This window comes from Humulus lupulus, chromosome 5, assembly GCF_963169125.1.
Source record: "Humulus lupulus chromosome 5, drHumLupu1.1, whole genome shotgun sequence".
NCBI lineage: Eukaryota > Viridiplantae > Streptophyta > Magnoliopsida > Rosales > Cannabaceae > Humulus > Humulus lupulus.
In genome coordinates this window covers 20,643,702-20,715,790 of record NC_084797.1, presented here as the reverse complement: position 1 = coordinate 20,715,790, position 72,089 = coordinate 20,643,702, and the positions used below count along the sequence as shown (strand labels likewise).

General features: G+C 35.6%; 3 protein-coding genes and 1 non-coding gene across 4 annotated transcripts; 1 reads left to right on the top strand and 3 right to left on the bottom strand.

Annotated features, from left to right (window-relative positions):
* Positions 1–21,657: 21,657 nt before the first annotated feature.
* Positions 21,658–22,913, bottom strand: LOC133778936 (uncharacterized). Its single transcript, XM_062218947.1, has 2 exons — positions 22,232–22,913; positions 21,658–22,184 (listed from the first exon to the last, which is right to left on the bottom strand). Exons 1-2 carry the CDS (start codon positions 22,911–22,913, stop codon positions 21,658–21,660), a joined length of 1,209 nt encoding a protein of 402 aa, XP_062074931.1.
* A 5,986-nt stretch (positions 22,914–28,899) lies between these two features.
* Positions 28,900–29,006, top strand: LOC133780964 (small nucleolar RNA R71). The gene has a single exon (XR_009869767.1). It is a non-coding gene; the product is annotated as a small nucleolar RNA R71 (small nucleolar RNA).
* Positions 29,007–31,555: 2,549 nt separating this feature from the next.
* On the bottom strand, positions 31,556–32,785 carry LOC133778935 (uncharacterized). The gene has a single exon (XM_062218946.1). The coding sequence runs from the start codon at positions 32,783–32,785 to the stop codon at positions 31,556–31,558; it is 1,230 nt and encodes a 409-aa protein (XP_062074930.1).
* An 8,001-nt stretch (positions 32,786–40,786) lies between these two features.
* LOC133778934 (low affinity inorganic phosphate transporter 4-like) lies at positions 40,787–42,406 on the bottom strand. The gene has a single exon (XM_062218945.1). It carries the CDS (start codon positions 42,401–42,403, stop codon positions 40,787–40,789), a length of 1,617 nt encoding a protein of 538 aa, XP_062074929.1. The 5' UTR covers positions 42,404–42,406.
* Positions 42,407–72,089: the final 29,683 nt, after the last annotated feature.

Sequence of the window (72,089 nt, the reverse complement as noted above, 5' to 3'; positions counted from 1 at the left end):
TGGGTCTGCGAGAGGCAAAGTTTGGAATCGGTTGTCGTCGATCACAATTCCAGGCTCACGTCTTCGTAAAGGATCTTTACGCCTATTCAAGCGATCCCTCAGGTCCGGATTTATCTGGTCAACATTGCCCCGACTTTGATTCAAGTGTTCTCGTAAATCAGAGTGATTCCTGCGACTCCCAGTATTTTTACGACCTCGATCATGCATGCTGATCGACCTGGTATCTCCCGAGTCGTCACTGGTAAAACTTGCCGCATGATTATTCCGAGATGGGTTTTTTCCACGCCGCCTTGTTTCCGCCGTGCGAGACCGAGACGTCTGACTCTTTTCAGATAGGGCACCTCTCCGCTCCTGAAAAGTTCCCCTATTTCCTTGTCTCCTTTCCGCATGCCTTTCGTTCTGATCTCGAACTGGTTGTGTATTCCTGCGAGGAGGCGAAGGATACCTTATAGGCGATGGAGGGAACCGTATGGGTGACGGTGGCTGCCACCCATTTCGCAGCCTAGACGGTCCGGAGTTTGCCTGAGGTGGGTTGGTTGCGTGTGGTGCGCTCCCAGGGACCTGAGTCCGAACCTCTGCAGGGGCTCGGTTATTCTCAGTTCCCCCAGGTACTTCCACAGGTGGACTAACCGGACCCCTAGCTCGAGTACTTCTCTGGGGCCTAGGAGGAGCGGATGGCTCTGCTGGTGCTGAAGGTTGTGCTGGGGCCCTAGCCCGAGCATTCCTTGGGGAATCGTTTTTCCGTGGACGCCCACGGGGCCTACGGGGAGGAACATGCACATCCCTAGGAGGAGGAGCTTGGTTTTCACGCGGAGGCGGGGGCTGAGCCACCTGCGCCTCTGCGGCTATCCTAGCCAACTCCTCATTCCGCTTGTTGGCCTCTGCCAACTGCTGTTTCAGTTGTCGGTTCTCAAGTTCCACAATAGGAACATATCGCTCAGGATTGTAATACATATCCTTATCTCTTGGTGGAGGAGGTGGTCCCCCAGAATCGGAGGATCCACTCCTTTCTTTGACATCTGGGTTTTCCATCGGCTGTTTCCCAGGAAGTCTCGGGTAATTCTCTTCAGGTGTATTCTGATTATTATTGGCCATGATTTATTCAGGAATGAATGCTTAAGGCTCTCAATGAAAGCACCAAACTGTTGACGCCGTTTTTCGTCAACAGTGAAAGAAGAGCACGTAAACAATAATCAGTAATGGCCAATAAACATATGATAATGCACACGATTTTTACATGGTTCAGCAGTTAAATCTGCCTCGTCCACGAGTCTTTGTTATTAAACTTAAGATGATCTCTGAAAATTCTTAAGGATGAATTCTCCAGAGTTTTCTCTCAAGATCAAGAAAAATTCCGTCCTTTACAATGGTGCAAGACCTCTCTATTTATAGAGAAGATTTCAGAGTACAATCCCACATATTTCGGGTAGTTACTCTTTATATGCAAATAAATTAAATGACATTAAATGCCTGTGATCCGATATAAAAGGAAACGTTCCCTGAAGACCAAGGAGCATATAACTAATCAAATAATATCCCTTGATTTTAGGGGATTTATAGTAATAAATGTAGACTGCGTCTCTTTATAGATGACTCATTAGGATATTCAAGTTATTATCCTATATCACCAAGGCCATATTCTCCCAGGTTTCTTACTGGCTTTCGAGCCATAACATATCCCGAGGCCACATGACTTCGAGCTCGTACGCGTGTCAGGTTCGGACCCCCTGATCCGAGGTCATCCTCGAGAACAGATGTACCTCGGGGTCTACCTTTCGAGCTTATGAGGATTTCGAGGCTACCATTTTCGAAGTCGTCTCTATTTTGCAGGCTCGATGTTTAGATTTCGCACATATTCCAGACTTTATGAGTTCATTCATTATGACTCCAGCTTTCGAGGTCACAATTCTCACGGCTCGAAATCTGGGTATAACACCATGCATGTCACGTTTAATAATCAACCAACATGCATCAAGAATAGCCATGCATGTCACATAAACACAGGGTGCAGTTTTCTTACCTCAAAGTCGAGCTAGAATGATTAAAAGAATGACCCTTGAGAACGATCAACTTTTAGTCCTTTAGCGGTCACCTAGTCATAACCAAATATAGGATACCATCAATAAAAATGACCAACATAAGTTCCCAAACCAATATCTAGCCTCCGGGACATCAATCCCCACTTAACCGGGTAGTAGGATCAACCTCGAGGCCTATGGCTAGCATCCCCAAGTCAAAAACCTCTTTCTGGCCAAAACTGCCCTGATGGGCCGCGACTCACCCTCCTGACAAAGCCAATCCCCTCACAAAAACGCACGTAGGCCGCGGCTCACCATAGCTGTGCCGCGGCCCATTACCAAAACCAGCAAGCACCAGCTTGCTTTCCCCTGCATTTTCCCTCTGAACCAACCCTTCAAACTAGTCCCAAACCTCAACCTAACACCCAATTCAACCACTAAACATTGTAAGCAACTCACCCACATCAAAACCCAAGTTAAACATCAACTAAACTTCCATTAATTCAAACTTTCCATCAAGAAATCACAAGCTGAAAGTTCAAAGCCAAAACAGAGTATACCATGAAACTAATGGCTGGAACTTACCTCAAACTCAATTTTGAATCCCCTTTAATGTCTAAATCAAGTTCCCAAGCTCCCACCTTTGATCTCCTAGCTTAACTCCTTAATTTAGGCTCTCAAAATTCAAAGAAAAGCAAAGGGGAAAACATGTACGGGAAAAGAAGAAGAGAAGATGAGGATGGGGCTCTATTTTGTTCTATTTTCCATAGCCTACTAAACCTCATATATATCCAAGCCAAATGACCTAAATTCCCCTAGGTCATTTAAGGCTTCTAAAGTCTCCCCAGGGTAAAACCGTCCTTTCCCGCCTATCTCGTTAATTATAATTAACGCTCTCCAATTCCCACTATTCTCAATATTCTCAAATACCAATAAATCATATCCCATTACCCTTTTATTCCCGGTAATGTTCTAGTCATCAAAATGACCCCGAGACTCACCCCGAGCCCCGAACTTAAATCCGTTATGACTAGACCGAACACTTACATCTCATGATCGTCTCATGCTGATTAGCTCGAACCAATCCACCTTATAAGATGGCCATATTAATTAATCACAACCATGCACCCAAAATACACAATTACGCCCATAACGGCCAAATTACCAAAATGCCCTCATAATTAAAATATGAACCCATATGCATGCATCCACCATCATATAATAATATAATTCATGTAAACATGCATATCATCATTAAATACCATAATAAATCAATTATGGCCCTCCCGACCTCCTAATCAAAGTCCTAACCCTTATTAGGAAATTTGGGGCATTACACCCTTAATTTTGAAACTACCGCAAGAATGGTCGTCATTCGAGTTTGCAAAGATCTTCTCGGTCGAGGTTGACTATTAAACTGTCCAGAGTGATACGATTATTCAACTCTTGCCCACAACTGATCTTTGGATTGGTTAATTCCTTTGATTGAATTTTGAGAAATGTCAAGATATACATGACACAAGTGCACATCTTCTTCAATTGAGTATGAAGAAGTTCGAATTGAAGTCATTTTGAAAGAGAAAGAAGTTAGTTTAGAACTATGTTGAAGAGGTGTGGTCATCTTATGTGAAAAATATGCCATTATATAGGGATGTAAAAGTTAGATTTCTTATCTTCAATAAATTGAAATCTGAAGATAAAATACGATGTGACAATACAATGCTACGGGTTTATTTTCTTAAGACAAAATAATTTGAAATTTGAAGACAAAATACGATGTGACAATACAATGCTACGAGTTTCTTTTCTTATCTTCAATAATTTGAAATCTGAAGACAAAATGCGATGTGATAATACAATGCTACGGGTTTTTTTTCCTATCGTCAATAATTTGAAATGTGAAGACAAAATACGATGTGATAATACAATGCTACATGTATATTTTCTTATCTTCAATAATTTGAATTATGAAGACAATGGATATCTATACTATAAAACATTGGCTTCATGTAGACCAACAGCACATACAAATCAACGTGGATTAAAAATGAATTCACATTATGGTAGTTCATCTTATTTGGCATCGTCTTCTTCTTCTTCTTCTTCAGATGATGATGATTATTATGATGATCTAGAAAAGCAAGTGGTATGTCAAATTACTGCTAACAACAATTTTTGCATCGCTCAACACCAAAATAACGAAGGGTCAAAGGGGCTCAATTCCTGATCATATAGTAGTCAACCGTGACCGAGAAACTGATCGCAATCTCTTCAACGACTATTTTTGTAACGACCCAAAATCGCTAATAAGGTTTAAGGGTCTTGATTTGTGTGCCAGGAGGGCATAATTGGTGTCTATGTGAATGAATGATTAATGCATAATTATATGGCATGCATGATTAAATGAGTATATGGATATGATTAGATGCATGTTTATGAGTATTAAATATGCATGTGGGCCCTATTCTGTTTTAAGGGCATGTTTGTAATTTTGGCCGTTGAGGGCATAAATGTAGTTATTTGCGATAAATTTTTGAGACCACATTATTATGTGGATACATTTGTAGCTTGTGACTTGAGGCGATCCTAGTGAGCGGTTTGGCAGAAAAGTCACAGGGGGATTTTATACCCGGCTCGAGAGAGCTTAGGGGTATTTATGGGAATCTGGGAAATATATTGGAGACTATTTGACATTGAGGAAAATAATTGGAGATTAATTAGATGACGAGAATTAAGTGGTAAATATTAGGGACACTCGAGGAATTAGCGGGAATTGGGAATAAATGACCAAAGTGCCCCTAGTATGACTAAAAGGCTTGATTTAAATGGGAGGGTAAAAGAGTATTTTGCCTATTAAGAGATATACATGTTATATCTGATCATTTGGAGTTAGTGGGGGTTGTAGAAGGAGTTAGAAGCAGAAAGAAGGAAAGAATGAAGAAAAGCAGGGACTCTTTCTTCTCCATTTGGTTTGCCATCTCTCCACCATTTCTTGTGGTTGTTGGAGCTGGAAACTCAGGGAAAAGGCTAGGAAAGGTCTTAACACTCTAATCCTTGGGGTGGCTAGAAGCTCAGTAGGATTTAGCTCAAGTTAAGGGCTTAAGCTTGGGGATTTGAGGAGCTAAGGACTGGAAGGATACTAGAGGCAACCTAGGTTTAGGCTCTCCATAAAAGGTGTATGCTAAGACTCGGACGGGATCATGCTTGAAGGTCAGTTTCGCTAGTCAAAGCTATTGGGATCAAAGGTAAGAAAACTGCACCTGATTGTGTGGTTAGGTTGGGACTAAGTGTTCCCTGTATTTGTGTGCGTTGTTGTGTGATTGTGATGAACCATGTGAATATGTTGGGACTAAGAGCTCCCTATATTTGTATAATGTCATGAGATGGTATTATGCCACGGGGACATGTGATAAACGGCCTAAGAGCGCCAGAATCAATATTTGCACATAGGACGCGACTCAGCCATTGGTAGCTGAGGACAGCTTAATTATCACTGAGCTCGGTTAAACTGGCCGGAGTCAGTGGGTATAACACTGGGGGCGACCTAAGTGATCCGAAGACAGTGGGTTAAACAGAGGGTGTCAACCCTGATTAGTGTGTAATGGTTGCAATAGCTGTTGATTATGAATGTGATTGTCGTTGTTAATCTGATGAATGTGACATGTTGATTATCTGGATGACAAGTTGTTAACTTGCTGATTGTTATCACAGGATAGGTGAATATTATGAAATGCTAAATACTTGGTCATGCTTTGTGGAATATTTAGTTATTGATATTGATCATACTATGATATTATGTTTTCTTGTTGGGCCTCGGCTCACGGGTGCTTCGTGGTGCAGGTAAAGGCAAAGGTTTGGTGGTTCGGCCATGAGTTGGAGAGCTCTGGGGGCGAGGTGTACATTGTCAGCTACTTGGCTCCTACGGTCGAGGGTTTGTACAGGGACGGCAACTTAAAATGTCTATTTTTCCATTAGAGTGGCCTCAGTTGTTTATAACTTTTGGAATTTTTGTAAATATGCCTTTTAAACCCTGTTTTGGGATTCCATGTACTAAACAAATATTTTATATGTAAATTATCTGTTTATGACCAAAACCTTTTAAATTTTACCTAATTACAACCTTAAGACCACGTTTTCAACTATATGACTTGATTAGCAAGTCTTGCGCCTTTATAATCACACAGTGTAACGATCTTGGCTATCCAGGGCGTTACAATTTTGCAGAGAACCCTTTATTTTTTGCCTCGATGTTCCGCCGAAGATTCCTAATGGGTCGTACTTTATTCCTTCATATTTATGATGCTGTTGATAACTCTACAAAATAGAGTTATTTTACCACTATTTGTAAGCTAATTAGTATTAAGTTCTTAAGTTTTTTATTATTTTATTAAGTTTTTAAGTAATTTTGAATTTATGGGGTATATTTTGATTTCATATATTTTTATGTGTTTTATAGCTATTTTGTTGTAGTTTAATTATTTGAATTATTGAGTTTAGTTAGAAGTAAAAAAAATGCACTTTTGTTGATCTTTAATGATAAATTAAATTAAGTTTTAATTAAGTATTTTCAAATAATTAATATGATTTATTTATAATTGAAAATATTTGATTGTGATTTAATTTATTTTTATGTTGTAGGAATTATGTAGTATTTTTTTGTTTGAAAAATAAAGAGAAAGAAAGGAAAATGACATTTTTGAAGAAGATAAAATGGCACCTAGCCCAAGCTTCCAGGCCCAGCCCAAAGCTCCCAGCTGCCCCAAAAAGCCACCGTGGGCCTGCCTGCCCAGCTGCCTCACTCGGCCCAGCACGCACCCACGGCCCAATCCACCCCAAACAACCACCTGCAGCCTTGCTGCCAGCCCAACACAAATGTGTACAATTTTCCTTGAGCCCATAAATTGTCCCCTTGTCACTTTGTCTAAAAATGCCATTTTTTCTACAACATTTTACCCAAAATCACCATCACGCCTACAATTTACCCCTACTTGTCATATTATTATTTATTTATTTAATTTAATCAATTTAATTTATTTAAATTGATTATTTTAATACTCTCATTTTGGCTATAAATAGGAAATTTTCAAGACCATTTGGGGGTGCTTAATTTGGGGGGTTTTCACTACACATTTGCCACACTTTCAAGACCACTCCATTCTCTTCATCTTTTTATTCTTTTTGGTTATTTTTTCTATGAGTTTTTAGAGGAAAAATTTGGGAGTTCCTCCTCCAAATTTTCCTATTTATGTTTGTAATTTCTATGCTAGTTATGAGTTTATAATCTTTTTAAGATTATTAAGGTGATGATGAAACAATATGTAACTAGATAGTATTTATGTTGTATGTTGATTTCCCATTTTGTGCAATAAAATTTATGAATTTTCTTCTTCAAATATTTTCTTTCATCTTAAATATCTTGTATTTTTTATTGTTAAACCATATTTACACTTTGTTCTTCATTAGTGCAAAATCATAATGTTCTTTGATTAAGGTGTGTCATTAAATTGTGCACATCAAATGCTTAGAACAAAGATATTATGTTTTGCCTTATAAATAATATTAATTGATTTATTTGTTATTTCGTTAGATTGATTTACATTAAATATTTTGAAATTATAATTTTACAAGTGAAGAAAAATCCTACAATTCCATGATAATTTGTGCTTAATAGAATATCTAATTTGAATAAGTGATAGTTGATTAATTTCTACTATTAATGAAACTTGGGAATCAATGTACTTATAAATATTATTGAACTTATATTTTGTGGATTCTAATACCTTAATAATCTTCTTTTACCATCTTGATTTATACTATTAATTTATTTTTATATATGTCTTTAGTTTCTTTATTATTGTGTCTTATTTGATTTTTTTGTCACAAAAATCTCATCAATCTTTGGAGCTATGTTAGAGTTTATTAATTTTGGTTTAAAATAGTTTTCTTTTTTATTTTAGACAACTCTTTTGGGTTCGACCTCATGCTTATACGAACACTATTCTATATGAACGATTCGTATGCTTGCGAGTTATAAATATTTAAAACATACCCATTTTGGGTCCATCCATCAAGTTTTTGGCGCCGTTTCTGGGGAGTTGCAAGAAAATAAACAAAATTTATCTCAAGGTTAGTGAATTCTTCTACTAGTTATTTTAATTTTTGCACTTAAAAAAAACTATACATACAAAAATATATATTTAACTAAAAAAAAATATAAAAAGAAAATTTGGGACGGTTCTACCACCCATAAAAAAAACTTACTTATATATTTATATTTATTGTTTTTTAGTTGATGGCACTTGTTCCTCCTTTCTATCTTTTGAATTTTTATAGTTGATGGCACTTGTGCCTCCTATATATCTTTTTAATTTTTATAGTTGATGGCACTTGTGCCTCCTAATTTTGTTGTAATTTTATTTATTTTATATCTTTGTTAGTTGACGACACTTGTGCCTCCTAGCTTTTGTGTTATTATTATTGTTATTTTGTGATAATTGATGGCATTTATGCCTCCTAACTTTTTATTTTATTATATTGTTATTAGTTGATGGCACTTGTGCCTCCTAAATTTTGTTTAATATCTTAACATTTTTTTTGTTCTCTTAATTTTATTTTCCTTTTTCTTTTTACCTTAATTGTCATTTTAAAAAAATAATTCTTTAGTTTGTCATTTAGTGTTATCCAAAAAATGGAGATTGATGACGTGGCAATAGAGGTGACAAGTGGCAGTGCATGGTTAGTAAAAGACACATTAATAGTCAATAAATACATTGACTCCTCAGAGTTGTGATAAAGTGACCCGGTAGACTGACGAAGAATTTGGACTGCTTGAAAGATGTCATAACCAAGCCAAGTGCACCTTGGTCCGAGGAAAGCTAAGGAGAGTGCATCCTAGGAGGCTAAGGAGAATGCATCCTAGGAGAGCTAAGGAGAGTGCATCCTAGGAGGCTAAGGAGAATGCATTCTAGGAGAGCTAAGGAGAGTGCATCCGAGGAGAACTCAAGAGAGTGGTCCTAGGAGACCCCAAGGATGTGGTCCTAGGAGACCCCAAGAGAGTGATCCTAGGAGACCCCAAGGATGAGGTCCAAGGAGGAGAGCCCAAGAGACCTTGATCCGAGGAGAACTCCAGAGAGTGGACCTAGGAGACCCTAAGGATGAGGAGAGAAGTGCATGTCCTACCACCATGCACGTCCGACCAACAAGTGTATGTCCTACCACCATGCACATGTCCGACCAGCACTTGCATGAGTGGTCAGTAGGAGGTGGATCAACTAGCTAGAGGAGACTAAGTCAAGATTCCCAGAAACAACTTCAACAAGATATGCAGGAATCTCTCATTCTTCCCACAAATGGGGGGTTTGTTACATTTTGAATTTTGAATGTTTCTTTGTAATTTAAATGTAATAAATATAATAAAATATCCCGGTTCTAGGGGATACCGTATGTATGACCCTAAGCCTATAAATAGAGGGCTTATGGGATGAGAGAGAGGCTTCTTCTGCTTTTTCTTTCTAGAGAGAGAAAATTTGGGTCTGAGTATTCTAGAGAGAGAAAGTGTTGATATTTGAAAGGATTCTTGTATTTTTGCAATCTGTACTGAAGAAACTCAGTTGGCTCAGTCCATCTGATCTTGAGTACAGATTTATAATCACAACTCTAAGTAGATTAGGCTATTACCGACTGATCGGGGCTGAACCACTATAAAAATCTTGTGTGTTATTTACTTTTCTTGTTTGAACTGTCTGTGTTATTTAAATTCTCTTGAAGGTTTGTCGTATTTGACGTTCTCACGTCGTTGGCTAAAAACACAGTCAACATTTAGTTTTTACCAAATAAATTATTTTAATTATAGTTGGAATTCTGAGTACAACTATTATGTGCAATCAAATTTAAATTATGGAGAAACTAATGATATGTATGATATGCATGAATCCTTTGATATCCCTTTTACCCCCGCCTATAATCCAATTTTTTCATGGAGTCATAACAGTCTCCAATAGATCAAAGGCATGAATTCAACATGCATAATCAAAGCCAGACCCAATCCGACCTATCATATCCCATTCAACAAGAAACGAACCCATCTTTAGAGGATACCCTACAACAGTTCATGCAATCAACCTACCAAATCTTACAAGCCCAGTCTCAGTCAATATCAAAAATTGAGACAATAGTAGGAAAACTTACAACTATTATAGAGTCGGAAAAACAAATTTGTCCCAATCAACCCATTCCCAATCCAAATAGTCAAATTCAAAGTGAAAAAGATAATGAAATAGTTGAAGAACTTGTAATATGCATTCAACCCCTAATGAAACAAAAGAGTTGAATGAAATAATTTTCGAGGCTCATGAGGAAAATGAAAAAGATATAATTATATCTCACGAGCTCATAATTGAACAAATTTGTATATTTACTCAAAATGAAAAGGAGTCTAATATAGATATGCAATTTTTTTTTATTGATATTCCCTTAAAATTGCATATTTCTAATTTTCTTGTAGGTGTGATGTTATCAATTATTATTTATGACATTTGCATCAAAGTCACAACTCACTCTACTAATGAAATTCTACACCATCGATTGGGTGTAGGTTAAAAGAACAAAATGAATTATATTCGAGCTAAAGACTATAAACTAAAGCGCTTTGTGGGAGGAAACTCATACTTTCATGTTTCATTTTATATTTCACTTGTGTTGTGTGTTTTTATTTCATGTTTTTCAAAAGCTCGAAGGAAACTTCTTGCCCAAAAAAGGAAAAAAGAAAAGAAGAGAAGAAAATAAAGGAGCCAAATTAAGGAAGCATACATCATTGGAAATAGTTCTTAATTTTTTCCATTTTATTAAACATTGAGGACAATGTTTCATTTAAGTTTGGGGGTAGTGTGTATGTGTTTTTCTTTGTGTTTATGCATGTTTTTCATTTGTTGTAAACTGTTAAAAAAAATATTTTATTTGTTTTGTTTGAAAAAAATATTGGTGATTTTCATTTTCCGATGATAAGAATTATGATTGAAATTGTTCTTAGATCTTAGAAAAATATAGATAAATCTTAAGCTTTGTTTTTAATTTTTGAGTTAGTTTTGTTTAATTATAGATTTTTCTTTCTTTGACACTTTTCTATTCTATTTGAATTATAGTGATATTTGGTTAAAGTTTATTTAAACATTAAATTATTTAAATCTCTAAAAATAAAAAAAATAAAAAAATTGAAAAATCTTAGAATTTGCTTGATTATCTCTTGAGACGAAATCCTAGAAAATACATTATTTAGGAAATGATTTAGGTCATCTTTGGAACGTTTGAGCCTTTCTATTTATTACCATTACATATAATATTCCATAGCTCACCAATTTGAGCCAAACACAAGCCAATTTTTTCTTCTTCTTTTTTCTTCTAATAAGTCCTAGTGATTCTAAGTTATATTTTTTTTTCTACTTTAGTGGAGGGAGATAGATAAGAAAAGAAAATTTATGAGATTTATATATAAAAGAAAAATGTGTTTCTTGAGATTTAATTTATTTTTGTTTGCATAAGCTTGTCTAATGTTCACATGATGATTTGATGTTTTTGTGTTTGCATGTTAAATATCTATTTTGAAAACATTTTTGTAACTTTTTAATTAATTACATAAGCTTTACTTTTATTTGTGATTTTCTTTGAACTATTTCCATTATGTAATTTTTTGACCAAAACATTTGACATCACCAATGAAAAAAAAAATCGTGTGTTTAAATTTTCTTTTGCTTGAGGACTAGCAAAATATTAAGTTTGGGGGTGTGATAACTCTACAAAATAGAGTTATTTTACTACTATTTATAAGCTAATTAGTGTTAAGTTCTTAAGTTTTTTATTATTTTATTAAGTTTTTAAGTAATTTTGAATTGATGGGGTTTATTTTGATTTCATATATTTTTATGTGTTTTTATAATTATTTTGTTGTAGTTTAATTATTTGAATTATTGAGTTCAATTAGAAGTAAAAAAAAGCAATTTTGTTGATCTTTAATGATAAATTAAATTAAGTTTTAAGTAAGTGTTTTCAAATAATTAATATGATTTATTTATAATTGAAAATATTTGATTATGATTTAATTTATTTTTATGTTGTATTTTTTTGTTTGAAAAATAAAGAGAAAGAAAGGAAAATGACATTTTTGAAGAAGATAAAATGACACTTGGCCCAAGCTTCCAGGCCCAGCCTGAAGCTCCCAGCTGCCCCAAAAAGCCACCGTGGGCCTGCCTACCCAGCTGCCTCACTCGGCCCAGCACGCACCCACGGCCCAATCCGCCCCAAACAGCCACCTGCAGTCTTGCTGCCAGCCCAGCACAAATGTGTACAATTTTCCTTGAGCCCATAAATTGTCCCCTTGCCACTTTGTCTAAAAATGCCATTTTTTCTACAACATTTTACCCAAAATCATCATCATGCCTACAATTTACCCCTACTTGTCATATTATTATTTATTTAATTAATTTAAATTGATTATTTTAATACTTTCATTTTGGCTATAAATAGGGAATTTTCAAGACCATTTGGGAGTGCTTAATTTGGGGGGTTTTCACTACACATTTGCCACACTTTCAAGACCACTCCATTCTCTTCATCTTTTTATTCTTTTTGATCATTTTTTCTATGAGTTTCAGAGGAAAAATTTGGGGGTTCCTCCAAATTTTCCTATTTATGTTTGTAATTTTTGGTTGGTAATTTCTATGCTAGTTATGAGTTTCTATTCTTTTTAAGATTATTAAGGTGATGATGAAACAATATGTAACTAGATAGTATTTATGTTGTATGTTGATTTCCCATTTTGTGCAATAAAGTTTATGAATTTTCTTCAAATATTTTCTTTCTTTTTAAATATCTTGTATTTTTTATTGTTAGACCAAATTTCCACTTTGTTCTTCATTAGTGCAAAATAATAATATTTTTTGATTAAGGTGTGTCATTAAATTGTGCACATCAAATGCTTAGAATAAAAATATTATGTTTTGCCTTATAAATAATGTTCATTGATTTATTTGTTATTTCATTAGATTGATTTACATTAAATACTTTGAAATTATAATTTAAAAGTGAAGAAAAATCCTACAATTCCATGATAATTTGTGCTTAAATAGAATATCTAATTTGAATAAGCGATAATTGATTAATTTCTACTATTAATGAAATCAATGTACTTATAAATATTATTGAACTTATATTTTGTGGATTCTAATACCTTAATAATCTTCTTTTACCATCTTCATTTACACTATTAATTTATTTATATATATTCTCTTTAATTTCTTTATTATTGTCTCTTATTTGATTTTCTTGTCACAAAAATCTCATAAATCTTTGGAGCTAGGTTAAAGTTTATTAATTTTGGTTTAAAATAGTTTTCTTTTTTATTTTAGACAACTCCTTGGGGTTCGACCTCGTGCTTACACGAACACTATTCTATATGATTGATTCGTGCGCTTGCGAGTTATAAATATTTAAAACAAACACATTTTGGGACCATCAGCTATACAAAGGCATGACAATTACTTCGTCCAACGAAGAGAAGGACTCGGTAAGCTCAGGTTATCGGGTTTACAAAAAGTAACAGCTGTATTTCAAATGTTGGCATATGGTGTACCGACAGATGCTACTGACGAGTACATCAAAATAGGAGAATCTACTTCTTTAGAAAGTTTGAAACAATTTGTCATGCTATTATCGAGGTCTTTGGAACCCGTTATCTCTGATCACCTAACGTTGATGATGTTGCAAGGCTACTACACATTGGTGAAAGTCGAGGTTTTCCAGGAATGTTGGGTAGTTTAGATTGTATGCATTTGAAATGGAAAAATTGTCCTACGACTTGGGGAGGACAATACACTAGTCGCAATGGATCTCCGACTATTATTCTTAAAGTTGTAGTTGACTATGATCTTTGGATATGACAGGCATATTTTGGTCTGCCTGGATCTAACAATGATATTAACGTGTTGGAGGCCTCCCATCTTTTTGCTGCGGGTATTTCTCCACCTGCTAATTATGTCATTAAAGGGAAATAGTATAATATGAGGTATTATTTAGCCGACAGTATATATCCAAAATGATCTACTATTGTTCAAACCATTCGTGAGCCACTTGGCCCGAAGAATCAATTATTTGCTTGAAAACAAGAAGCATGTAGAAAAGATGTAGATCATGCGTTTGGAGTATTGCAATCAAGATTTGCCACTGTGGCAGAACCAACACGTCTATGGAATAAGAGGATATTACATGATATAATGACTTCATGTATTATTATACATAATATGATAATAGAAGATGAACGTGACGTTAATGCACCCATTGAAGAACGACTCGAAGTGCCAAATCCAGAAGTTGAGATGGTGGGTAATGACGCTGCTCGATTTCAAGAATTTCTTGTTCGACATAGAAAAATCAAAGACAGGATGCTCACATTGCACTTCGAAATACATTAATTGAACACTTGTGGGACGAATATACTATCAGAAAATTGTTTTAATTTAATTATTATTTCAAGGGTGTGTTATGTTTTAGAGTTAGTTGAATGTATTTTATTTTAATAGTGTAATATTTAAATAGGAAAATGTAATGTGTTATTATAATTTATCAAGTATTAATATTTATGAAATACGTTTCATGTGAATTAATTAAATAAATAAATGATAAAATAATAAAAAGAATATTCTATTTTAATAAAAAATAATATAATAATAAAGAATATACTTTTTGGTGTAATTTTTGGTGTTGTGGTTGGAATGGAAAAAAATATGGTGTTAAGATTCCTTAGTTTTGGTGTTGGTGCAACACCATATATGGTGTTATGGGTTGGAGATGCCATAACCATTTAGATCCACATATTTTTTATTTTCTTCATTAAGAATTCTTGAATTTTTTTATTACGTACTACATTATATATGTTGACGCCATTTTTTGTCAACTTAAATATGAAGAGCACTAAACAAAAAATTAAGAAAATAAATAAGAACAATCAGAATTTTACGTGATTTAGCAGTGAAAGTTTTCCTAGTTCACGAGTCGATATTATTAATTGGTGGTATTTTCTTAAAGCTTTTACGAAGCAATTTAGTAGAGTGTTCTCCGTACCCAATTATCCGCCCCCCCCCCCCCCCCCCCCCATAACAAAATATCTCCCATTTATTTCGGGAAGTTACAATTCAAATTTGTAATTAATTATATAATATCCCATGATAATTGGGATTTAATATCAGATAATAACAAATCCCTAAGGAATAGGGATTTCCTAACAACAATTGTGTTCAAACTGGGTTACTGACCTCGAAAACACAGTTTACACACCTTCAATATCGGCCAGCATCACGAGTTCGTCATTCTAGTTAGCCTCATCCTTAGTTAGCGATTTCATTGAGCTTAACCTTCGAAGATCAACTTTGTAATGCCTCAAATTTCCTAATAAAGTTTAGGACCTTGATTAGGAGGCCGGGAGGGCCATAATTGATTTATTATGCTATTTAATGATAATATGCATGTTTAGGTGTATTAAATGTGCATGTGAACCCATTTATGAGTAATTGGGTGATTTTCATATTTTGGCCATTTCAGGCATATTTGGCATATATGTGATATGTGTGTGGTGCTTTATTATTATTTGGTTATGTTAGGGTTACTCAGCACGAGACGATCTTAGGAGGTAAGCTAGTGGGAAAGTCACAACGGGATTTGTTCTTGACTCGGAGTGAGTCAAGGGGTATTTAGTGCATTATCGGGTTATTGGGTAATGGGAATAAATATTTGATGATAAATTAGGAGTTAGTAAGATCAGGGGGAAATTCTGGAGGTTTTGACTATTTTGCCCCCGGGGACGTTTTCGGGACCCCGAGCGTTAGGATTTGTTTGAGGCTACTTAAGCTTGAAGTAACCTTTTAAGAAATAAAAAGAACATTCTCTCTCCCTCAAAGTTCCATTTTTGTCTCCCGATCGCATTTTCGAAGGAAACTTGAGTTCTAGGACTCAGTTTCAAGCGAGGATCGAGGCATAGCGATCCTACGAAAGATTAGAAGCTTCTTAGTTGGAGGATTTAGTTGGGAAACAACTCAATTGGAGGTAATTCAAGTTTTAAGTTTTTAAAGTTTTTAACCTTGAATTGGACTTTGTGTTTTGATGAGTTTTTGGTTGAATTGAAGCTTGGGTTTTTTTGGTTTTGGATCATGGGGATGTTTGGGAACTTTGATTTTGAGTTTGGAGATGTTTGGATAGGTTTTTGGAAGGTTTTAAAAAGGAGAAAATGAGGAAAAATGGATGGTTCGAGGTTGGGCCGCGGCCCAAACTTGCTGAAGGAGGAGGAGGCTCTATCGGGGGGGGGGGGGGGGGGCGGGCCGCGACATGGTGCATGGACGGCCGCGGCCCTTAAGGAAAAAAGTTTCCATAATTGTGTTTTTGTCATGGGAACTTAACTCTAAGGGCCTGGGATCATCCTACTACCTAGTTGAGTGGGATTCGACATCCCGGAGGCTTGGGTTGGGTTTGGATGTATTTATTTACTCATTTTGATGAGGTTTTATATTATGGTTGTGACTAGGTTATCACTAGGGATTTGGAATCAAGATCGTGCTTATGGCTTGTTTATTGGTAACCTGTGCTTGGACCAAAGGTAAGAAAACTGCACCCCATATGTGACATGCATGATTATTCTTGATGCATGTTGGATGTTTAAATGTGTACATTGATAGCATTTTGAATGCTTAGCAATCTTGCTCACTTGTGTATGGTTATTATTGAGGCATGCCGAGTGTTTAATTGTGATGCAAAAGAAACATGTGATTAGGGCATGCCATGAATAGTGAATATGAGATTGATCAGATCTTGAGTCTCTGTGTTTGTGCATGATCATAATTATGCTAGCAACTGTTAAGTAAGCATGCTGAATGCCCTACATTTTGATATTTGACATATGATATATGCCTGGTAGCATTGCTTACTTGTGCGTGGCACCGACTAACTAGTCAGAATTAGCAATGGTGTTAGCATTAGCTGTGAAGTTGTGACCTACTTGTCAAGTTCGCAGTAAAACTGAGCACTGGTCACCTGGTATTGACTAAAAAGTCAAGAACGACATAAGCGTCATGAACGCAGACCTGATAAAAGATTAGATCTAATCGACATCTGCATTGAATGACTCAAATGAGCATTAATGCCGGAACGACCTCAAGTTCGATGAAAAACTAAAAGCGCTTGTCTAGCCAAAGGCTAGTTAGTTAGAGCCAGGGCCAGAGAGCCCCAGTGACTGTTAGTCACATGGCTATGGGTGTTGAGCCCGAGTGACTTACCCAGAAGTCAGTCATTTGATTGGAGCCATGACCAGAGAGCCCCAGTGGCTGTTTAGTCACATAATTATGGGTGCTAAGCCCAGGTGACTACCTCGTCACATGACTATGGGTGTCGAGCCCCGTAGTGACTTGTTTGTCAGTCACTAATCTGATTAGATCCATTGCCAGAAAACCCAGGTGACTGTTTTGTCACATGGCTATGGGTGCTGAGCCCCGTAGTGACTTGCTTGTCAGTCACTCATTATAGTTAAACAGAACCTCAAAGTGATATTCACTCATTTATTCAGGGTTATAAGCTTTGTATGATTATGATGATCATCATTCGCATGGCTGTGGGTGCTGAGCTCCGCGGTGACTTGCTTGTCAGTCACTCATTATGGTTAAAGGAACCACCAGTGTTAAATTACTCATCTGATTAGGATTGACTTGATAGTCATCCACTCAGGAGGGCAGGATTCTTTATCCTGGATACCCCATCATTATTTGAACTTATTTGCATGCATGATAGAGCTATATTTCCTAGGCATGCCAGATATGATTTGATGTCATGATATGACTGTTCATGAGCATATTGAGTTTTCTTGCTGGGCTTCGGCTCACGGGTGCTATGTGGTGCAGGTAAAGGAAAAAAGAAAGTTGGACCATCCTTGAGATGGAGAGCTTAGGTGACGATGTGTACATATGTGGCTGCTCGTTCACCACGGCCGAGGGTTGAAAGAGGAACTAGGGTTAAACCTTGTTTTGTCGCTTAGATCGGCTGGTTGTAAATATTTTCTTGTAATAAACCTTTAAATTATATTTTTGGGATCCCAATGTAAATAGTAAACGTTCTAATGAAACGTTATATCTTAACCAAAATTTTTAATCCCTAAACTGCTAATCATACTTAGTTACACGATTATGGCCAAATGACTCGATTAACGAGTTTAGCACTGTTTAAAAGGCACACCGTAACGGTCCCTAGAGTTTAGGGCGTTACAAACTTCTTCGAGGTTGTAATGAAGGCTCGAATTGCACTCATATGCATTGGAGAAGATCCATCCTTTCGAGCTTGATGCTTAAGCTTGAACCTTCTTAACTGGTGCTCGATCGCCAATAGGAACAAGTCAGGAAATATGTAAATTTATACAAGTGTTGAGCCCTTACTTGCCATTTTCGAGTTTACACTTTATAAGCCTACATTTCGAGGCTCATTTATGACGTTTTCAAAATTTGGGTGTAACATTTTCCCCCTCAAAAGTGTTGGTTCGAATCCTATGAGAAGGAAACTTTTGAACTTCACCTTTCAAAAAACGTGCCACTTACCACACTCGAATATGGACACGCGTCACTTGGGGATTGCACACCAAGAGTACTCAAGTACTCCCTATTTCTGCACATGTCCTTTCCTAGGACCTTTTTGCTGCCATTGTATACAATTAAATGTCATCCTTCGGATCCTCATTTAATTCAAATTAAGGGCCTTGATGTAATGACCCACTAATCTAGACTAATTGGACCATTATCGAAACTATACATAAAACTTACATTTTTACGAAAATACCATAATTTATTGAATAACTTGAAAATAAGAGTTATTCACAAATAAACAGAATACTAAGAAGGATTTTGGGATCCCATTGTCTTTAAAACAAAACAAGATTTAAAATAAAAGACATTACATAATAATGCGGAAAATACACATAAAAACCATAAAAACATAAAAGGAGACTATATCCTCGAATCGAATAACGCTCGGCCCCTTGACTCCATTCATCATCGATACACATTCTCCAAGCGTCACGAATCTTTCCGCCTCTAAACTTATTTTCCTGCACATAAACAGAAAGGAGTGAGCCTAATGCCCAGTAAGGAAAATCTAACACAAAGTCACATACATAATTTCATAAGAAAACATAAAGACTTAACATAACACATATAACATACACTTATTATAATGGCCATTATTACTTGGGGTCCCATAGACTAAACAAGCATATGCCCATGGGATTAGTGGGGTCCTACTAGCTAAGTAGGTCATATGCCCATAACCCATTTGGGGTCTTGTTAGTCATATGGGTCATATGCCCAAGCCTACAAACATGCACATATACATATCATAACACTTTTAATAACATAAAACATATAAATAACATAATCACATAACATGTTGATTCTAGCCTATTTCCTTACCAAAGTTACCGAGATTATGGACTGAGTTGGGATTGTTGGAACACTCCTAAAACCATAAGAAAGAGTAAGTCTAAAGAAAGGAGATGAAATGAAAGAGATGGAAAGACTAAACCATAGAAAACATACTTACCTACTTATATGCTTAAAAGCTTGGATTCCCTAACCAAAATAAGAATAAGGTTAGGGGACTGAGTAGAAGGTTTTGAGAAAGGAAATAACATAAAAAAATACAGAAAAGAACTAAAGTTTTGGGTTTACCTCAAAGATTGCAAGATCAATCTAACATCCACCGAAATACTATAGCACTCTCTTCCCAAAGTGTTTGATAAGCTTATGATGTTTAAGCTTATAGTTTTTCCCCAAACCAAGTGTTTACACTCTCACACTCACTTAACACTAGCAGCCTCTGAACTTAGAGCAAATGGTGAATAATGGCTGGGTACTAGGTCCTATTTATAGAGTTTGGGAATGAAAATATCTTGATTTTACTTGAATAAAAATAATGGCTTTTTAAGTGAAAATCATTTGAATAATCGTTCAGCAGAGGCTGAAGACTCGTTCAGAAGATGCTGGACTGTTGAAGGAGTTTGAATGGCTGAAGGGAAAAGAATTCAAAAGTATTTGAATTCATGCTGGTGGAGGCGATATATCGCCCCCTATAGGCGATATATCGCCTGGACCTTTGTTCCCGAGGCGACCGTGCATCGATTCGTGTTTTCCGTATCTACGTGCTGCGACATATCGCCCCCTATAGCTGCGATATATCGGCATACGCAGAATATTTAAACACGAATTTACACATTTTTAGCTGAGTTTGAATGGATTAAACAGCCTTGACTAAGCCCTCAACGTGCTCAAAGCTGCTGACTGACCCTATACATTCAAACTTTTACCCTTATTTAATTTAATCCTAAAAAATACTTAATCCTTAATTACCATTCAAAACATGTGCTTAAAATCCTATTGGTTGATGTCTAAACCTTATAATATAATAATATAATCCTTAATATCAGACACATTAATCAAACCTTAGGTTATACTTAATATTCTTAAACTATAGGTTAAACTTAGAAAATCTATAAGTACTACTATGAGTGTCCAAATAACTCCCGGTCTGAACCAAAAATCCAAAGTAACAATGATAACACTAAACATACTATAATACTACTAAACAATTAGCTAAGTAAATTTCTTGGACTCTACACTTGATCATTTCGACCCTTGGCATTCTCATTGAGGTATATATGTTCCCTTTCTTCCTCCACACAGTATCCATTTTTGCATTTCAACTTTAAGAAAAAGAAACACGAGCCATAGCTATTTTCTTTGCATGTTCTCTAAACCAAAGAAACAAAGCAACTCCAGTACCTTCGACTCCGTGGGATCATTCTTGCTTCCCATCCTCCAGTCAAAAATTTCTTCATTTCCACGAACCAACTTGTGTAAGTGCTCTGATCTCTCTCTTTGGTATATATATATTTAAGTGTTTCTTCTGTCCGTGAGAAGCCATTTCTGGTCGTTACCAGATTTCTAAGACCTTATTCTTACACTACACAAGTTTTCTGATTTGAGTAATTTTGGCATGTTTAGAACTAAGGTTTAAACAGAAAAATTTAGGGTAGAAATATTTAAAAATGGAGTTTTTTTGGTTATGGGAGGTTTCATGTAGATTAAGACTTAGGGTTTTGGTTTAGGGTTTAAACGCACAAATCCCGAAAACATCACCTTTTTGGGTAACTGCCAACTTTTTCCCTAAAAATTCAGGATTTTTGTAAGTAGGTATCAACTGTCCCCACTCTTGTGTGGGTACCACCCTCAATGCCCAAAATTTTCAATAGTGCGGGAATGACATCCGAGTTAATCTCGCCCTTTCAAGCCTTCAGTCTAGTTAATCTTGTTATCAAAATTATAATCTTCGTATGACTTTCTATATGATGGGCCCTCACCTTTTTCTTCCTTGTTAGATGTCGTAGTACTCTAAGAATCGGTGGGGGCTCAAGTTCGCTATCCCTTATCACCCATCAACACCCAGTCCTGAATCACCTTTCACTCAAAACCAGCGACTGATCCGCGAGCATAGAGAGAGTTGTGAGCAAGAAGACATACGAGACAAATTTTGACGTCAGATAGACGAGGTCGAAGAGAGAAAGAGGAAGCTAGTAGCGTTTTGCAGCCTTTTGATAATTTTCTAGTCGTAATTGTGCTACCGTACGTACTTCTTCCAGAAGGTCTAGGTTGTGCAGTAGTTGAACGTTGTTTGTTGTTTGATTAGATGCGATCTCTGTTCGAAGTGTAGGCAGGCCCACTTCTGTTGGGATGATAGCCTCCGTTCCATATACCATAGCGTAGGGAGATTCACCCGTAGAGGATCTTTTTGTTGTCCTATATGCCCATAACACTTTTGGTAGTTCTTCTGCCCATGCTCCTTTTTTATATTCTAGGTTCTTCTTAATGTTGGCAAAAATAACTTTGTTGGAAGCTTCTGCTTGACCGTTGCCTTGTGGGTAAGTGACAGAGGCAAAGCTCAGCTTGATCTTGTATGTGTCACATAGTTCTTGTACCCTCGCGTTTTGGAATGGGGTTCCATTGTCCGCGACTATCTCCCATGGTATACCAAATTGACATATGATATGCTTCCAAATGAAGGTCATAATGTCTGTTTTGCTGACTGTGACGTATGCTTCTACCACAACCCATTTTGTGAAGTAATCAGTGGCTACCAGAGCATACCGTCTTCCTCCAGCAGCCTTAGGTAGTTCGCCCACCACATCCATACCCCATTTTGCGAAAGGCCAAGGTGCAACGATGGAGTGAAAAGTTTGAGCAAGTTGATGGATTGTGGGTGCAAATCGTTGGCACTTGTCACATTTTTGGCATAGTCACGTGCTTCTGTCATCATGTATGGCCAGTAATACCCTGCTGTAAGTGCCAGACTCCCTCCCCCTGTGTGATTTCCGCATGTCCTCTCATGTATCTCTTCGAGTAATTTTTTAGCTTCTGATGGACGCAAACATCGTAGGTAGGGGTCGTTGAAGGACTTGCGGTATAGCATTCCATGGATTATGGAATAGCGTTGTGTCCGAAAGCGCAGAAGCTTTGCATCATTTGGATTAGGTGGAAGTTCAGAGGTGGACAAGTACCGAATGATTGGATCCATCCAGCACTCAGGTTCTGATGAGGTTGAGTAGACTTCCATGTCTTTGCTTGATCGGCTTATAGATATGGAGGATTGGCGTGTGAAACCTCCTGCAGAGGCTAATTTGGCAAGGGCATCGGCCTTCTGATTTTGTTCCCTAGGTACTTGTATGAGTTCAAACTGGTGAAAATGTGATCGCAAGTCAGTTACCTTCTGTAGAAGGCTAGCCAGATGGGGTGCTTTAGTATCGAAATTCCCAGCCACTTGTTCTATCATAAGCTGAGTCTCCTCTTACATTCAGACGCTAGATGCCCATGTCTCGTGCTAGTTCTAAACCATAGATCAGAGCCTCATATTCTGCTTCATTATTCATCGTGGATTGCACTAAACGAATGGCTTCCTCGATTTTGAGGCCTGAGGGAGCCTCTAATATGATGCCAATACCAGCCCCTTGGGAATTGGATGCCCCATCAGTATGCATCATCCACACCCATTGATCTTTTGATTCTAACAATTCTGGCAGGGTGCCAGGGGTGAATGATTGAATTTCGACCAGGAAGTCAACAAGTACCTGTCCTTTTTTTGCTTTTCGTGGCGAGAATTGAATATCATACGTCCCTAGCTCGATTTCCCATTTAGATAACCTTCCAGAGAGATTGGGTTTACTCAATACTTGCTTTAATGGATAGTCTGTTTATACAACGATGGTGTGGCTTTCAAAATATTTTCGTAACTTCTTCTTTGCTGTGAGGAGTGCGAGTGCCAATTTTTCCATCATACTGTAATGAGTTTCAGCGTCCAGGAGCATCTTGCTGCAGTAGAACACTGGCCTCTGACGATTAGCTTCTTCTCGAAAGAGAACGGAACTCACAGCGAAATGTGAGACAGACAGATACAAGAATAAATCTTCATTAGCTATGGGGGAGCTCAATATAGGAGGGGAGCTCAAATAAGCCTTCAATTCTCCCAATGCTTTTCTTTGTTCTGGTCCCCAGGTGGTGTTGGTGGATTTCTTTATGCACTGCAAGAAGGGCTGGCAATGGTCAGACATGCGTGATATGAACCGACTTAATGCTACTACTTTGCCCGTCAGAGCCTGTATGTCTCGGATGGTTCGAGGTTCTTTGACTTCTAAGAAGGACGCAATCTGTGTTGGGTTTGCCTCGTGCCCCTCTGACTGACGATGTATCCTAAGAACTGTCCAGAGGACACCCCAAAGACGCATTTAGAGGGGTTTAATTTAATTTTATAAGTGTCAATAATGTCGAAGCACTCGGTCAAATCGTCTATATGCGAAGAGCTTTGTTTAGATTTGATGACCATGTCATCGATATAAACCTCCATGTTTCTCCCAAGCAATGAGGAAAATAGCTTGTGCATCAGCCTCTGGTACGTCGCGCCTGCATTCTTTAGACCGAAGGGCATAACTTTGTAGCAATATAAACCACCTTCTGTTATGAAAGCCGTGTGAATCCGATCTTCTGATTTCATGGGGATCTGATTGTATCCAGAGTAAGCGTCGAGGAAACTCATTCTTTCATACCCTGTCGTGGCATCTATCATCTGATCAATTTTCGGTAGAGGGTAGCTATCCTTGGGACATGCTTTGTTTAAGTTTGTGTAGTCTGTTGCGATATTTTTGCTATGCCAGTGCACACAGTCGCAATTCGTAATAAAATGGTAGAACCAAGTATCGTCCTCAAGGACTGATTTATCAATTACCAATCACTTAATTTCTTGTTCTATTTGATAAATTAAATTTCTTGATTTTTTTTATAAACGCAGCAAAAGAAACTATAAAGTACAGAAACAACAATTGAAAAATCAAAGGGAATAACAACTAATAGTAAAACTTTTAATTCAATCACTGAATAAACAAATAGGACATCTAATTTCATCAACAATCCTCCCTATTATTCCCTAATGCAAGGTATGAGTTCTTCTTCTTTTTATCTAATTCAATTAACAAGTTGATACAGCAGCCTATAATCATACTATGAATTATAAACTCAACCTAAGTGACAATTTCCTATATTTCTATGGTAAATTGAACCACAAAGGTAGCATTAAACTTGACAACTTAATAAACAGTTACACAATTAATTCAGATACTTTCGTTCTAAATTAGAATTATGTCAAATATAACCACAGCAGATTTAAATCTCACTTCTCAGATTTTGATCTAAAAACATGTATGTCTGACTATAGATGGCCAATCAGTAATCAGTCTATAAGAACAGGTTATATGGAATTGAAATAGATTGAAGAAGAAGAGGATTGAAATTGCATTAGTTCATAATAGGGATTCAAGTTATTCAATTAAACATCCTAAACAAAAAATTAGTTCATAATCATAATGCTAATTACAACAGAAATTAAAGATAACATCAGGAAGAAGAAAAACATGTAAAAATACTCTAAGCTTCAGCCTTCAAAACCAAGAATCTCTTCTCTGTCCGTACGTCGCCCTCTTTCTCTTCTCTTTTTCACCAAATTAAAACCTAGGACTCAAGTTTTTAAGGAGGCGGGCCGCGGCCCTATTTGCACCATGCCGCGGCCCGTGTTAAAAATCCTGGGCGAAAAGCTCTTTCTATGCCGCAGCCCTATGTAGCCATGCCGCGGCCCGTGTGAAGAATTATGGGCAAAATGCCCATCAATGCCGCGGCCCTCTCTAGCTATGCCGCTGCCCGAGGATCTCCTTCAAAACAATGGTTCTGTTTCACCACCTAGCCGCGGCTCTATTTTGCCCATGCCGTGGCTCTTAAGGGATTTCTCATTTTTTCAAGTTTTCATCCCAAAAATTCACCAACACTTCCAAATTATGTTGAGAACCATTCTTTCTTGAAATATGTTGAAAAACTTGGTTATTTCTTCCCTTTCTTTGACATTTTCTTCCACGTGCTCAATTCTTCCTGATATTCACAAAGACAGACAAACAAAGCATAAACCCGCACTAAATGAAAGAAAAACGAAATAAAAGACTACTAAAAACATCACCTAAACATGACAAAAACTAGACTCAACAAACTCCCCCAAACTTAACCTTTACTCGCCCTCGAGTAAAGACCAAGTTAAACTAACAAAAAGAACCAAACACAAAACGAACAAGCTAAACCATCATTACCATCTACATTGCTTTGCCAAAACTCATGAAATCTCAATTGCAATATTAATAACCAGAATTTCAGCTCAATTGCCTTAAAGTCCAATTTGTAAAGTTCAATTAGGGAAATCAATAATATATAACGAAAATGACTACAACACTTGGACTCTATCATATATGCTCAACTCATTCCAGACAATTCCACAAACCAAATTTTTCAATATGCTTGCACTACTTGACCTTCTCCACTAATGTCAATAACACGTGTTTTGAAATCAAAAGGACTTTCACAGGTTATAGCGTTAGGCTTAGGCAAGGATAGATGAAATTTTCATTTAGGCTCAATCGTTACCATAAGCATAAAAACCTTGAAACCAGCCAAATTTCTCTTCACCACACCAAAAATCATCCTTTTATACAATTAGAGAGAGAGAGAGAGATTACAACACTTTCATCATTTTCTTCTTTTCTTTTTATATCATTTTTTTTTTGAAATCATTCTCCCCCAAACTTAATATTTTCAATATAAATAAAATCAAGGAGTGTGACAAAATGATTTGTTTTTTTTTTCTTTTTCATAATCTCAAAACTTCTCTCTCTCTCTCTCTTCTTTTTGTACAATCATACTACATTCAAATCATACCAATACCTCACTATTTTCCATTCTTCTTTCCCACAAATTATATGCTTATGATAACAAAGGAAAAGGAATAGAAAAAAAATAATGAAGTTAGGAAATTTAGGCTCAAATAGTATAATCAAGAACAAAAACCAGGTTTATGGCTCAAAAAGGGTAACTAAGGATAAATTTTCACGGGTTAGCTGGAAAAGCACAATCGATCCAATAAAATTGGCTAAATCACTTTTCAAAACACATGTCATCAAGGATTTCGCCTCAAAGGCCAAATAATGCAAGTTCTATCAGATTCAAATTGTCATACCACCAACCCTAGTCAAACATATATAATGAAATCCAAAATGTTGCATTTTCAAAACATATTAAAAATTTCCCACAAAACTTTTAAATTAAACTCTAAAACAATTAAACCAAGCACACAGTTGAATTCAATTTCCTTTTCACGAGCAAAGACAAAGCAACAACAGACAATAATGATGGCTTAACAGTTACACTAAACAACCACAGAAAATAACACAAGAGACTAAAAGCTAAACTAAACAACGCACAAAATAAAAATAAACAAAATAAGCTCCCCCTGAAATTGAAGATGCACATTGTCCCCAATGTGATAAAGAAAAGAACAAAGGAAGAGAACTTACCTGACGCCACATCAGTATGGCAGAGGAGGTGGGGGCTTGAGTTCAGGATGGCGGAGGTGGTGGGCACCCCTTGCATCCTTAAGAGCCATCGTGTCATACGAAGAGAATTCCCTTCCACTGTTGAGAATATTGAAATTATCCCCAATGTCATCGAAACCTTCAATCTTGCCACACAATAATCTTTTCATACGACGTCGAACTGTTTGAAATCTTTCTTTGGCCTTCTTCTTCTTCTTACCAATTGAATCTTGACCATCATTCACCACATCAACTCTACAACAGGTAGGAATTGCAGTTGCTGCGAAAACATTAAAACTTATTTCCTCATTTTGGACTCGCAACCTTAACTCCACCTTTTGTACGTCAATTAAAGCTCGTCCTGTGGCTAAGAATGGTATTCCAAGAATGATTGGGACATTGGCATCCTCCTCCATATCAAGTATAATAAAGTGTGCTAGGAAGATGAACTTGTCTACTTTTACCAAAACATCTTCAATAATACCCCGAGGATGTGCTATTGATCTGTTTGCCAACTGAAGAGTCACTGTTGTAGGTCTTGCTTCCCCAAGCTTCAATCTTTTGAACACAGAACGCGGCATTAGATTAATGCTCGCCCCCAAATCACATAGAGCATTCATGCTCTCAAAATTCCCAATAGTGCAGGGTATTGTGAAACTCCCAGGATCTCTTAGTTTCTGAGGAAGCTTCCTTTGCAGAATGGCGCTGCACTCTTCAGTGAGTGCCACCATCTCATAGTCCTCCATCTTCCTCTTCTTGGACAGTATTTCCTTCATAAACTTCACATAACTTGGCATTTGTTCAAGTGCCTCGGCAAAAGGTATGTTAATGTGAAGCTTTCGAAAAATATCTAGAAACTTCGAAAATTGTTTGTCAAGAGTCTTCTTTTGAAGTCGCTGAGGATATGGAATCTTGATGTGGTGCTCATAACTCACTGGTGACTGATTCTTCTCAAGGTCTTCAATAACCTCTTCTTCTACCTTACCCTCATTCTCAGCTTCAACTTTTGGTGCAGGTATAGACTTCTTGACTGGCTCTTCCAACTTCTTCCCACTCCTCAAAGAGATTGCATTGCACTGCTCTTTAGGATTCACCTCTGTATTACTTGGCAAATTTCCTTGAGGCCTACTTTGTAACATATTTGCCAATTGACCAACTTGCATCTCAAGATTCCTGATGGATGAGCGAGTTTCTGTCATAAACTGTGTTTGAGTGTTGGTGAGAGTCAATAATGCAGCTTGCAATTCATTAGGCCTTTCAGGTGGAGCTTGATTCATTGACTGTTGAGGCCTAGGCTGCTGTGATGAAGAGCCTTGATGCATTGGTGGCTGAGGCATATTATTCTGAAATTGCCCCTGAAACTGAGGTTGCTGGCCCTGATTATTCCTCCAAGAAAAATTAGGATGATTTCGCCACCCAGGATTGTAAGTATTGGCGAATAGATTATTCACTGGCCTCTGAAAGTTTCCCACCGCTTGAACCTGAGCTTGATCCATCGGAATGTTATTATTAATATTGGTAGGACACTGATAAAAAAAATGAGGACCACCACAGATTTCACACCTAGCTGCCATTTGAACCGCATTAGCAGATACAATGCTCTGTTGTAACTGTTTTATCAAGGAGGCTACTTGTGCTATTAGAGCAGTGATTGCATCCAGCACATGCACCCCAGCTACCTTTCTGAATCCTAATGATCTTTCTTCTGACCACTGATGATTGTTTGTGGCCATGTCCTCTAGCAGCTCATAAGCACCAGTTGCACTCTTGCTCATAAAAGTACCACCCGCTGCAGCATCAATAATGGTTCTGGTTGTAGGACATACACCATTGTAGAAATTTTGTACTAACATCCACTGTTCAATGCCATGATGAGGACATCTTCTCAAGAGTTCCTTAAACCGTTCCCAAGCTTCATACAATGACTCTCCATCATTCTGGCAAAAGTTATTGATCTTTCCCCTCAATTTACCAGCTTTGGACGGAGGGAAGAATTTTGACAGAAACTTCTGAGCTAGATCTTGCCAGGTGACAATAGAGTTTGGTTGCAGCGAGTTCAGCCAACTTTTAGCTCTGTCCCTCAGAGAAAATGGGAAAAAGCTCAGTTTAATTGCATCATCACTCACCCCATTGTATCTGAAGGTTCCACACAATTCCAGAAAATTAGACAAATGGGTGTGAGGATCTTCAGAAGGCAACCCATTAAATTGCACAGAGGATTGCACCATTTGTAGAATAGCTGGCTTGATTTCAAAATTGTTGGCCTCTACAGCTGGTGGGCGTATACTGTTTTGTACTCCCATCAGAGTGGGCAGCATAATATCTCTCAGGCTCCTCTCAGCATTGTTTTGAGCCTAACCCCCTTGTACAATTTCAGGAATTAAAGCATTCCTGCCGTCCCCTTCATTCTGTGCCATCTTCACAGATTTTTGGGCCTCCCTCTTATTCTTTCTGTTTTGCTTGCAGGACTTTTCAATCTCAGGATTCAAGGGAACAAGATTGTCTGCTCCTCTTCTGCCACGCATATACCAAAATTCACCTGAGATAGACAAATTAAGCAACTAAACAGATTAGAAACAAGAGAAATTAAAACCAAATTAGAATAAAAATTAATTAGACTGATATTGATAATTGTTTTCAGTCCCCGACAACGGCGCCAAAAACTTGTTGCGATATTTTTGCTATGCAAGTGCACACAGTCGCAATTCGTAATAAAATGGTAGAACCAAGTATCGTCCTCAAGGACTGATTTATCAATTACCAATCACTTAATTTCTTGTTCTATTTGATAAATTAAATTTCTTGATTTTTTTATAAACGCAGCAAAAGAAACTATAAAGTACAGAAACAACAATTGAAAAATCAAAGGGAATAACAACTAATAGTAAAACTTTTAATTCAATCATTGAATAAACAAATAGGACATATAATTTCATCAACAATCCTCCCTATTATTCCCTAATGCAAGGTATGAGTTCTTCTTCTTTTTACCTAATTCAATTAACAAGTTGATACAACAGCCTATAATCATACTATGAATTATAAACTCAACCTAAGTGACAATTTCCTATATTTCTATGGTAAATTGAACCACAAAGGTAGCATTAAACTTGACAACTTAATAAATATTTACACAATTAATTCAGATACTTTCGTTCGAAATTAGAATTATGACCAATATAACCACAGCAGATTTAAATCTCACTTCTCAGATTTTGATCTAAAAACATGTATGTCTGACTATAGATGGCCAATCAGTAATCTGTCTATAAGAACAGGTTATATGGAATTGAAATAGATTGAAGAAGAAGAGGATTGAAATTACATTTGTTCATAATAGGGATTCAAGTGATTCAATTAAACATCCTAAACAGAAAATTAGTTCATAACCATAATGCTAATTACAACAGAAATTAAAGATAACATTAGGAAGAAGAAAAACATGTAAAAATACTCTAAGGTTCAGCCTTCAAAACCAAGAATCTCTTCTCTGTCCGTGCGTCCCCCTCTTTCTCTTCTCTTTTTCGCCAAATTAAAACCTAGGACTCAAGTTTTTAAGGAGGCGGGCCGCGGCCCTATTTGTACCATGCCGCGGCCCGTGTTAAAATTCCTGGGCGAAAAGCTCTTTCTATGTCGCGGCCCTATGTAGCCATGCCGCGGCCCGTGTGAAGAATTATGGGCAAAATGCCCATCAATGCCGCAGCCCTCTCTAGCTATGCCGCGGCTCGAGGATCTCCTTCAAAACAATGGTTCTGTTTCACCACCTAGCCGTGGCTCTCTTTTGCCCATGCCGTGGCTCTTAAGGGATTTCTCATTTTTTCAAGTTTTCATCCCAAAAATTCACCAACACTTCCAAATTATGTTGAGAGGCATTCTTTCTTGAAATATGTTGAAAAACTTGGTTATTTTTTCCCTTTCTTTGACATTTTCTTCCACGTGCTCAATTCTTCCTGATATTCACAAAGACAGACAAACAAATCATAAACCCACACTAAATGAAAGAAAAATGAAATAAAAGACTACTAAAAACATCACCTAAACATGACAAAAACTAGACTCAACATAGTTTATGCATACTCTCTTTTTTTCCATTCTTCTTTGGGACCACGACGGGGTTGGCAAGCCAACTGGGATATAAGCATTCTTCTATTGCCCCTGTGCTCAGGAGCCGTTGCACCTCCTCTTGTATGACCTGATTTACTTCGGGAGCGAACCTCCTCTACTTCTGCTTGACAGGTGGGAAGCTATTTGAAATATTTAGGCTGTGATTAATGACGGAGGGGTCTATTCCGGGTATGTCGTACGGAGACTAGGCGAAAGTTCCCATTCTAGCTTTGAGAAATTGTATGAGGTTCTGTCTTTCTTCTTGAGAGAGCTTGGTACTTACCAGCACTATCTTAGATGGGTCATCGTCATCTAGACATATTTGTTCTAAGGTATCTAGTGTAACTAGGGGTTTTTCTTGATCTTCCTCTAGATCAATCCCTTTGAGGCATGCTGGTAGGTCCTGCTGTAATTGCTATTTGTCAGGGGAGTTGTTATGGGAGGCAGTGCCAGAACTATTTATTTCTTTCAAGGTAAGGAAGCACTTTTTGGCCTGCTTCTGGCAGCCCTTGATGTCGACGATGTAGCGCCCGTTGGGTGATTGACACTGCATCACCTGATGCAAAGTTGAGACTACCCCCTGCATCATGTGGATCCAATTTCTCCCCATGATGGCGTTGTAGCTTGTGGTGGAATCTATAATGAGAAAGTCTACTGGCAGGGTGCGTTCTGCGGCCACCACAGTCAATCGAATGACGTCTTTCGGATATACTCTTTGGCTATTGAATCCCAAAATGGGTGTGGTGGTGGGCCGGATCTGATTCTCCGCTAGCCCCATTTTCTGGAAGGCTTCCCAAAAGAGGATGTTGACCCCACTACCCCCGTCAATTAGAAATCTGCCCAGCTGGCAATGGTCAACCTGTAGTGAAATGACGAGTGGATCATCATGGGGTAGGTGTACGCCCTTCAGGTCATCATCGGTGAAGGTGATTACAGAGGCTGGATAACTTCTGTCCTCTGAAGTGACAAGATTGACCGTGTGGCCTAATGATTTGTATCGCTTCACTCGTTCTTCCATCCTCTTGTGGATTTTGGTGATATGCTCTTGGCTCTCAGTGAGTTCCACGATTCCATGGATCATAGGGACTTGCTTAAGAGGCTCCTGAAAACTATCTGAGGCTATGTGCACGGGATCTGACGCTTGCGGTGCTGGGGCAGAAGCGGGATTATGCCGCGAGGTGCCGGGTCTGCCTGCCTCCTTGATGTATTGGGTATGCCTCCCACTCCTCATGAGGGCTTGAATCTGATTGTTCAGGTTATGGCATTCAGCGATCGTATGACCGTGATCTTTATGGAAGAGGCAGTACCTGCTTTTATCCCTCCTGTCAGAAGGAGCGGTAATTTTATAGGGCTCTCGCCAGATAGATCTTTCTTTATTTTCTTCATAAATGACTTCTTGCGGGACGGTGTATTCGAAGGAAGGGTATCGTGGTGACTGTCGATCCTGTCTTGGCCTCTTTCCTTCCTTCGCGTGATCTGTTTGGTTTCGCTTCCTCTTGTCATCTCTATCAGGTGGCGGAGGGTTATTTTTTGGTGGAGCAGAGATGAGCGCAGACTTCTTCTGCGCACGTTCTCGAAATTCCAAGACCCTGAAGACACCCTCGACTCGGGTCTGCACTTCTGCCATGTCGTAGGGTGGCGTCATGGTGAGATTTTCATGTAAAAGAGATCCCACCTGCAAGCTTTTGACGAAGAGATTGGCTGCGGTAATTGGATCGACGTCGTGGATTTGATGCACGAGGTCAATGAAACACTGTAAATATGCTTTCGGGTGTTCATTTTCCCCTTACTCAATCCGATAGAGGTCAGCCATTGTTCTTGGTGCCTCTCGGTTCGCACTATATTGTTGTAAAAAGGTCCGTCGGAGGTCACTAAAATTGTTGAGGGATCCGGACTTTAACTATCGGAACCACAACAAAGCTGGCCCGGAGAAAGTTGTTGAAGAGACCTTGCATTGAATAGCTTCGTTGTTAGCTTCTAATGCCATTTTCTGCTAAAATTGGAATAAATGGTTTAACGGATCTCCCTTTCCATTAAATGCAGGCAAGGAAGGGATGATGAAGTCCCGGGGCTTAGGCTCATTCTGAATCCACTTTGAGATAGGAGATTTCTCAGTGGTTCTTGACACTAGATCCAAATGCTTGGTGGCATAAACGGATCGCCCGTCTGAGAACTTCTGCATCATTTCTCTCATCATATCTTCTTTTCCAACTGTCTAAGAACCGGATCGAGGGAACACGGTCTTCAGTTGGTGTATCGTGCGTGGCTTGACGTGTGGTTTGTTGAGGCCGGATTTCGGCTGTTGGCCGAGCGGATCCGATGGGTTCTGCTTCCTTCCGTGTATGTGTGTCACGAAGTGGGGCTTGTCATTCTTTGACCTCGGAGGGTGGCAGGAGGCCTTGGGATCTTTCACTACCGAGGTTCGTGTTTTGCTGAGGGGAACTGATGCGGTCGATTGGAACTTCGGGTCTACCAGAGTCGAGATTGTTGTTGGCTTGGGTATTGCGCGTGGTGTCACCGGATCTGCGCAGCTCAGCAATCTCAGCTTTGAGCCTAGCCTAAGCTTTGGTCAATGTCTTGATTGCTTCGTCGGACCACTGCTGGCTCGCTTCCAGCAGGCGACACATCCTGTCGATCTGGTCGCCCACGTCTGCCGGAGGGACGCTCTATGCGACTGGACCCGACACTTCGTTGCCTTTTGGTGGCATGATTCCTGGGTTTTTAGAGGATCTTGGACACAAAAAGAGGGTTCTTGATTTCTTGATTCGAGGATGTGGCTAAGGCCAAAATGTTTTTCGTTTCCCACAGACGCCGCCAATTGTTGAGGCAACAATTTGTCTTTCTATATCTGGAGGTGCAATCCAACGATAGACGATGCTTTTTCACTATTCCGGTGATGAAGTTTGCTTTGACTCGTCGGGGTCACCTGCAAGAAAGACACTCTGATGCTTAAGTCAGTCCAAAGTCTGATCCCTTTACTTTTCTATCAATCTTATATTTATAGGACAAAATATGTAAAGCAGTTAGTTAGTTCAAGCAAACCCTGGAATGGTGGGAAAAAATAACCGAATTTCCCTCCAAAAAATACTAATTTTGAATTTCTCGTCCAGAGGTTAGAGGCGGGGCAGCCTCTAACCCATGGCTTCTGCCTTCGGAGATTCTGCATATCAAAACGTACCGTTTTGAATGTTCGGTAAATGAGGAAAGGATTTTCAGGCCGAATATTTTGGGCCCAACAAAAAGAATAAAAAATACTTACTGCTTGTCCAAAAAGTTGAAGGATTCAAACTTCTCTTGTAAAGAAAGCTAGAAAATTCCAGATGGAGAGGGAAGCAGAGTGTCGCCTATGAGAGGGAAGAAAAATGGGTATGAGGGAGATCAAAGAAAAATGGGTATATTGAGTTTCATCTACAAAGTGTATATATATATAAATAGAGTATATATAGAATACAAACAGAATATATATATAAACAAAAACAGAATATATATATAAATAATAAGGAGTTTGCCATGAGCTTACCAAGACCAGTCCAAGATTGAAGCGACGAAACCGTCTGAGTCTGCCGTGAGCTTCGCCAGCCTCTTCTTGTGCTGCTGCGCACGTTCTTAGCGGAGAGGGAGAGATGGAAGACGTGAACGGCGGCCCAAATATAAACATATGAAATGGTTATGTTTTAGGGTTGGGACCTTGTAACGTGTCGACTATTAGCGGCAACATGTGTCGCTGCTAATAGCCGCCGCAGATATTTTTTTAATCAACGTGTTGAATATTAGCAGCAGCACATGTCGCCGCTATTATGTAATATGTCGTCGCTAATATCCTGTTGGAGGGAAATTTCCCACTTTTTTTTACGATATTTTAAAATTATTTCCCACATTTTTTTTATGACATTTTAAAAATATTAGTGGCGATAAATGTCACCGCTAATAGTAAAAATGTCGCCGCTAGTAATATTTTTAAATAAAAAAATTAACCGTCTTATATCAGCGGCGACTTTCGGTCGCCACTATTAATGTCGCCTCTAAAGAGTGTATTTCTTGTAGTGTAGTAACTTACATATCAAAAGAGTGAGTCACAGCAGAGAAGAAGATGAAGATGAAGATGATTTGGTACTGAGAAGTGGAAAGGCGCCTGGTTCGCAATAGGCGTAGAAGATGATTCATATCATTTGTTTGATTTCAAAATGAACAAAGCAAAAAAAGTTAAGAACGGAAAAATAGAAATCAAAAAAGAAATCTACAGAAAAAAGAAATAAAAAACTTACCTAGGAGAAATTAATGGACGGCGACTTCGGCTGGTGGCTCGACTGGTTCTATGAGATTCGTCTGCTTCAACCAGTTTTCTAAGAGGGAGTGACTAGATGGTTTTTTTTTTTTTTGTGTGTGTGAAAGGGCTAAATGAGAAAAATTATATTATGATGATTTTTTTTTTTCCTGGATCGTTAGAATTAATTTAATTTTAATTTTTTTTGTGTAGTGTTTATTTTTAAGATCTGTACCATTTGTTAAAAATAATATGACATGTTAGAAATATGATGATAAGGCAATACATGTAGGATAAGAAAGATGACATGTAAGATATTTTTAACACATCATCACACAACTCAACATCATTTTTAATGAAAAGTTAAAATGATAAGAGGGAAACATAGACGCCAAATGCAAAAAAAATTCCCTTCAGTATATGTGTAGGGTAACACTCTTTACTTACCCATATTATTAGTAGATAATCATCCTTCCAAAATGTTATAATATTGGCAATATTTACCTACCAATAAATCTTAGGAATAAATATTGGTAGGTAAAGATTAGATTTATTCTAGTGCATTTTACCCCTAGAGACAACTAGAGGGCTAGGAAAAAACTTAGGGGCGATTTGGTTTTTGTTTAAGCAAGGGATATACTCAGAAATATTAGGGAAATACCATAATGTAGTGGAACACATTTGATATCTTTCACTCTCCCACATACATGTTTCTTTTCCTCTCTCTAGAACTAAGGGGAACCTCTGAATTTTGAAGGAGATGCTAAGAGAATAAGCTGGGAATTGAGCTGAGTTTGGACTGAGAAGAACCTAAGGAGTTAAGGCTAGAAGTGGACAGAGTCTAGCTGGGGGATTCAAGCTATCAATTCAGGTAAAAACCTAACCTATGATTATTGAATTCTATTGAAATGATGATGAGCTTAGAGCTTGCATGCGAATGATTTTTAAGGCTGGTCTTGGGTGTTAGGAAGAGTAAGAATTGCTTATAAGATTGGATATCATGTTTAGGTTATAGGGATAAGAATTCTGGGTTCAATTCTTAGTTTGGCTGAAGGTTTGGGTTGAATATTAAGGCTTGGACTCGAGGGAGACATTGGAAAAAAGGGTAGAATTTCTGGGTTTGGGGCCTCGGGTTGCGACCCTGTTCTTCAGGCACCGCGGCCCGCATGCTTGAAGTGGTTGGGGTGCCTCTGATTATCTAGGCGCGCCACGACCCAGGGGGGTGCAAGTCGCGACCTGTGTCCTCCAACATGGAGGGCTGGGCCTCTGTCTAAGGGGCGTGTCGCGACCCTTATGTGAAAGTTGCGGCCCTAAATGGAAAATAAAGGGAGCTTAGGCTTTTAGACTCGGGGAGGCACGTGGTTTCGAACCTAAGCGCTCGGGACGAATTCTACTACCCGGTTTAGTAGAATTTGAGGTCCAAGAGGCTAGTATTTGTTTCCAAAACATTTATTTGAATTAGTGATTGATAGTTACCCATTGTTATTGTGATTAGGATTATCGTTAAGGCTCAAGACTAAGGATCGTGCTCGGGACCGCACTTTATTTATCGCTCGGGATTCGAGGTAAGAAAAATGCACTCGTGTGGTTGTGAACGGGACCGAGATTCCATGCTATTAAATGAATGTATTATGTAATTATATGATCATTATGTGTTATATGAATGTACGACCTAAGGGTGCCGGGGCTGGTGATAAGCGTACTGAACGCAGCTCAGCTTAAGCGAGCCGGGATCAACTAGATAAACAGAGGGCTCGTCCTAAGAGCGCCGACCTTGAACATTTGCATTATTGATTAAGATGTATGCTTGAAAATACATGTTTACCGTTGTTTAGCTCAATGCCTGTACTCTGTTGAATAATTGAATTAGTTGGACTAAAGTTGATTGAATGCTACTACTGCTATATGTATTTGTTGTTTATAATTTTCTTGCTGGGCCTTGGCTCACGGGTGCTACGTGGTGCAGGTAAAGGCAAAGGGAAACTGGACCAACCATGAGTTGGAGAGCTATGGGGCAGAGTGTACATCGCCAGCTACTCGACCGCCACGGCTGAGGGAAAGTTACAGGAATAGAGCTCTAAATTGTATTTCTCCGTTAGACTGACTTTTGTTGTATTGGCTTTTAGGAGTTGTATTTATTGCATAAACCCTGTTTTGGGGATCCCATGTATCAAACATTTGTTTTTAATGAAAATTAACAGTTTATGATCAAAATCTTTTAACCGTAACCTGTTAGTTGACTTTAGGATCACATTTATGTTCAAGCGACTTGATTAGCAAGTCTTGCACTATTTTAAAATACACAGTGTAACGGTCTTGGTTATCCAGGGTGCTACAACAGTCTCATTGATGTTTTGGCTTACATAGAACGATAGTTCTGGAGAGTCTGTCATCATGTATCTATTTTTAACACGAGAAGACATTTCTACAAAAACAGTCGTCTCATGTTCGTCATCTAAGTACAATTTTATAGTAGTGTTAAGTAATAATAAAAAAGTGCGACGTGTTTTAAAAAAATAAAAATTAGGATTATGCATTAAATATTATTATAATAATGATATTTTATAATATTTGGAATTATATTAATATCTTTTCTATATAAAAAGTGTGTATTTAAAAAAATTTCTTGGTTTTAATGGTTGTTTTATTAACTTGAATGGAATATTACAATATTTAACATAATATATCTTTAAAATCAATTAAAAATAAATATTTAATAATTATATTAATATAAATTCAAATATTATTATTTAATGGAATAAATATATAGTAATTATATTAATATAAATTAAAATATTATAAAATGCCATTATTGTAATAATATTTAATACAAGACTAAATATTTAATAATTATATTAATGTAAATTCAAATACTATAAGATATCATTATTATAATTAAATATAATACATAATCTTAATTTTTATTAATTTTTTTATCATTTATATCCAAAAAGAAAACATGTTATTTTTTTTACTTACTTATATAATTATATATTCATATTAAATAACAACAAACAATATAAATACATCATATATAGGTCTCATGTGTGTACAAATAATTTGATTGTATAACTACATAAGAAATTATAATAACATTTATCTTCTATCAATAATAAATAAGTTTATTCTCCAATCATTGATGTCTAATTTGAATAATATCTTGAATTTTTATACCTTAAATATGGTAGTTTATGATCTAAAATGTTATCATATTATTATTTTTTAAGAAAAAACCATAAACAATATTTTAGTTTAATTTTTCTTTCAATATATTTATGTCATTCTTTTATATATAATATTGATTATTTATTTAAAATTTATATGACAGTCATAAAAATTTAATAAAAATAACTAATAAATTTTTAAAACAAAACTAAACAAACATGCTTACTTGCACTTAATAATTATTAAATATTATTGTAATAATAAAATTTTATAATATTTAAATTTATATTGATATTATTCCCTACAAAATAAATTATATTAATATAATTATTAAATATTTATTCTGTCGTATTTTTTTAATTAATTTTAAAAGTATATTTATTAAATATTTGTAAGATTCGGTGAAAAAAAAACTTAAACCTAGTTACTAAAAATATGTGAGTTTAGATGGTTATGAATAAATGTAAGAAAATACTAATATTGTGAAAACAAACCGGCCAAACCTTTGTTTAGGGCAATTATTTAGTCCCTCACTTGCTTTGGATGGACTAAATCCATCATAAATTTTTAACCATTAGATTTAACTATAAAGATTGTCAGTCATTGGATCAATTTATTTTGTAAAAATTTATTAAAATACCACACTACCCTTAAAAACCTGTAACTGGTTAGAATTTTTTTTTCGGTGGGGTCTATTACTCTTTATCAATCAATCAACCAGGTTTGTAAAATATCTTCATCTCTTTCATTCTCCTGGGTTGGCGGCGACAAGGCGTAGAGCACAGGCACGAGGCTAGAAACGGTGGCTCAACTTCTCCATTACGGTGGGTCGAGTTCTTCGCTAACGGTGGCTAACAGAGCTCTTCGCACGTGATGGTAGCCTTGGGTTAGTTCAAAATAAGGTTTTGTGTGCATTTTTATAATTTGTTTTTATGAATGATGTTTAAATTTTTCGATATGTTGTTGAAAATGATATATGTATATATATATATATATATGCATATATATTTATGATTGATGGGAGGAGAGTTAGGATTGTTGGGGAATAAATGAAACATCTCCAGGAAAAAACTTAAAAAAAATCTTATGAAACAACTACAAAATATATATCAGTTTTACTTACGTGGTTATTGTTGCGTCTCACTCAACATAACATATAAATCACTTGGCGGAAGCACAATGCTTACGTTACCAAAATCGTAAATATCTCTCAAATTCATATTAAGTTTACGATCAAGTCATCAATTGTACATATTTTTTTGGATATACTCCATGAATCAGTCATTTCTACTGGTTGTAAAATATCTCCATCTCTTTCATTCTCCTGGGTTGGCGGCGACAAGGCGTAGAGCACAGGCACGAGGCTATAAACGGTGGCTCAACTTCTCCATTACGGTGGGTCGAGTTCTTCGCTAACGGTGGCTAACAGAGCTCTTCGCACGTGATGGTGGCCTTGGGTTAGTTCAAATAAGGTTTTGTGTGCATTTTTATAATTTGTTTTTATGAATGATGTTTAAATTTTTCGATATGTTGTTGAAAATGATATATGTATATATATATATATATATATGCATATATATTTATGATTGATGGGAGGAGAGTTAGGATTGTTGGGGAATAAATGAAACATCTCCAGGAAAAAACTTAAAAAAAATCTTATGAAACAACTACAAAATATATATCAGTTTTACTTACGTGGTTATTGTTGCGTCTCACTCAATATAACATATAAATCACTTGGCGGAAGCACAATGCTTACGTTACCAAAATCGTAAATATCTCTCAAATTCATATTAAGTTTACGATCAAGATCAAGTCCTCAACTGTATATATTTTTTGACAGGAAATTACTTTTTTGCCCTTACTTTTTATACCCACATCACCAGCAACTTTCTAACCGGTTCACACAACCGATCATTGTAAGTCAAAAGTAAATATGAAAAAGAGACAAACTCCTATAAAAATTTGACTCTGCAAAAAAAGGACCCCAAACTGAAGGACTCTATGAGGGACTAAAGTATTAGCCCTTTGTTTATATATTTATACTTCTCAAGTTATAAATATACATAAAATTTAAAACTGTTTATTTTTATTTGTTGGACATTACTAAACCTCACACCTAGCACGCATCGGAGCAATCGAGACTTATATATGTATAGAATATACCATACTTTTATTATAATACAATATCACTGTATTTATATGTATGTGATTCGGTCACTGCGAAACGGCGTCGTTATTCCGTCTAGTACTGCTTGTCGATTTGGACATAGACAGTCTTCCGGCGTTGAACGTGGTCTGCTTTTCATTTTCACTGCCGTCCTCACCCGAAATCTCTTCCAACGACCGTCCTTTAGTTTCAGTCACCAAAAATGTGAACAAAAATCCCAACATATTCGTCGCAGCTAATATCATCATCGCCTTCTTTATTTTATCTGTCGAGCCACTCAACGTGTAGCTCTGCACCCCAAAAGCTCCGACCATCGCCCCAGCCTTACCGGAGGCTGCGCTTATGGCGTGACACGTGGACCTCAGCCGTGTCGGGAACAGCTCGGCCGGCAGCACGAATGTGGTGCTGTTCGGTCCGAAATTGGCGAAGAAAAACGTCAAACCATACAAAACGGCGAACATCCATTTGTTGTCGTTCTTCAAATATTCATACTTGATTCCTATGATCAACATGAAGACCGACATCATGAAGAACCCTACCAGTTGTATGATGAAACGACCAAGCTTTTCGATGAAGAAGACTGTGAACCAGTAACCGGGAAAGGTTCCGAGCAAGGCGATCACGAACATGGCACGTGATGTCTCGAACACCTCTCTCAGTGCGTTGACTTCAATGTCCTTATTGACCAAACCCATCGCTGGGAAGATGTCTTTCTGGGTCAGGTTTTGACTGTAAAATGCTATGTCTAGTAGGAACCAAGTGGTGCTCGTCCCTATCAAATTCAATCCATGCCGGTTCCAAAACTCCATAGAGAATAATGTGTAGCTGTTAGCAGCCTTGATTTGACTCAACTGATCTTGGTCCGCTGCGATCTCTATATCTAAAACTTGTCCCATATCCATGGCGGCTTGCTTTCCATTTCCCACTATCAACGCCGTGTACCGAGCCGTTTCCGGCATCTTCATTCGCCAGTAGTAAGTCAAAATAGCAGGGAGAGCTCCGAGCATTAACACAATTCGCCACATGTAATCGGCGTTCGGTTGTGTGGATAAGACACGATTGAATTCACCACCTATGTAGGGCGGGGCTTTATTGTACTCGAGGAATATCTTCGAAACTATCATGGAAACCAGCCCAGCAAAGATTATCCCGACGCCTTGCATGGCGAACACGGCGGCGATGAAAGCGCCTCTGGTTTTTTTGTTTGCGTATTCGGACATGATAGTTGCGGAGAGTGGGTAGTCCCCGCCGATACCAAACCCTAACCAAAACCGGAAAAAGCATAGGGTCCCGATCACTGCCTCTTTACTGGAACCCAAAGAAATGCCGGAGCAAATGGCGCAGATGACCATCATGACGAGAGTGATGCCATAAACTTTCTTGCGGCCTAGTTTATCGCCAAGCCAGCCGAAGACGAGCTGACCGGATAGGGTTCCGATCAGAGCTACACCAGTGACGGCGTTGTTAACGTTAGGAGGAAGCTTTCCGGGCTTTGATGATTCGGGATCGAAATAGTAAAGACGGCCCAAGAGTTTGGAGACGGCTGTGATACAGAAAAGGTCGTATGCGTCGGTGAAGAAGCCCATACCAGCTATCACTATTGCTGTGACGTGGTACCATTGTGTACGAGCGTTGTCTAAGGCGCTGAGTACCGCTATGGCCATTTTTTATAAGTTTGTGGGATATCGTTGATGGGGAATTCATTGCTGTAAACTTAATCGGTATTTGTAGCCATGAGTTGTAGGTACTACTAGTTAAGAAATTTGAGGACGTGTTAAACTAGGTTTTGGGAAAACATAGAACTCAGCAACAAGGATATTCTTAAAATATACGAACTATTTCCGATGTTAGTGATTGAATGAAGTTGATTTATTAGAGTACGTAATGACAAGATATATACACATATACAAATTGTGTTTTAAATTAATTAATGCTCTTCGTCAGTACGCCAATTTATTTCCAATCCAATCTTCATGCGCAAGGATATGTATACACAAAAGAAATTAAAAAGAAATATATGTACGGATAAGAAATATTTGTACAATAAAATTAAGACAACAACATACCCCTGATCTGTCTCCCCAATTAATTTATGCATATCACTAATACAAAGGTAATAGCTTTTACTGGTCACACACTCGTAATTTCTAAAAAAATATCTTTGGAGTTTTTAAGCCTCTTCAGAGAGAGTTCTTAAAAAACTTATTTTAGAACTTGCAATTAGTATCCTAATAAAATATGTGAGTTTTAAAAAAATATAAAGATAGAATTTGAGTTAGGATTCTAATGATGAATTTTAAGGACTTACACTACAAAAAATACAGCATATACCGAGAACACGTTCTTGGTATAGACAATTCAGAACCGTGCCATATCTATGCGGTTTTTTTTCATTTTAGTTGATGTACCGAGGACGCTATACCGAGAACATGTTCTCGGTATAGGTTTTTTATATACTTCGTCTTTCCCAAACAGAGAGCTCATTTCTCTCTGAAACAAAAAAAACCCCAACCCATTTTCTCCGTTTTCTCCGCCATTTTTTTCCCATTTTCTGGATTTCGGCCCCCAAAAGCTTGGTTTTTGATAAATCTTCCCTTCCAAAGAAGATTTAGTCAGCAATAAGGTCTATTAAGATATGCATTTATATATATTTCATTTTTATTTGTGTATAAATTTATCAATTTTATTTTTCTGTTTTGGTCTTCTCTAATGGGTTTTTTCTTTGTTTATTTTCAGGTGTTGCATTATTCACAAGTGGTTTTACAGGTATCACGAATTTTCTTTATAATTTTTTGGTTTTTTTTTTTATATTTTTTGCATAAATATATTTGGGGTTTTATGTATAATTTGTTTAATATTGTTAATATATTGTTATTTGTCATATTATATATATATTTTTTGATTGTGTATTTAAAATAGGCAAGAATAATTAGTAATGAAAATTAGTTAAAAATTTAGTGATATCCAATTTAGAGGAAATAATGTTGTGTAGTATTTTAGTAAAATACATATATAGCTTTGGAGAGAAAAGTAGGAGGAAAGAAAGTTTTGGAGAGAAAATTGAAGAGAAGCAAAAGTGAAGGTTGTTTGGTAGAAGAGAAAATGTCGAAGGAAAGAAAAGCGAGATGAAAAAAAAAAGGTGGGACCCACAACAAATATTTTCTCTCCAAATTGGAGAGAAAACAAGAGAGAAAATTCTTAATAATTTTATTTGACTAAAATAACCATGTGTTACTCCTATATTTTTTCTATTTCTTTTTTAATAAATTAATTCTTTAAAAATATTTATTTTATTTTATTTTATTTATACATGAATATCATTACTACTATCAATATAAACATCCTATTTATATTTATTTCATTAATTTGTTCACAATATTTTTTTTTAACTTTGTAAGTTAAAATCATTCATTTATGTTTTATCTTCATATTTTTATAAACACTAAAAAATAATATATATAGCTTTTTATATTTACTCGTTTATTTATTTTTAGTCTAAATTTTATAATATAAATTATTTATATGTTTTATTTTAAGAATATGAAAGAAAAGAAAGAAACAAAAATAGAAAATGGTAGACATAGTTATTTATTTATTTTTGAAATCTAATTTTTAATAATAGGCACGATAATTTATAAAACTTTGGAATCAAAATAAGAAGTAATACATATAAAGATTAATATGAGTATAAATAATATATAAATATAAGGGCAAAAATGTCAATATATTTCTTTCCTCTCAATTTTAACTCAAATACCAAACAAAGGAAATACAGTAATTTTCTTTCCTCTCTTTCCACCAAACAAGTGGGTGAGAAAATATCTTTCTTTTCTTTCCTTTACTTTTTCTATTCAGTTCATTTTTTCTATCTTTCCTATTTTCTTTCCACCCTACCAAACATAGTAGGATTTAGTTAGTGTAATCATATGGATAAATAAGTAATTTGTTAGTATGAAACTTTATTAATTTAATAGTTTATTTTTTAGGTATATAATTTGACTTTTAGTTATAAAAATATGTTTGTATGAAAATATAATATTTGAGTGTTTGTTTTTTAGATTGGGTTAAATAATTTTAGTGTTAGATTATTAGATTTGGTTAATAAAGTTTGATTATTAGAGTGAGTTTTGTTTATTTAATTTGAATTTTGTTGTTGTTGTTAATTTTTTTATTCTTAGTGTTGATGAATATTGATGCTTTGTTTTTGTTGTTAATTTTTAGTAGAATTATGATATTTTAAATAGAAAATTGAATAATTAATAAAATTTAGAGTAATAATTATAAATTATATAGTCATTTACAATGTATTTGTATTGCTTTGTGTATGTTCTGGGACTAGATATTTTTTTATGTGTTATTTGCAGGTTTTTAAATTTTGGGATATATGAAAATACAGTCGTTATGCTGCCCAATTTTTTATAGAATTAAAAGTACTCAATAAAATTTCTAATTTAAGAAATAGTGAATTGATAAGTAGTATAATATATTTTTAATTATGATTAAATAAAATTAACAATAACATTATGCAACCAAATTTTAATAAAAATAAACATTAATCTTGAAATTTTATTTAAATAAGTAATAAATCTTAAAGTAATTATAACGATTTAAACAAATCTTAAAAAATTTGTGTAAATTTATAAAACTATTCAATAAAGCATAAGTAAAATATGTTATTTAATAAATACTGAATTAATATGTAAAAATAAAATTAACAATTATATTATTAGAAAACCAATTTTAAACATAATGTTAATCATTATTAAAATTAAAATTAATATTTGAAGTTAGAAAAAAAAAAAGTCAAATTTAAATAATTTTAATAATATTTACACTCAAATATATTATAGTTATGATATCATAAAACAACATAATTAACTTCAAAGAGCATAAGACATTAAAAAAACATATATAATTTTATTTGTTTTTTTCTTTGGTAATAAGAAATTATTACCAAAGATATGATAGTGTTATTATCACCTAGTGATAATTTTTTATTTTTTTAGTGTTCATCACAAGAAGCCTTAAACCCGTTCAGAGAGGGTGAGTTATTGAAGACTCTTAAATTTGCCTCTCTCTGAATTAGGACACACACACAAATTGATTGTAAGTTTGATGATTAGTGTTTCGTGCAGTGCTACATTCATACAATGTCGATCGACAAGAGCTGGATTAATTTGACAGATCGATTATCCGATGAGTATGAGGCTGGTGTGATGGATTTTCTCGAGAGAGCTCGGCAGTGCGTTGACTCAAGGGGATTGGTGAAATGTTCGTGTAGGAGGTGTGTCAATGTTGAATTTCAGACGATTGATGTATTAGAAAATCATCTCTTTGTAAATGGTTTTCTACGGAAATATACCAATTGGCATTGGCATGGAGAGGATGAAATAATACCAATGAGGAAAGTGATAGATCAAAATGATGAAGATGAAATGATGGATGTTCTCAATGATGTTATGCAAAATGACAATGAGGAATATGAAGAGAATGAGTGCGATCAAGAGATACCTACAACAGACTACAGGGGTGGGCAACATTATAACGATTTGTTTGCTGAGATTGAGGCTCCATTATTCCCCGGGTGTCAAAATTACACATCATTGAATTTCCTAGTGAAGTTAATGCATTTCAAAGTGTTGGGCAAAATTCCCAACAAAATATTTGATGGAATGCTGGAGTTGTTAAATGATGCATTTCCAGCCCCAAATAAGCTTCCAAAATCACATTATGCAGCGAAAAGGTTGTTGCGGAAACTTGGATTGAGCTACGAGTCAATCCATGTTTGCAAGCATGATTGCACATTGTTTTGGAAAGAACATGCCGGAAAAAACAAATGTCCTGTTTGTGGGGAGGATCGATGAGTGGATAAGAATACCAAGGGAAAGAAAGTGCCTCATAAAGTGATGCGTTATTTTCCTTTAACCCCTAGGTTAATGCGAAAATATGCATCGAGGCACATTGCTCAACATATGAGATGGCATCACAAGAAACGTATAAAAGAAGATGTTGTATTGCGTCATCCTGCTGATGGGAAAGCTTGGAAGGCACTACAACAAAAATGAGTTTTAGGGGCGACGCATGTCGCCCCTAATAACTCGAAAAGTCACTCTTGATATGTATTAGGGGTGACTTGTTGCCCCTGCTTAGTCGTCCGTGAAAAAATGTCCCTAAAGGGAACATTAGGGGTGACTCGAAGGTCGCCCCTGATATTCAAATATCAGAGGCGACACAGTCGCCCCTAAAACTTGAAATGTCGCCTCAAAAATTTGAAAATTTTGAATTATTTTTGTCGATATGTCGCCCCTGATACTCCATTAGTCGCCCTAATACTTAATTATTAGGGGCGACGTGTCGCCCCTAATACTATACTATGTCGCCCCAAATGGTTACACGTGGTATATTATCAGGGTCGACAGTGTCGCCCCTAATACTATTTTATTTATAAAAAAATAAAAAAATTAATTAATTAAATACAATTTTAATTAATTATTTATCGAAATTATTATTTAAAATTTAAATAATTGAAAACAAATATATTAAAAATAAATATATTATATTAAATATTCAAATTAGTTTATTAAAATAACAATTGTACATATTCATAATACATTAACATAACAAATATTCATATTGTTCATAAAATTTAACAATAATTAATAATAAAATAAACCTAGTCTCCTAAATCAGCTGCCTCGTCCTCCTCCCTATTGTTTTCTTGTTGTGGTTGTTGCGGTGGTTGTGGTTGTGATTGCTGCGGTGGCGGCATCGGCCAAGGATATTGGGGAGGTAATGTGAACGATCCAGCTCCATACATGTAGGGATACGACGGCTGGGAGGACGGTTGAATCGGCCACAGATAAGGTGTTGCTCCGTACATATATGGAGGTACCATATGTTGAGACGGCGCTGCCCCGTACATAGAAGGATGAGTTGGAGTTGGAGGTTGAGAAGACGAAGCCCTAGAAATATTGTCACTATCAGGCACAGGCGGCATTTGAACGTTTGGTGGACGAAATGAAGGTGCAAAAAATTAAGTTAAGAAATTAACTTGATCAGTCAATTTCTATAGATTATTCTCCAATTTTTCTATATATTCTCTTGAATGATGAGGAGGAACTTGAGACTCCCTGAAGTGAGAGTGTTGGGTAGATGATGACCCCGACCCCGACCCCTTCAATTTGCGGCCGACTCCTCGCACATGTCCACGCCTTTGGCCTAATACTTTTTGTAGCACCTCCACCTGATCAACTGATGACAGACTATCATTATTAGAAGCATCAGTGGATGTTTGCTGAGTTTGTAACTCAAAATCAGCCTTAAATATAACTCTATTAATATTAAAAAATATAATTCAAACTTACATAATCTTGGCGAGCATCATCGTTCACGAAATCATTTGTTGCTTTCTTCCAATGATAATCCTTCCATGACTCAAGGAGTTCCGGGTTCATCTAAAAAATATAACCCAAATGTTAGAGAACATATAATTTAAAAGAACATAATTTTGATAAATATTTTATCTTTTACTTACTTTTTCAAAACGGATGGCTGTCAGCGATTTTGTACCCTGCGTTGTAGAATACTTTTGTTTCTTCCGATTTTCCTTATTCTTTATGGAGCGCGCAATAAATTGTGGACTTGTAAATAACTGACAGATCTGCTTCCACTCCTCCTTGTTAACATCATTGGTTGGGTTGTTTAGAACCTTATCCCAATCCTCCGGTCCTTTGTAGCGTTTCTCAAAGTGTTCGTGTCTTAGTGTTTTCCTATTATGGTATCGGTCTTTCATCTCTCGATCGATACCATCTAAACACTTTAAGAAATCCTCGCGGCCCGCTATTTGATAATAGTACTAAATTGAAAATTAAACATATTAATAATATATGTACTATATTAAAGGCAAATTTTTAAAAAATATATTTAATACTATTTTTACCTGAATTATGCCAAGAACCTGATCCTTGTATTGTTTAGGCACTAATTCCCATGAATCGTAATGTCTGGGAACTTTCGTTTTAATTTGGGTTCCCACAAGGCGGACAAAAGCAGCGTGCTCGCCCCCAACAACCTTGTACGTTCGTGGGAAAAACGTTACTTCCAATGGTTTTCCATTTTTACGCCGCCTCTCCTCTAGATCTTTTCCAATAGCTGCACCACGACCCTTTTTCTTAGTTGGGATTCCTGTATTTTTTTTTATTAATAATACATAGAGTATTATTATATACATGATAAACATATGTGAGTAAATAAAATAACAAAAAAATTACCTGAGTCGCATGTAGTCGGGATCCTAGTAGGATCCGGTGGAGGATCACTGCCAGCGTCTCCACCGTGAGCTCTAGCCACATCTGCTGACATCTACTAACACGACAGTAATTTAACCTATCTATTTTAATATTTAATTATTATTTATAATTAATTTATTGAGTATTATTTCAATTGATTAGGTAATTTGAAACATGCTATTTGGAAACGAACTTTTTATTTCTCAATATGTATAATACATTGAACACTAGATACAAAACTAAGTAGAATAGTCACTATCCTCACTAATTACATCAACATCTATCGGGCACACATCATCAGTATTATCATCACTAAGGTCGACAATTAATTCATCCTCATCTTCTGCTTCTTCTACACTGTCTGCCATATCATCTTCATTGTCATTAATAAATCCATCATCTTCTTGAACAACTTAAGAAGGTCGATGGGCCGTGTTGACTTGAGTCGCTAGTACATCAGATTGCTGAACAACCAACTCTCCGAGATCCACAGTCAAAACAAAATTCGATGAGTTGGTTTCATGTACAACATCAACATCAGCAATCATATCTGAAGCATCTGGAAAGTCCCAAACTTGCCGATGATTCACTTCTTGGACAACTTTCCAATCTCGTCCTCTAACGAGATCATCGATGTAGAATACTTGTTTTGCTTGACTAGCTAGTATGAACGATTCATCTTTATACCATTCACCGATAACATTGATACTAGTAATATTATTTACAGTGATGGTTTTCTTTTTTTTCGTATCTATATTGAACCATTTACATCGAAATAATACCACCGAATAAGAACTAGTAAAAGACAGCTGGAGTATTTCTTCAAGTTGCCCGTAATAGTTAAAACCTTCTGTTCCAGCAACACACACTCCAATATTTTGTGTAATTTGATTCTGATCTCGATTGTATGAAACAAATCGAACTCCGTTCACTATACATGCTTGGTAGGAGTAAGCCAATAGATCTGACCCAGATGCTAAAGCTAGTAATTCATCAGCATGCTCTAATGACCCAAGCTGGTGCAAGTCATATATCTAATAATAAAGAAATATATTAGAATGAGAATGTAATTTGTAGTATGCAATTTGCTAAGTACAAGTTACCTTCTTATGAAACCATGAACGAAACTCTTTCTTATGTATCAATTTATGATTGGCAGCCATATCTCTTTGTTGTACCTCAGTTAGGTGTTCCCTGTTAATTAATTAACAATGTAAATATTGTTAATTAAGGAGTAGATTGAACAAAGAATAAAATGAATATTAATTATGTACTTACTCTAAATACACTTTAGTTTCTGGAGAATTATCCAATATGAACCACTCAGCTTTATTCCGAGTATTTTCATCGAGGGGCACGGGAATTCCCTTACTAAGAGGACGACATTGAGATTCAAACACAGTGAGGTGTCGATTCACATACGGTGCATCTTCATTACGATCAGGCTGATTAAATTTTGTTTCCACGCCTTTGAAATACATTGAACAAAATGTCAAAGCCTCATCTGCAACATATCCTTCTGCTATAGATCCTTCAGGACGAGCTTTATTCCTGACATAGTTTTTTAATTTTTTCATGTATCTTTCAAAAGGATACATCCACCTCATAAATACAGGTCCTCCCAATATTGCTTCATCAGGCAAGTGCAAAACCAAATGGATCATTATGTCAAAGAATGCTGGAGGGAAAATCAACTCCATCTTACATAAAATAACAATCAAGTCATCCTTAGCTTTCTCCATATCAGAAACGTTCAATGTCCTAGAGCACAATTGTTTGAAGAAATTACACAATTCAGTGATGGTATTGGATATAGATTCTGGTAAAAACTTGCGAACACCTATTGCAAGTAATCGTTGCATTATCACATGACAATCATGGGACTTCAACCCAACAATGTTTGAGTCATTGTCTGTGACTTTTTTCTTTAGATTAGAACAAAAACCATCGGGCAACTTCACTCCTTTCAAAAATTGACAAAAATCTCGCCTCTATTCAAAAGTGAACACGTATGGAGCATGCGGTTTCATTAACCTTTTATTGGCATCCTCGTAAATCCACAACGATTTCCTAACCCCCATAATCTTTAAATCATGTCTTGCGTTAGTGGTGTCCTTAGATTTATCATTATCTAACAAAGTCCCAAGGAGACTGTCGCACACATTCTTCTCAACATGCATCACATCTAGGTTGTGTTTTAAATGATTTGAACTCCAGTAATCAAGTTCATAGAAAATACTTTTTTTCCTCCAATTACTTTCCCCTGCACCTTGCTTGCGTTTCACCCCCCCAAATCTATCATGTTTACCAGACACTTGAAGCGGTAAAGCATTGACTTGATCTAAAACTTGTTGACAAGTAAACTGTTGTGGAGGATTTCTTTTCTCAACTTTGCCATCAAATTCCTTGTCCCTTCTATACTTATGATTACTCCTCAAGAATCGCCTATGACCGACATACGATGTCTTACCAATCATTCGAATGGAAGTGGTGTCTTCATTGCACGTTGGACATGCTTTATACCCTTGCCTGCTCCAACCAGACAAGCTACTACGAGCAGGGAAATCGTTAATTGTCCACAGAAGGGCTGCACGAATCTTGAACAATTCATTCATTGTGCCATCTCTTGTGTCGACCCCGTTAATCCACAATTGTTTTAACTCATCCACCAAGGGTCTTAGAAATACATCCATGTCTTTATCCGGTGATTTTGGCCCAGGAATAAGCAGAGTTAGCATAAAATACTATTCCTTCATGCATAGCCAAGGGGGGAGATTGTAGTTCGTTAAAATCACAGGCCACATGCTGTATGATAAGCTCATGTTGCCAAAAGGATTAAACCCATCAGCAGCCAAGCCTAGACGAACATTTCTAGGATCTTTTGCAAAATCAGGATGGGTGGCATCAAAGTCTTTCCATGCAGACCCGTCAACCGGATGACGCATCACCCCATCTGTTGGGGTTTTATGCCCTAATTAAAACCCAAATTCTTTGTAATCTCATTTTATTATCAATAAAAGAATAGAAATCATTTTTTGACTTGGTCAATCACTTTGCTCACATGTTTTATTTTCATGATTATTTGTTTAATATAAACTTCTATTAAATCCCGAGCATATAGCTAATCTTATTTATAGTGACGTAATCACAGTGGAATATAAATATGATTATATGTTCAAAATAAGTTAGTCCTAAGATTAGTCAGTGCACTGGATTTACACTGACTTGATAATCTACGATATGATCTACTTACACATTACAGTGTTATGTTCTTTCCAGAACATTATCAAAGTAGATAAGATCGGATGTATTTATTACATCGGACAGGACCGATATTGACAGTTGATAAGATAAGTAAACATACCGTTATTATCTATTCTAGTCATATCATATAGTTGACCATAGGTCAATTCAATCTCAATTATGAGTGGTTAGTATTCTAACTGATTGTATTATTTGAGTTCTTTGACTTGTTCGTTACCAGCTTACCCTACGGACTAGCCCATACTTACATCTTGGGAACTCGGTAGTATAATTGAGTGGGAGTGTTAATCATAGATATGAACATCTATAGCTTCTGATGAAGAAGTGAAACGATGGTTTCCTTTTAGTTTGGTTCAAGGTGTTAAATGATAGAGATCTTATTTCAGTAAATAAATTAGTTTACTGAAATATCATTTACAAGGAACTAAGTGTTTTAAGGTTAAAATACAATGAGGGGTAAAACGGTATTTTAGTCCTATCTCATTGTAGACAGTCTATAGAGGATTGAGTGACAATTATGGTTGTAACAATGGATAATTAATAGTGTATCTATATTTGTTATAGAGCGTTCTATGAATTCAAGAGTGCAATTCCAAGTCTATAGTGGAGTCACGAAGAATTAATAAGTTAGTAAATTTATTTGTTAGATTTATGATAACTTATTGGAGCTTGATTTCATAGGCCCATGGTCCCCATTTTACCTTGGATAAAATCATCTAGATAGTCTCAATTAATTGATTTAATCATCAATTAGAATTATCAAAGTTGACCAGGTCAATTTTGGATAGTTTCACAGAGTTGTGTAATTTTGAGAAGAAAAGAGAAATTATGGCAGATTTATTAATTAAGATAAATTGGTATCTAAATTGATAAATAAATTTAAATCAAGGTTCAAATTATAAATAATTAATTTGATAAAGGATTTAAATAATTATTTAATTAATTAAATCAATAGAAAATAATACAGGCCTTGATTTTAAGTCCAATGGGCTTATAATCAAATGGGAAATTTCACGGGCCTATAGCTCATGATAATTTCGACCTAGGGCTTCAAAATGACTGTTATTTTATTGATTTTTTAATTAAATTAAATGGCCTAATTGAGTCTATAAAGGAGTGCTTAGAGAGAAGATTTAAGAGATGACAGATAAGTCACAAGTCAGATTTTCTGATAGTTTTAGATTCTCTCTAAACACAAGTCCTTTTCTAAACCTCTTTGATATTTTCTCTTCTTCTCTCTATACCTATCTCATGTGTTGAGAATTGCCCACACTAGTCTAGGTGGTTCTAAGGATACATTGGAAGATCGTGAAGAAAATAGAAGATCGGTTCAGTTTCTTGATAATACTCTGCGACAGAGAGGATACAAGAGTTAGAGAAATTGAAGGAAGGACTCTTAATTCCGCTGCATATACTGTAAGTATTATATTATTTGTTTCTCTTTGAATTCAATTTTAGAAACATGTTTTAGGCTATCTCGTATTAATTTTTTTAATATTAGATATACATGAAAATAAATAAAGATCCTGTATAAGCTTTTTCCAACAACTGGCCTCAGAGTCTTTGGTAATCTTTATTTTCATGCATGAACATGTTTAAAATTGGATTATTTGATATGTTTGAATAATTGGATGGTTTTTCATGTTTTTATGAACATATTGATTTTATGTGAATTTTAGCAATTTTTAGGTTATTTTGTTGTGTTTTCTATGCTATTAATTTTTATATATTCTTTATTTTGTGTAAAACATGTTAAAAATTAATTAGAAAATGGTTTTGGTTGAAAAAATTGCACACAAATTTTTTTCGAAATTTTTTGTTCTGGCTGCCATGTGCGCGTACACACCGTGCGCACCAGTGCGCGCACGCGCGCGCCCCGCCCACGCACCGCGCGCACGCCCCTGCAGCCGCGCACACCAGCGCGCACGAGCGCGCGCGCGCCACCAGCAGCCACAACACTCGGGTGAACAGTACCCGATACGGGTACTGTTCATCCAGATTTTTTTTTTTGAAAAATAAATAAAATAAAAATTGTAGAAATTTATTATGTATAATAAAAACCTAAAATATCTTTTTTTTTTTTATCATTTAAATTTTTTAAAATAAGATATTTTGGTTAGTAGAGATTTAAATAATTAGATATTTTCTACAAAGATTCAAATTCAAATTTAAAATTAGACTAACAACTTAATTTTAAATCTTTTAATATATTAAAATATTAGAATTATGATATCAGATATTTAAGATATTTTCATTTAAATTCTTGATATTTTTATTAAATCTTTATTTGAAAATATAAATATCTTTTTATTCTATAGGTTTTAATATTTAAATTATTTGAAATTTAATATTGTTAGTTAGATATTTGAATTTGTTTAACTATTTTAGATATTTTAGGCTTGTTATAACTATTTGTATTTTATTATTTTTAAATAGTTAAAATATTAGATAATAGTTGTAACAACACAAGATATTTTTTTTAAATAGTTTAGATATTGATTTTAAAATTTAAAATTGGTTAAATTTTGAAAAATATCATTTTTTTTCAGCCAATTAATAAAATATTTTTTTTAATAAATGGGATTTAAATTAACTTTGGTTAATTGTTGATAAATCCTATTTAAATTAAATTAATATTTTTTCAAATTAACCTAAAACCAATTTATTGTTGATAAATGAAATTTAAATTAACTATTGTTAATTGCTGATAAATTTTATTTAAATTGACTTATTTTTGTAAAAATTTAATTAATTTGAATTTTTTTTATAAATTATAGATAATTAGTTGTGGTATTTTTGCAAATAAAATAAATTGTGGTATTTTTGCATAAATTCATAGAATTGCTCATATAGTAACATGATTAGGCCCATCCAATTATAACATGTCTGTTTGCACTATATGTGGTATTTTTGCAATTGGGCTTAGATGAATATAGTGGCCCATATGTGTATATGGTATATTGCCAAATAAAATATTCATAAAATGATAGGTTTTATTTGGGCCCATTAGAAAATGTAAAGTTTAAATTCCTCTCTTGTGGGTGATTCCACTTGTGAAGGCCCATTTGCTTTGCATGATTATAGTGGGCCTAATCAATTAATAAAACGAAGGTTTAAATTCCTGTCTTTTGGACCTTGTATGGAAGATAGGGGGCCTTTGTAGTGGGAACGACATACTGGACCCAGCCCTCCTCCATACAAGCCTAATTGTTAAGGCCCATTTACCTGAGTTGGACTTAATTGTATAGGTTCATTATATTAGTTAAACCTAAATATTGATTAGCAACAAATTAATTCTAAATTAATTGAATTTGTTTCAATGTGACAATTTAGAATTAATAAGAAATTATAGGACTTTGGTTTTAAAATTTTTAATATGTTTCATTTTTTTGGGAAAACCATAGTCATTAATTTTCTAAAAATAAATAATAAAAATACTATTTTTAATTTTATAATGAGCTTATTTTAAGAATTTTATTCGATCTCCACCGTTGGTTTAACATAGTCAATAGCTTAATGGGGCCTCGAGGTGCTTTGATTCGTCCCCCTACGGAAGGTGTTCATTAGTTATTTTGACAAGGTTAGATTTCGAAAGATAGATAATTATAGGTCGAATTCTACTAGACTCACCCCCTACGGTGACTACTAGGACTAAATCTATGATTATTGAAACCGTGGGTCTAGCTCATAAAATAAGAGATTTTGTTTTCTTATTTTGATCGAATAGTAGGTTGTTAATAATAGTGTCCATTATTAAATGAGTTTACAACTCTATTTAACTAGTGGTATTTTTGACTCTCGCCAACCGGGACAAGGATATCATAGATTAGTTAAAAACCTAAAGAGATAGAGATATGATTGTTTTTGGTATTTTTTCTCATATCTTACATATTTTTTGGTATATGTTGTGCTATTTCTTGAAATTTGTGTGAATAGAAGTTTTATTGAGCAAATGTGATTGATTTCTATTTTATTGATAATTTGTAGTTTTAAGTTAAGTAGTGTCTACTCCCATCCTTTCTCAACTTTCGATGGAGAAACTCACCGGAGAAAACTTCCATAATTGGAAGCAGAATATCAACATAAAGTTTATTGGTGACAACTCCAAGTTCGTCATGACTGAGGAATCCCCGGACGTTCCAGCTGAAGGAGCTACCAAGTTTGTGAGGGACAAGTATGAGCGTTGGCAGGCGGCTAACAACAAGGCGCGGTACTACATGTTGACTAGTATGGTCGACACTCTCAAGACAAAGATGGAGGATGTCGAGACAGCCTACGAAATCATGGATCAGCTCCAAGACATGTTTGGTGCCAAGTCAGCGCAGACTCGTTTTGAGGCCACCAAGAAATATGCCAATGCTCGAATGGCACCTTCTCAACATGTTCGTGATCACCTGATCAAGATGACAAACTACTTTCAGGAAGCTGAACTGCACGGAGCCATAATAGATGAGGAAACTCAAGTTGGCTTAATCCTCAACAGTCTTTCTCCAGCTTTCCTTCCATTCACCACCAACTATGTGTTGAATAAACTCAACTATGGTCTGACGCAGCTCATGAATGAGCTTCAGACTTTTGAGTCTATTATGGGTGGACCTAGTAAGGGAGGAGAAAAGAAGACAACTACTACTACTGCTGCTGATCCAGCTAAGGCTGAAGCTAACCAAGCTTCATCTTCAAAAGCTGGAAACAAGAGGAAAGGTGGGCAAAACAATAACCCCAAGCCTGCAAAAGCTGCAAAGGCGAGTGCACAACCAAGTGCACAGACGCCTAAGGGGAAAAACAAGAAAAACAAGAAAAACAAGAAAGGTAAAGGTAAATGTTTTCACTGCAAAGAAAAGGGGCATTGGAAACAAGATTGCCCCAAGTTTCTAGCAGATAAAAACAAAGGTAATGATTATAGTTCATTTGTCTTAGAAACATGTGTTTTAGAGAATGATAACTCTGTTTGGATTATTGATTCTGGATCTACTAACCATGTTTGTAACTCTTTATAGCTTCTTGAATCATGGGAGGAAGTGAACGAAGGCGGCTTAAAGCTTAGAGTTGGGAATGGAGCGTTCGTTGCGGTCCAAGCTAGAGGAAGAGCTCGTCTGAAGTTCGGAAATAAATTTTTAATTTTAAAAGATGTATTTTTTATTCCAGATTTTAGTAGAAATTTAATTTCAGTTTCCATGTTGCAATTAGAACGATTTGTTATGACTTTCACAAGTTTTAATATATCTATTTCTTTCAATGGATCACAATTGTGTATTGCATGTTTGGAAAACGGGCTTTATATTCTGCGACCTAACGAACCCCTCGCTCTTAACAATGATTTATTCAAAGTAGCTAAATTACTTTTATATTGAAATTATTTATTTAACTTTTAATTTATTTTTAAATTACTAAATTTGTTAATATTAAATTAAATTATAATTTTTTAATTTATTTTGAAATTATTTATCTAATTATTTAATTTATTTTTAAATTACTAAATTTGTTAATATTAAATAAAATTATAATTTTTTAATTCATTTATCTAAATTTTTAATTTATTTTGAAATTATTTATCTAATTTTTTAATTTATTATTAAATTACTAAATTTGTTAATATTAAATAAAATTATAATTTTTTAATTCATTTATCTAAATTTTTAATTTTTTTTTGAAATTATTTATCTAATTTTTTAATTTTTAAATTTGTTAATATTAAATAAAATTATAATTTTTTAATTTATTTATCTAAATTTTTAATTTATTTTGAAATTTTTTATCTAATTTTTTTATTACTAAATTTTTTAATATTAAATTAAATTAAAATTTTGTAATTTATTTTGAAATTATTTATCTAACTTTTAATTTATTTTTAAATTACTAAATTTGTTAATATTAAATTAAATTATAATTTTGTAATTTATTTTTAAATTATTTATCTAACTTTTAATTTATTTTTAAATTATATATCTAATTATTTAATTTATTTTTAAATTAGTAAATTTGTTAATATTAAATTATAATTTTTCACTTTATTTTAAAATTATTAAATTGTTAATATTAAATTAAATTATTTATCTAATGTTTTAATTTATTCCTTAATTTATTTTGTTAATTCTAAATATTCAATGTTTTATTTATTATATTATTATTTATTTAGTCCTCTAACTCTACCAAAATTTCGGGAGCATAACATCTCTATTATAACATATCCCAAAAATTTAAAACCCTACAAAAAACACTCAGAAAATTCCCAGAACAGTGACAATATACATATTATTAATCAAATTTAAATACTAACACATGCTATAATTTTATACACATATATAAATATATCATTGAACACATCTTACTTTGTACACACATTAACATATTAGTTAAAATAATAACATAATTAAAAAATAAATACATTGATGCCACAAAATTATAAATACTCTAGTGACCAAATTTCCAAGAGATACTCCTTCAATTTCTACACAAAATCAACCCAAAAAATTAAATTTAAACAAAATTAAATCAACTTAAGATTGTTCTATTTTTAACTGTCATAAAGAAAGAATTAATTAGATAATGACCAACAACAACAAAGCTGAAATGGTGTAGAAACATTCAAATTCAATAATGGAAAGCATATCTGAATTTAAAAAAAAAAATCAATGCAATCTTGCAAGGGTAACAACACTGCTGGAAAAACCAAATTTAAACTTTAGTTGTAACATTTTGTCTGTTTCGTTTTTCTTGGGTAAAAAAACATGGATGTTTTTCTTGGGTAACAACACTTCATAGTCAGCATGTTTTCCCTTTACTGATGACAAAAGCACTAATGTGCAAATTTAGAAGCATGAGACAACATAAGCTATAGAACTTACCTATATCCTCTGGCTGTGCAGAGTCTAATAAGATGTCAGAATCGGATGGAAGAAAAAGAGAACCAGGATATTTTCCCAGGGCTCCTAAGTCTGCAGAAGTATCAAGGTATTATAGATTAATAAAAGCCTTACATTGCATAAACAATGTAGAGTCCAAGAACTTTACTTAGCTAGTTAGATAGTAGTATTATAGTATTATCTTTATGACTGTGGATTTTTGGTTCAGACCGGGAATTATTTGGACACTCACAGTAGTACTTGTAGATTTTCTAAGTTTAACTTATAGTTTAAGAATATTAATGTTAACCTAAGGTTTGATTAATATGGCTGCTATTAAGGATAATATTTATTATACTATAAGGTTTAAATAAGAACCAATAGGATTTTAAGCACATGTTATGTATGGGTGATTAAGGATTAAGTATTTTGAGGATTAAATTTAATAAGGGTAAAGTTTGAATGCTCTAAGGTCAGTCAGCAGCTTTGAATACGTTTGAGGGCTTAGTCAAGGTTGTTTACTCAATTTGAATTAAGCTAAAAATATGTAATTTCGTGTTTAAATAATCAGCGAATGCCGATATATCGCAGCTATAAGGGGCGATATATCGTAGCACGTAGATACGGAAAACACGAAACGATGCACGTGTGCCTCGGGCATAATGGTCCAGGCGATATATCGCCTATAGGGGCGATATATCGCCTCCTTCAGCATATTTTGAATGCTTTTGAATTTGTTTTCCATTCAACCATTCAACCTTTTGATAAGTCCAACACCTTTTTGAACGAGCCTTCAGCCTCTGCTGAACGATTATTCAAATTACTTTCACCTAAAAAGCCATTATTTTTATTCAAGTTACATTAAGATCCTTTCATTCCTAAACTCTATAAATAGGACCTAGTACCCATCCATTATTCATCTTTTGCTCTAAGTTCAGAGGCTGCAATTTGCTAGGTGAGTGTGAGAGTGTAAACACTTGGGTGGGGAAATCATAAGCTTATCAAACACTTGGGAAAGTAAGGATTTATAGTATTTCGGTTCGAGGTTTAGATTGGTCTTACAAGTCTTCAAGGTAACCCAAACTCTAGTTCGTTTCTGTACTTTTTCTTCAAAAGTTCTCATAGTCTTCTACTTATTCTAACCTTATTCTTATTTTGGTTAGGAAATCTAAGAACTCGCACATAAGTTTTTGTAAGTATTTTCTCAATGGTTTAGTCCTTTCATTCCTTTCAATTCTCTTCTTCTCTATACTCACTCTTTTTCAAATGGTTCTTAGGAGTGTTCCAAAGTCCCACCTCTGTCCTCTTATCCCGGTATTTTGGTAAGGAAAATAGGATAGAATCTTTATGTTATATGCTTATGTTATCTTATGTTTTTATGTTATGAAATGTGTTATGATATGTATGTATGTAGGCTTGGGCATATGACCCATACGACTAACAAGCCCCAAATAGATTATGGGCATCTGACCTGCTTAGCTAGTAGGACCCCACTAATCTAATGGGCATATGACTTGTTTAGTCTATGGGACCCCAAGTAATAATGGCCATTATAGTATGTGTATGATATAAGTGTTATGTTATGTTATGTTTTTTTATGTTTCATATGAAATTTATGTATATGAACTATGTGGTAGATTTTCCTTGCTGGGCATTAGGCTCATTCCTTTTTGTTTATATGTGCAGGAAAATAGCTATAGTGGCGGGAAAGATTCGTGGATGCTTGGGAGAATGTGTATCGGTGATGAATGGATTCAAGGAGTCGAGAGTTTGATTTCGAGGATGTAGTCTTTTATTTATGGTTTATGTGTAATTTCTCCGCACCTATTTATGTAATTTCTTTTCATTTCTATTAAGATATGTTTTTTTTTAAAACAATGGGATCCCATATCCTGCTTTGAGTTATGTAAGTTTTAACATTGGTTTTTACAAGTTTTTAATAAAGTATGATCTTTTTCACTTGTAAGTTCTATTAAAGATTAGGGTCTATGTATAGTTTTCGTTAATGGTCCAAAAGTCTAGAGTAGTTGGGTCATTACAAACAATCATGCAATTTTAGCCTGCAACAAAAATGAGTGATGCACACTGCCCACTACCCACTGCACTTTTAAATTTAAACAAAATTAAATTACGAAAGAACAGAGGCATAGGCATATTTATATATTTTACAAGAGATATATATATACATATACATATTATATATATTATTATGAACGGGTTATATATATACATATACATATATTATATATACAACTACATATATTATATATACATATATAATATATATATACATATACATATATACATATATTATATATATATACATATACATATATTATATATACAACTACATATATTATATATACATACATATAAAAAATATACAGAAGCCAAGAGGTTACCTTTGTTGCGGCCGACCGTCTGGAGAGAGAGCCGAGAGGGAGTCTGAGCCGGAGGTTCGACCTGGGTCTTGGGGTTGGGTCGGATGGTGGTTCGGCCTGGGTCTTGGGGTTGCGTCTGAGAGGTCGGAGAGAAGAATGATGGTGGTTCGGTGGGGTTGGGAGGCAAGGATGATGATGGTGAGTGAAGGAGGGGGTGGGTCGCGCCTGGGTCTTCGGAGGAGGTGGGTCGCGCCGCCCCTGGGTCTTCGGAGAGGGTGGGTCGCGCCTGGGATTTCAGATGGGCTGGGGATGGGATTTCGGATGGTCTTCGGAGAGGATGATGATGGTGAGTGAAGGAGGGAAAAAGGAGAGGGAAGAGGCGGCTGAAATGAAAAATTTCAGAGAAATGAGGGAAGGAGAAGAGGCACGGCTGGGGATAGGTTATATTAACAGTATTAGGGGCAACACGTGTCTCCCCTAATATTAACCCGTGTGGCAAAAATTAACAGTATTAGGGGCGACACATGTCGCCCCTAATATTAACCCATGTGGCAAAAATTAACAGTATTAGGGGCGACACGTGTCGCCCCTAATATTACACGTGTCGCCCCTAATATTAACCCATGTGGCAAAAAATTTCTTATCAGTGTTACCAAAAATGATGAGCAGTGCTATACGTCCCGCTTAAAATATTAGCCCGATCCAGGTTTCATTTTTTTATTGGCTTGGCGTGTTTTCCACGTGGCATATTAACAGCTGTGCATTGAGAATTTTAAATTTTTCTACTAACTGATCAAACATATATGCATAAGGGCCCACCTATATTATTATTGTGATTTTTTTTTAAATGCCTCTCTTTTTTTTATCTGTTCTCTCTCTTTGCCTGCCATGGCTCCACCGCCAGTGGCCTCCCCTCAGCATATGCGCGACACCAGAAGACTCCCCTCGTCATCTTGAGCAGAACCCCAGAGTCGTATCCATCGTGATGTTGGCGAGCTCGTGCATGGTCGCTTCGAGAAATAGCCGACATTCAACCTCCTCCGTCGTCGGCCACGGAACGTCGTTGAGGGAGGTGATCATCTGGGTTAGATTCCCCTCATGAAGTATAACGAAGCACAATCGTCGATTTGATTCAGGAGCAGCTGGAAGCCGCTGCACAACGTGTAAAACACAAGATCGACTCTGAGGGCTATTGACATGGTTTTTATTTATTATTGATGGTGATGGAGATAGTGTTCTTTGGTGTAAATTATGCATCTCGTGCTTGTGTTCTTCAGCACAAACGACGCATGCCTTCTTTACATCAACTTCTCTGTTTGGATGCTCTTATTTGGTTTGGCTCTGATTTGGAATTATTTTGTTCTGTTTTGACTATTAAATTATATATATATATATATATGAATCTATGTCTCCAAAAGATAATCCTAAGAGACCATTTTTCTGGTATACCCATCAACTACTTCACATCAATTGGACTCGGAAGCATCATTGGATTATTTGAAGACCGATGAACATGTGTTTGCCTTTTGGCCGTTGCCATCTATCTGTATACCCATAAATGAGAGTCATGAGATCATTGAAGATGAAGATCTAAAGTAAAATAAAGATGACATATGGATACTGAAAATATAATTACATTTATATGAACAAAGAAAATCAAAAATCATACTCTACTTACACGGTAAGTCTTTCTTTTGTTTAGCAAAATAGAGAAAAAAATGAAAAGTGACTATTTTTTTTTTTATAAAAGAGAAGTCTCTTTTTGGGGAAAGGAAAAGTAAATAGATGGTTTTATATATATAAAAAAAAAGTAAATAGAGTGTCAGTTTTATTTTTTATTTACTTTTTTTTTATATATGTCATAAATATTGATGGTGACTATTTTTTATAAAAAGTTTTTAAAAGTGACGATCCATGTAAGAAGCCACATGGCTCGGGATGAAATTCTATCGGGATCTTTAGCATTTCTCAAAAATGATATATATCAGGGGCGATGTGTATGAAAATTATATATCTAATTATTTAATTTATTTTTAAATTACCAAATTTGTTAATATTAAATTATAATTTTTCACTTTATTTTAAAATTATTAAATTGTTAATATTAAATTATATTATTTATCTAATATTTTAATTTATTCTTTAATGTATTTTGTTAATTCTAAGTATTCAATGTCTTATTTATTATATTATTATTTATTTAGTCCTCTAACTTTACCAAAATTTTGATAGCATAACATCTCTATTATAACATATCCCAAAAATTTAAAACCCTACAAAAAACACTCAGAAAATTCCCAGAACATTCACAATATACATATTATTAATCAAATTTAAATACTAACACATACTACAATTTTATACACATATATAAATATATCACTAAAGAAAACGAAAAGAGGAAACAAATAGAAAATGAGGGTCTGCGGCTGTGTAATTAGGTTTTATGCGGTGAAGGTGAATGATAAAATGTATCAGGGGCGACATATTATAATATTAGGGGCGACACGTCGCCCCTAATAATTTTCGCAACTGGGGAAAATTTCTCAACATCAGGGGCGATTTATACCAATATCAGGGGCGACTAATGATGTGTCGCCCCTGATTTCTAGAATATTAGGGGCGACGTGTCGCCCCTAATAATTTTCGCAATTGGGGAAAATTTCTCAACATCAGGGGCGATTTATACCAATATCAGGGGCGACTAATGATGTGTCGCCCCTGATTTCTAGAATATTAGGGGCGACACGTCGCCCCTAATAATTTTCGCAATTGGGTAAAATTTCTCAACATTAGGGGCGATTTATACCAATATCAGGGGCGACTAATGATATGTCGCTCCTGATTTCTAGAATATTAGAGGCAACATATAGTCGCCCCTAATAGAGTCGCCTCTAAAAACAATATTTCTTGTAGTGAGGACTTTGACCAAAATAATCCAACATTTGCAATGGAACCCAGGAATCTACGGCTTGGATTGGCTGCAGATGGATTCAATCCCTTTGGTAATATGAGTCTTTCTTATAGTATGTGACCGGTTGTGTTGACGACATATAACTTGCCACCATGGTTGTGCATGAGAACTAATTTCATGTTGAGCTTATTAATTCCGGGACCTCATTCGCCAGGAAAAGATTTTGATGTTTTCTTAAGACCATTGATTGATGAGTTAAAAGAATTATGGGTGACCAGTGTACAGACTCGAGATGCAGTCGATGGTAGTTTCTTCACTCTTCGGGCAGCTTTGATGTGGACTATAAACGATTACCCAGCAAGGAGTAGCCTTTCTGGATGGACTGGTCAAGGTGATCATGCTTGCTTTACTTGCAATGTGGCAACACCATCTATTCGTTTACAAAAGAAGGTTGCTTTTTATGGTCATAGACATTTTTTACCAATCAAACATGCCATTAGAAGGGACAAGAAGACATATGGTGTCGTTGAAAAAAGATTACCACCAAAGCCATTAACCATGCAAGAAATGTTCACACAAATGAGTTTTATACCCAATTCTCTTCCTGCTAAGCATGTCAGTTATGGCGGCCAAAAAAGAAAGCGTACAAAAGAGCAAGTAGGTTGGCGGAAAAAAAGTATATTTTTTGAGCTCCCATATTGGGCCAACATAATGTTGTGACACAATCTAGATGTTATGCATGTTGAGAAAAATGTGTGCGACAGTTTAGTAGGCACAATAGTTGGGCTGGAGAATAAGATCAAAGACACAGTTAGTGTCAGAGTAGAATTGCAGAAGATGAAGATGAGACCAGAGTTACAGCTGAGGAAGTTGAATGGTCGGATACAAAAGCCTGCGGCCAAATTCACTTTCACTGTTGAAGATTGCCAAAAGTTTTGTCAATTTCTTAAATCAGTGAAGTTTCCAGATGGTTTTGGATCTAACCTAAGGAAAAATGTGATTGATAATGACAATAAGATCACTGGTTTGAAATCGCATGAATGTCATATCATTATGCAACGCCTTTTTCCAGTTGGTGTGCATGCATTCCTAGAGAAATCGATGAGTACAACTATTATTGAGTTATGCACTTTCTTCAAGCTCATTTGTGCGAGAATTTTAAAAGTCTCAGATTTAGAAAAAGTCAAAACTTCAATTGTTGAGATTGTTTGCAAGTTAGAAAATATTTTCCACCTGTTTTTTTCGATATCAGGGTCCATCTACTAATACATTTACCGGAAAAAGCAATACTTGGAGGACCGGTTCACATGAAGTGGATGTATCCTTTTGAAAGGTATATGAAAAAATTGAAGAATTATGTCTGTAATAAAGCATGTCCAGAGGGGTCAATAGCAGAAGGATATGTGGTTGATGAGGCATTAACATTTTGCTCCATGTACTTGAAAGGTGTTGAGACAAAGTTCAATCGTCCAGACCAAAATGTCGATGTTGGTCCATCACTTAAAAAAATGTCGGTCTTTCGATCTCAGGGTCGTCCAATTGGTAAGAAATCCTTGACAATTTTGGAAGATGAAGTGAAGAAAATAACGGATTGGTATATTCTAAACAACTGCAATGAGATCTTGCCATATCTTCAGTAAGTAATTAAAGTAGTTCATCATTTCATTGCATGTTTATTATAACACTTATTAGTAGCTCTTAAATTGGTTGTTTTTGTATGTTGCAGAGAGCATAGGGAAATTCTACAGACTAGAGGTGTTGAAAACCTAGACCAATTACATAGAGAGGAATTTCCTAATTGGTTTTATAATAAGATTTATCATCTTCGACAAATAGGTTCCTTGGAAGTACATGAAGAATTAATCTCTTTAGCAAACGGTTCTTCAACTCGCGTTGCATCGTACCCTGGGTGTGTTGTAAATGGAGTAAGATTTTTGTGTTATGACAGGGACAAGAATTGCAAAACTCAAAATAGTGGAGTCTCTGTAGTGGGAGTCGAAAATAATACTTATTATGGCCAGTTGGAAGAAGTTTTAGTGATGTCATATCTTTCTGGTTGTTCTGTTGTATTATTTAAGTGCAAATGGTTTGACACTAATCGGTCTTCAGGATTAAAGTTTGAGCAAAACATAACGAGTATCAAAACCAGTTCGGAGGCCTTCAAAGATGATAAATTTATCTTAGCAACTCAGGCTAACCAAGTTTTCTACATTGAAGACCTTAAAAATAAATCTCATTGGAAAGTCGTCCAAGAAGTGCATCACAGAAATATGTGGGACATCCCACTAGTTGAAGAACAAGCGGAGGATGTAGAAGTAGATGTTATGTACGACACTAGTTACTCTAATTTCCAATTATTCGTTGATCTTTGACTGTTGCCACAAATCAGCTTTGAACGTACGGGGGCTCCATTATGATAACTCTACAAAATAGAGTTATTTTATCACTTTTTATGTGTTAATTGTTGCTTAATCCTTGAGTTCTTAGCTGATTTATTAAGTTTTTTTTAAGTAATTTTGAATTTATTAGGTTTATTTTAATTTTATAGATTTTTGTGTATTTTTATAGTTATATTATTATAAAATGTTATAGTACAAATTATTTAAAATTAATATTGTTAAGTTAGGAGTAAAAATATGTAATTTTAAGCTTAAATGTTAAATATAAATTAAGTTATAATTAATATTTTCAAAGAATTAATTTGATTTATTTTATAATTGAAAATATTTTATTATGATTTATTTTATATTTATTTTGTAGGGAAATTTTTATGCTTGAAAATGAAGAAGAGAAGAGAAAAGAAAAGTGATAATTTCGTGAGAAAGACAAAAAGATTGTGGTATTTTTCAAAAGCCCAAAAGCCATTCCCTTCCATGGATCCAGCCCGTATAGCCACCTTGGGCCCTGCCACTCTCTTCGGCCCAAGCTCCAAGGCCCACCAGCACTTGAGTCTTCACGCCTGATCAGCCACGCATCACTCCAGCCTTCAGCAATTCTCTCCACCACGAAGCCCCAGTCCACGCCAGCTATCCTAAGCACTCCATCAACACTTCAGCAGTTGTTGCCACTCCTGATGCCGCCTGTCCCAAATTTCTTCAGCAAGCAGCCAGCCAATCTCCACCTGCCCAACTTCATCAGCCACGTTTGGGCCTTCTGCCTCTGCACCAGGCCCGGCCCGCCAGCCACCAAGCCCCATTTCGCACCAAGCCCACCGTGGGCCTGCCTGCCATTCGGGCCTCTTCAGCCAACAAGTTCCCAATCTCCCTGGCCCAAAATGCCCCATATGCCACAGCTGCCAATAGCTCCAAAAAGCCAAAAATTACATTTTTATTCCCAATAGTTTTCACCAAAATATCAATTCACTCTTCCCTATTTTTCTTACCTAAATAAACATTCCTAATTTATTTTTTTTTACCCTAGCTTTTCACCAATCTTTTACCCAACCAAACATTTCATTTTTCCAATACTCTTACACTTACTCTATTTATCCTACCACTTCCCAACACAATTAAATTAATCAATTTATTTATTTTAATTTGATTAATTTAATCTCCATATTTTGCCTATAAATAGAGTCTTGTAAGACCATTTGGGGGAGCTCTTCTTCTTCATCTTTTTTCAACCTCTTCTACACTCCATATTTCTCTCTTCTTTTCAATATTTTCTATCTACCATTTTCATCTTTTGAAGAGCATGTCAAGTATGTTATTTTGTAATGTTTTTCTAGTTATGAGCTTCTAATCTTTTTCAAAGGTTATTAAGATGATGATGAAGCAAAATGTAACTAGATAGTATTTTTTTATTGTATGTTGATTTCCCACTTGTGTAACATTGTTTATGGATTTTTTCTATCAATGATATGCATTTTTCATCTATTATTGAGTGTTAAAGCATATTACACTTAGTTCTTCATTATGCAAAAAAATATGATATTCTTTGATTAAATGTTTTTCATTAAATTGTTCACATCTAATTCTTAGAGCATAAGTATCATATTTTGCCTAAACATAATCTCTTTGATTTTTTGTAGTTTCATTAGGTTGTAACACAACTAATGCTTAGAAATTATATCTTATATAAGTGAAGAAAAATCCTACCTTTTTGAAAGAGTAACTTGTGCTTGAATAGAAAATATATTTTGAAAAAATATATAGTGTGATTTATTTCAACTATATTAAAACTTGGGAATCAATATACTTATAAATACTATTGAACTTGCATTTTGTGGATTCTAACATCTTAATAATCTTATTTTTTATATATCATTTGAAAACAATTTTTCTATTTAATCTTAAATATTTTTATTACTTGTCTTTTATTTTTTTTCTAAAACAAAATCTCATCAAATATTTGGAACTAGGTTAGAATATTATTGCTTTGTTTGAAATAGTTTCTTTTGATGTTAGTCAACTCCCATGGGTTCGACCTCGTACTTACATGAACATTATATTCCGAAACGATTCGTGCACTTGCGAGTTTAATTATTAAAACACCCCGTTTTGGGTCCAACACATTACAATTTGTTGAGATAGATAATGTTGCAATTGAGGAGGAGAGGGAGGAGGAAATGGAAGAGGAAGAGGAGGAGGAGGAAGAGGAAGTGGAGGAGGAGGAAGTTGAATATGAAGATGATGAAGAGGAAGATGAACACATGGAAACCGATGATGATAGTGAAGATTATTATAGTGATTATTTAGTGGTAATTTTATAATATGTTGAAGTAATTATTTTTAACAATAATTAATTTTATATAGTTATTTGTAATGTTGCAAATGTAATTTTAATATCGATTAATTTGACAGATATGGCTGATGTTATTGCTCGATCTCACGGGGGTGATGGTGGAGGATGCGATCCTCCACGTGGACCGTCAGATATCCCAGCTAATTGTGAACGAGGTAATACTTTACACATTGATATACTCCTTAAATTTTAACAATTAATCCATATTAATTTTAAAATATTGAATTTGCATACAATAGCGCCTCCAAACAAACGTGGACGCCATAAAGGATAGAACACGCGGGAAAAAAGGGAACAGTTGGGGCGTCCTCTCCCTCTCGAGTGGAATGTGCGGGGGAGAACATATAAGAGATCGGAGATTACAGCTCAAATTTCTCAAGAGAGCTCGGATTACTTGTTCGACAGTACACAGATCCGGACTCTCCTCAATGGTCAAAAGTACTAAATGCCTCGAAACAAAGAATACCTGAACATTTGGAAGTAAGTAGTTTATGTATTTTTATATTAATTCTCATTTTATGTTATATATCATATTTACTAATAAATGTTTGTAAATTAGGATGATTTGTTTGATATTGGGCGTACTAGATATGGACAAGGGCATATGCCTGGGATCTTGAGAGGCATTGATACTTCGTGTGCTAAAAAGTATTCTGACTGGAAATACGATATTAAAGAGCATTTAACGATTAATGGGCCACAAAATCGTTATGGTGGTTGCACGGATACGCAGTGGCAGAAAGCCATTGAATTTTTCCGACACCCAGAAATTATGGTATTAATTTCTTGCTAAACTTAACTATCTTGATTAAATATATTAGTAACGATAACTTTTTGCATAAACATTCTGTGGTCAACAAGGAAAATAGGAAGAAACTGGAAGAGCTTAGCTATGGAGGTTCTCAGTCAATCCCAGCGCTGCGCTATAAAAAAAGTTAGTTAATTAATTATTTTTTAGTTTGTTTTTCTTATTTATGTTTAATTATTAATTTTATAAAAATATATGTACGTGACATCGCAATTTAGAGACTGGGCAACTTGAGCCCATCCTAGATAGCTGGATGGATACTCACCATAAATCAGGCACAGGGTGGGTGACAGAGACAGCCAAAAATACTTGGGTACGTTAAGTTTTTTTAAACATTTTTCAAAATTTTAAATGTTTGTTTACAAAACATAATTACATTATACATTGTATCATAGGAGGAATTGCGTGCATATCGCGACACACAACAGACACATACAACTGATACTGAGAGTTCCACACCAGTTTCGAGTGCGCCTGAAGATGAAGACATATCTTTGGTACAAACTGTCTTCGGAAAACGACGAGGCCACCAGAAAGGATATGGACGTATCCTTAACATAAGGGACCGAACTCCATTTGATTTTCATCCTTCACAAACTAGAGATGTCTGAGATGTCTGAGATGAGAGAGCGTCTTTGACAGTTAGAGGAGCATGTCCGGACTCATTATATCACCCTGGGATCTCAATGTGCCCCACCACCACCCGATGATCCCGATGTTGGAGCACTGACTCAGTAGGACTTATGTATGAATTTTATTACAATGGACTATTACATTATCATGTTTAAGACAACTCTTTATTTTGATTCAGCAAACATACTCTTATGTTTTTATTTATATGTTTAATATAAGTGTTTTAATTTTATTCTATTGTTTTATATTTAATTCAAATTAAATAAATAAATAAATAAGTGAATAAACATTACAAATATAAAAAAAAATTCTGTTTTAGTCTATACCGAGGACATTGTCCTCGGTATATCCCATTAAGATGAAAAATTTGGGTTGGTTGTGCCGGGGACATTTTTCACTCTATACCGATGACATTGTCCTCGGTACAACCTATACCGAGAACATGTTGATTGTCGTCGGTAGAAGTTTACCTCTACAGACGCGGCTGTACCGAGGACTTACTGCCGACGACATGTTCTCGGTATAAGCTCTACCAAGAACATTTAGGCTTATACCGATGACATTTGTTCTCGGTATAGACCTTGTTCTTTGTAGTGTTACTTTGGGTGGCCTAGAGCACTCAAAATGTGCCCTTAAAATTATTAATAATTAAAGTTATTACTAAAAAAAGTTATTAAAATAATTTTGAAAAAGCCTTTCTTATCTAGGGCATCTGACACTCACTTTCTCTCTCTATCTTATTCTCATCACCCTTCTCTTCTCTGAGTTCTCTCTCTTCAGGTCGGTTGTTCTTCCTCTTCCCTCTCACACCCAGAAGTCACAGCTCACAGTCTATGCCTCACCACCAACTCACCTCATGGGTCATGACAACCTACAATCCTCTCTCTCAATCACTCTCTCGAACCATAGTGGCTCACAACTCAGCCCTCTCTCTCACCATATCTCTTAGAGTCGGGTGTTGGTACTCTAAGGCTCTCTGTGTGTCTTCCCCTCTCTAGCGGCACTCTCTCCCTATGTTGTCCACTCTGGGTCTGAAAGCTTCACACATGCTCATGTAGGAAAAACTCATTGCAGGATCTTTATTTATTTTCATGCAATTTACATATTATCAAACAAACTTGCAAATTCCTAGAACATGCTCCTATGAAATTGATACAAATACAGAGTAAAGTAAAAACTTACATTACGCAGCGGAACTGGAACAACTCCATCCTTCAATCTCTCTAACCCTTGATTCCTTTCTGTAGCAGAGTATTATCAAGAGATTGAACAAGATCAGCAACACAGTCTTCCTCACCAAGCCTTTGATCAACCTAGAACTAGTGTGGGCTAGTTCTCAACACATGAGAAAGAGATCTTGAAGAGAAGAAGAAGAGAGAGTGGCCAAGAAAGGTTAGACTGTCTAGGTTTTCACTTACCAGTCAACTGAAACTCACTTGCTTCTGAAAACCCTAGATATCATATTCCTTATATAAGC

What these genes read in the sequence shown, in the direction of transcription:
- LOC133778936 (XM_062218947.1), bottom strand. Translation starts at nt 22,913, where the DNA reads ATGATAGAACAAGTGGCTGGGAATTTCGATACTAAAGCACCCCATCTG. An exon ending in AAGGCTGCTGGAGGAAGACG is followed by an intron (nt 22,185 to 22,231) that starts GTATGCTCTGGT and finishes GGGTTGTGGTAG; the next exon opens with AAGCATACGTCACAGTCAGC.
- LOC133778935 (XM_062218946.1), bottom strand. Translation starts at nt 32,785, where the DNA reads ATGACGCCACCCTACGACATGGCAGAAGTGCAGACCCGAGTCGAGGGT.
- LOC133778934 (XM_062218945.1), bottom strand. Translation starts at nt 42,403, where the DNA reads ATGGCCATAGCGGTACTCAGCGCCTTAGACAACGCTCGTACACAATGG.